At 43.5% G+C, this 72,089-nt stretch overlaps 1 protein-coding gene across 1 annotated transcript; it reads left to right on the top strand.

Moving 5' to 3' along the window:
- Positions 1-15,494: 15,494 nt before the first annotated feature.
- Positions 15,495-47,897, top strand: LOC311138881 (3'-5' exoribonuclease HELZ2-like; the record flags this gene model as incomplete). The annotated part of the gene is made up of 20 exons (XM_084173673.1): positions 15,495-15,559; positions 16,120-16,383; positions 16,575-16,737; positions 17,144-17,251; positions 29,306-29,820; positions 35,116-35,739; positions 36,410-37,208; positions 37,354-37,429; positions 37,781-41,288; positions 41,638-41,723; positions 41,808-41,945; positions 42,041-42,196; positions 42,328-42,472; positions 42,668-42,799; positions 42,901-43,093; positions 46,304-46,447; positions 46,641-46,850; positions 47,007-47,163; positions 47,304-47,471; positions 47,576-47,897. 20 exons carry the CDS (start codon positions 15,495-15,497, stop codon positions 47,704-47,706), a joined length of 7,782 nt encoding a protein of 2,593 aa, XP_084029799.1. The 3' UTR covers positions 47,707-47,897.
- Positions 47,898-72,089: the final 24,192 nt, after the last annotated feature.

The following is a 72,089-nucleotide window of genomic DNA, read 5'->3' as shown; positions in this document are numbered from 1 at the left end:
TTAAAATAATTTCAACCACTCAATATATTGAATATAGGATCAAAAGGATTTTTAACGTGGAATCTTCTACTAAATTTCAACTTTACATAGTTCTGATGATTATGTTGAAATTAGACTGATGTAACAACCTGTTAGTCAGGTTAAGTCATTGTATTTAAGTTGAAGTTTTCCCCTAATTTTAATGTTTACAACGCTGGTTGAAATAAAATGAAAATAGTACTGGTTGATGACTTTTTACTAATCCAATTGCTCATTGTAACATAGCATAATAAAATATTACTGAAAAAACTATATAATTGATAACGTAATACTTACAGTTTATAGGACTTATGACTGACAGCTAAGCTTGCATATGAAGGTCACTTGGAGTTGACACCAACCTATTCTTAGTTACAGTAACTACGTATTTACTTTGAGGTAACCGACACAGCTGCAATAGGCCTCCATCTCCATCCATCCACCACCATGCGTTAATCAATTAACTAGTCAGTCATCCTCTCTCGCACTCTCTCTCTAGCTCTCTTTCTCTCTCTCGCTCTCTCTCTCTCTCTCTCTCTCTCTCTCTCTCTCTCTCTCTCTCTCTCTCTCTCTCTCTCTCTCTCTCTCTCTCTCTCTCTCTCTCTCTCTCTCTCTCTCTCTCTCTCTCTCTCTCTCTCTCTCTCTCTCTCTCTCTCTCTCTCTCTCTCTCTCTCTCTCTCTCTCTCTCTCTCTCTCTCTCTCTCTCTCTCTCTCTCTCTCTCTATATTGCCTTGCAATCGTCAATAGTGCCAAGAAAATGAAAATGATATATTCTGAATCAGGATAGGATGAAAAAAAATCCACTGCTTTATTTGTTTGTTGAACTTTCCCCAAACAATTATTCCGGCTTTCAATCTTCAATAGCTCTTACACAAAGTGTGTCATGAATATGTAAAATAATATATATCCAGATATTATTGAAGATCTGGAGAGCATCTTTTGTTTGACCTATGAATGGATGAGGATCTAGGTATTGTATTTGTTTAATTTGAATGCTTATAAAAGGTCATATTAAGAAACTGAGGGTTGAATTTTTTATGTCAGACTAAAATGACCAACTGTATTATTTCAGGGGAACAGATCGTTTCCATTGCTGATTTAGAGATCTCAGGGATTTGCCTCAGTCGTGCCAAGAGCTGTGTCTCACCTTATTCCTTATATAATTAACTACCTTAGACCAGGGGCCATAGGGCTCTAGTCACAAGTAGTGCACAATGTAGGGAATAGGGTGCATTTTGTGACACAGACAAGGTGTGACTGCTGATAAAATGGCCGCTTGATGAAGCAATAAAAAAGGAAACTCACATTGGGCTTGCAATGCGGCAAACTATAGGTCCCATACAGTTTATTCTATAGGAATCACAAGGGGTGTAAACCTCTGACAAAACCATGATACAATACAATATCTGATACAATACAATATATACAGTACCAGTCAAAAGTTTGGACACACCTACTCATTCAAGGGTTTTTGTTTATTTTTACTATTTTCTACATTGTAGAATAATAGTGAAGACATCAAAACTATGAAATAACACATATGGAATCATGTAGTAACCAAAAAAGTGTTAAACCAATCAAAATATATATTATATTTGAGATTCTATAAAGCAGCCACCCTTTGTCTTGATGACAGCTTTGCACACTCTTGGCATTCTCTCAACCAGCTTCATGAGGTAGTCACCTGGAATGCATTTCAATTAACAGGTGTGCCTAGTTAAAAGTTGATTTGTGGAATTTCTTTCCTTCTTAATGCGTTTGAATCAATCAGTTGTGTTGTGAAAAGGCAGGGGTGGTATACAGAAGACAGCCCTATTTGGTAAAAGACAAAGTCCATATTATGGCAAGAACAGTTCAAATGAGCAAAGAGAAACGACAGTCATTACTTTAAGACATGAATGTCAGTCAATCTGAAAAATTTCAAGAATTTTGAATGTTTCCTCAACTGCAGTCGCAAAAACCATCAGCCCTATGATGAAACTGTCTCTCATGAGGACCGCCACAGGAAAAGAAGACCCAGAGTTACCTCTGCTGCAGAGAATAAGTTAATTAGAGTTACCAACCTCAGATATTGCAGCCCAAATAAATGCTTCACAGAGTTCAAGTAACAGACACATCTCAACATCAACTGTTCAGAGGAGACTGCGTGAATCAGGCCTTCATGGTCGAATTACTGCAAAGAAACCACTACTAAAGGACACCAGGAAACACGAGCAATGGACATTAGACCGGTGGAAATCTGTCCTTTGGTCTGATGAGTCCAAATTTGAGATTTTTGGTTCCAACCGCAGTGTCTTTGTGAGACGCAGAGTAGGTGAACAGTTGATCTCCGCATGTGTGGTTCCCACCGTGAAGCATGGAGGAGGTGGTGTGATGGTGTGGGGGTGCTTTGCTCGTGACACTGTCTGTGATTTATTTTGAATTCAAGGCACACTTAACCAGCTTGGGTACCACAGCATTCTTTAGCTATACGCCATCCCATCTGGTTTGCGCTTAGTGGGACAATAATTTGTTTTTCAAAAGATCAATGACCCAAAACACACCTCCAGGCTGTGTAAGAGCTATTTGACCAAGAAGGAGAGTGATGGAGTGCTGCATCAGATGAACGTGCCTCCACAATCACCAGACCTCAACACAATTGAGATTGTTTGGGATGACTTGGACCGCAGAGTGAAGGAAAAGCAGCCAACAAGTGCTCAGCATATGTGGGAACTCCTTCAAGACTGTTTGAAAAGCATTCCTCATGAAGCTGGTTGAGAAGTGTGCAAAGCTGTCATCAAGGCAATGGGTGGCTACTTTGAAGAATCTCAAATATAAAATATATTTATATTGATTTGTTTAACACTTTTTTGGTTACTACATGATTCCATATCTGTTATTTCATAGTTTTGATGTCTTCACTATTATTCTACAATGTAGAAAATAGTAAAAATAAAGAAAAACCCTTGAATGAGTATGTGTGTACAAACGTTTAACTGGTACTGTATATATAATCAGATTTTTCAGTTTTTTGCAAACATTTCTCCCGAGTGGCGCAGTGGTCTAAGGCACTGCATCGCAGTGCTAGCTGTGCCACTAGAGATCCTGGTTCGAATCCAGGCTCTGTCATAGCCGGCCGCGACTGGGAGACCCATGGGGCGGCGCACAATTGGCCCAGCGTCGTCCAGGGTATGGGAGGGAATGGCCGGCAGGGATGTAGCTCAGTTGGTAGAGCATGGCGTTTGCAACGCCAGGGTTGTGGATTCGATTCCCACGGGGGGCCAGTATGAAAAAATATTTAAAAAATAATAATAATGTATGCCCTCACTACCTGTAAGTCGCTCTGGATAAGAGCGTCTGCTAAATGACTTAAATGTAAATGTATTTCTAAAAACTTGTTTTTGCTTTGTCATTATGGCGTATTGTGTGTAGATTGATGAGGGGGAAAAAACCATTTGTGATGCGTGATTTGAAGGAGTCAGGCGCAGGAGGGTAAATCACAGAATAACAGGATTTATTCCGGAATACAGAGTTACACAGTAATACGTCAAAACAGTCCAGTGCGCAAAACAGGCGCACTGGAACCAACAAGGCACACAGGGAAAATAACCCGGCAATATAAAATACAAGGAGCTCAACCGAGCTTCACTCTCCTCACAATAAACAATCACACACAAAGACAAGGGGGCAGAGGGAACACTTATACAGGTACTGATGAGGGGATATGAACCAGGTGTCTGTAATAAACAAGACAAAACAAATGGAATGATGAGATGAGGAGCAGCAGTGGCTAGAAGGCCGGTGACGACGAACGCCAAAGCCTGCTTCGGAGGAAGTCGTGACACAATTTAATCAATTTTAGAATAAGGCTGTAAAGTAACAAAATGTGGAAAAAGGGGTCTGAATATTTTCCGAATGCACTGTATATATATATATATATATATACAGTGGGAAGAACAAGTATTTGATACACTGCCGATTTTGCAGGTTTTCCTACTTACAAAGCATGTAGAGGTCTGTAATATTTATCATAGGTACACTTCAACTGTGAGAGACGGAATCTAAAACAAAAATCCAGAAAATCACATTGTATGATTTTTAAGTAATTAATTTGCATTTTATTGCATGACATAAGTATTTGATCACCTACCTACCAGTAAGAATTCCGGCTCTCACAGACCTGTTAGTTTTTCTTTAAGAAGCCCTCCTGTTCTCCACTCATTACCTGTATTAACTGCACCTGTTTGAACTCGTTACCTGTATAAAAAACACCTGTCCACACACTCAATCAAACAGACTCCAACCTCTCCACAATGGCCAAGACCAGAGAGCTGTGTAAGGACATCAGGGATAAAATTGTAGACCTGCACAAGGCTGGGATGGGCTACAGGACAATAGGCAAGTAGCTTGGTGAGAAGTCAACAACTGTTGGCGCAATTATTAGAAAATGGAAGAAGTTCAAGATGACGATCAATCACCCTCGGTCTGGGGCTCCATGCAAGATCTCACCTCATGGGGCATCAATGATCATGAGGAAGGTGAGGGATCAGCCCAGAACTACACAGCAGGACCTGGTCAATGACCTGAAGAGAGCTGGGATCACAGTCTCAAAGAAAACCATTAGTAACACACTACGCCGTCATGGATTAAAATCCTGCAGCGCACGCAAGGTCCCCCTTCTCAAGCCAGCGCATGTCCAGGCCCGTCTGAAGTTTGCCAATGACCATCTGGATGATCCAGAGGAGGAATGGGAGAAGGTCATGTGGTCTGATGAGACAAAAATATAGCTTTTAGGTCTAAACTCCACTCGCCGTGTTTGGAGGAAGAAGAAGGATGAGTACAACCCCAAGAACACCATCCCAACCGTGAAGCATGGAGGTGGAAACATCATTCTTTGGGGATGCTTTTCTGCAAAGAGGACAGGACGACTGCACCGTGTTTAGGGGAGGATGGATGGGGCCATGTATCGCGAGATCTTGGCCAACAACCTCCTTCCCTCAGTAAGAGCATTGAAGATGGGTCGTGGCTTGGTCTTCCAGCATGACAACGACCCGAAACACACAGCCAGGTCAACTAAGGAGTGGCTCCATAAGAAGTATCTCAAGGTCCTTGAGTGGCCTAGCCAGTCTCCAGACCTGAACCCAATAGAAAATCTTTGGAGGGAGCTAAAAGTCCGTATTGCCCAGCGACAGCCCCGAAACCTGAAGGATCTGGAGCAGGTCTGTATGGAGGAGTGGGCCAAAATCCCTGCTGCAGTGTGTGCAAACCTGGTCAAGACCTACAGGAAACGTATGATCTCTGTAATTGCAAACAAAGGTTTCTGTACCAAATATTAAGTTCTGCTTTTCTGATGTATCAAATACTTATGTCATGCAATAAAATGAAAATCTATTACTTAAAAATCATACAATGTGAATTTCTGGATTTTTGTTTTAGATTCCGTCTCTCACAGTTGAAGTGTACCTATGATAAAAATTACAGACCTCTACATGCTTTGTAAGTAGGAAGACCTGCAAAATCGTCAGTGTATCAAATACTTGTTCTCCCCACTGTATATAAATAAATAAATAAATAAATATTAGCAAATGTATTAAAAATACAAAACTGAAATATCACATTTACATAACTATTCAGACCCTTTACTCAGTACTTTGTTGAAGCACCTTTGTCAGCGATTACAGCCTTGTGTCTTCTTGGGTATGACGGTACAAGCTTGGCACACCTGTATTTGGGGAATTTCTCCCATTCTTCTCTGCAGATCCTCTCAAGCTCTGTCAGGTTGGTGAACCTTTGCCCCAGTCTGAGGTCCTGAGCGCTCTGGAGCAGGTTTTCATCAAGGATCTCTCTGTACTTTGTTCCATTCATCTTTCCCTCAATCCTGACTAGTGTCCCAGTCCCTGCTGCTGAAAAACATCCCCACAGCATGATGCTGCCACCACCATGCTTCACCGTAGGGGTGGTGCCAGGTTTCCTCCAGACATGATGCTTGGCATTAAGGCCAAAGAGTTCAATCTTGGTTTCATCTGACCAGAGAATCTTGTTTCTCATGGTCTGAGTCCTTTGGGTGCCTTTTGGCAAACTCCAAGCGGGCTGTCATGTGCCTTTTACTGAGGAGTGGCTTCGGTCTGGCCACTCTACCATAAAGGCCTGATTGGTGGAGTGATACAGAGATTGTTTTCCTTCTGGAAAGTTCTCACATCTCCACAGAGGAACTCTGGAGCTCTGTCTGAGTGAACATCGGGTTCTTGGTCACCTCCTTGACCAAGGCCCTTCTCCCCCAATTGCTCAGTTTTGCCAGGCAGCCAGCTCTTGGAAGAGTCTTTGTGTTTGTAAACTTCTTCCATTTAGAATGATGTAGGCCACTGTGTTCTTGGGGACCCTCAATGCTGCAGACATCTTTTGCCTCGACACAATCCTGTCTCGGAGCTCTATGGACAATTCCTTCGACCTCATGGCTCTGACATGCACTGTCAACTGTGGGAACTTATATGGAGAGGTGTGTGCCTTTCCAAATTATGTCCAATCAATTCAATTTACCACAGGTGGACTCCAATCAAGTTGTAGAAACATCTCAAGGATGACTGATGGAAACCGGATTTACCTGAGCTCAATTTCGAATCTCATAGCAAATGGTCTGTATACTTATGTAAATACGGTATTTCAGTTTTAATTTGTAATACATTTGCAAAAATCAAGGCAAACGCTATGTCTGGCGTAAACCCAACACCTCTTATCACCCTGAGAACACCATCCCCACAGTGAAGCATGGTGGTGGCAGTATCATGCTGTGGGGATGTTTTTCATCGGCAGGGACTGGGAAACTGGTCAGAATTGAAAGAATGATGGATGGCGCTAAATACAGGAAAATTCTTGAGGGAAACCTGTTTCAGTCTTCCAGAGATTTGAGACTAGGACGGAGGTTCACTTTCCAGCATGACAATGACCCTAAGCATACTGCTAAAGCAACACTCAAGTGGTTTAAGGGGAAACATTGAAATGTCTTGGAATGGCCTAGTCAAAGCCCAGAGCTCGATCCAATTGAGAATCTGTGGTATGACTTAAAGATTGATGTACACCAGCGGAACCCATCCAACTTGAAGGAGCTGGAGAAGTTTTGCCTTGAAGAATGGGCAAAAATCCCAGTGGCTAGATGTGCCAAGCTTATAGAGACATATCCCAAGAGACTTGCAGCTGTAATTGCTGCAAAAGGTGGTGTGATGAGTGTGAAGGGAAGGAGTCAGGCACAGGAAGGGAATCACCGAAATACCGAGTTTATTCCTTCGTAGACACACCAATGCGCTCAAATAGCGATCAACGAAACAGTTACAGGGGAAACCATCATCCCTGGCAAATACACTGCAGTGGATATCCAATAATACATAGGCACAGGGAAAAACTACCCTGGCAACACATTTTATGAGTAGCTCATACCGAGCTACACTACTCTCACAAATAACAATCACCCACAAGGACAAGGGGGCAGAGGGAACACTTATACACAGACTAATTAGGGGATAGGAACCAGGTGTGTGTGATTGACAAGACAAGACAATTGTGATGATAACTGGGGTAGCAGTGGTTAGTAAGCCGGTGACAACGAACACCGAAGCCTGCCCGAACAAGGAGGGGAGGCAGCCTCGGCCGAAGTCGTGACAGGTGGCTCTACAAAGTATTGACTTTGGGGGGGGTGAATAGTTATGCATGCTCAAGTTTTCTGTTGTTTGGTCATAGTGGTAGGCATGTTGTGTAAATCAATTGATACAAACCCCCAAAAAATCCATTTTAATTCCAGGTTGTAAGGCAACAAAATAGGAAAAATGCCAAGGGGGATGAATACTTTCGCAAGCCACTGTAAGTCTCAACCTAATAGGAAATTACTTGCAAGCATTTTCATCAAACAACGTGGGGAAAGAGGGAAAATTGAAGACTGTCTTACACTTAATACATTACAATCGTAAATGACCTCTGTTGTCATTGAGTTTCAAACCTTCACATCGTTGAATTCATTCTCAGAAGGGGGAAAGGAACATATTAATTAAACATCAGTACATGCTTCATCTCCACACACAAAGCAATTGCTTCGTTTGGTGTTTGTTTGTGAGATAACTCCTGAGCTCTTCAGATGTTCCACTACAATAGTCAAGTTACCGTCACCCTGGGGTATTAATATACAGCAATGGTCACCTTTCATTTGGCACACTGCAGGAGATGTGATGCTATTACTACAGTGAATGTCCCTTCCGGTGAGGTGGCCTCCTGTTACAAATACATTTGCACATAAATCATTCCATCTAACCCATAACACATTAGTCACTACTGCTATTCTACTTATATAGTTATAAACATACTAAAACATGCTCAATTCAATTGTACTGTGTCATCCAGAAAGCCATATGTATTGATGCGCTTTAACATTAGAATTTTGATAACATGGTAAAATAAAACCCCTACTATCAATGTTATACAACCCAAATTTAGAATGACAGTCGTCAGTGCTCCATGTTGAGTCTATCACTCAAATTCAAGACCCTCAACTTAGCACACATCGACACGGTTAGAATGTACATTTACAAACAGGGGACCGTATATTACCAGTATTAACTTTTCTCATTACAGCCCCCGTTTGTCCCTGTTTTACTGTCGTGAGTGGCATGTTAATGACAGATTCGTATCTCAAAGCATTTTAATCTAAATTACAATAAGCTTCCCAGTGTGTAGACCTCCAAAATCAACATTATACCCCAAATAAACAGTTTATGGCAACCCTAAATCAATTTGCAGGCACAGTTGACCACCCCCCTCCTTCCCGGCACTCTTCTTCTGGCGTTTCTTCATTATCTTCTTCAGATAGTGTTTTAGTTTGTCCTCCCAATGCATATGTTAAAAGTGGATGGCCCTTGATAATGTCTCTCACCTGAGCCGCCACTGTCCTTTACAGTCCATTATGTCTTGTCCATTTTCCTACCAGTACACCAGCAGCATGAAATACATTTTGGACAGGATCTCTCTCCATGCTCACTCCACGTGGACTCATGTCACACTCCTGCGAGAAAAGGCATGAGAGAAAAGGCAGTTGATAGCTTCGACTGGATGCTGTGTACAGGTTGCTGGCTCGGACTCAGAATCCCTCTCAATCACCATGGCCCAGTACATTTCTCTTCCACTCTAACACTTGTTTCCCTCTACAATCTCTACTATACTCTACCTCTGTCTTTCCGTCTAACGTTACTTTACCAGGTGAACAAAAAGTTTTAAATGACAGACAAAACAAAACATTAACTTCTGTTCACAGGGAGGCCACTGTCATCCCTCCACTCATTAATCGCTTGTGTTTTAATCCATCCCAATATTTATATACCCTTTATGTAGCCTACACTACACTTAGACACGGCCGCTTTACTCCTGTATATGACTGGTCTCTCTTTTCCCCCATGATTTTACGTAACCACGGCACTACAATGCCCTTCATGTTCATGAACAAACTTTTAAAAAGGTAATTTCAGTTTTGGCAACCCCAATGCTGGTGTCTGACACAATTGCTTTTTCAAAACTCTAGAAAAACAATAACTCACAATATTAACGCCACTCTAATTTCTCGTGACCCCTCCTCCCTTTCGTCAATTCTTATAAATCTATTTCAGAATAAGACAGAATAAAGTGTCTCACGAGATCAAAAACCCCTCAAGGTTTTCTGAGACTCACAAGGAGTGTTTGGCCTGGTCATTTTAATTTGTTACCTTTTAGAATCCATTCCCCTGGCATTTCGCATACTTTCTTCCAACCCCAAAATTTGTTCCACACCCGGCGCCATGTTGTAACATTATCAGGGTATTGTTACTGGTCCTATGGTCAGAGACATGGGTTGTAGCTGTACAGCTTTTGATTCTGCCTGTTACCTCACTAAATATAATACTTTCCCTGTCGTAAATTTAGCCAATTTCGAGCTCCCTTGCCCCGCTACACTCACCTTTCTAATGACCAATGGCCCCTCACACTACGCTTCAGTATTTTTCCCCTACCCCCGCAATATCCATTTTGATAACAGGTTTCAAACCTGCCATCAAAGCATACATACTCATTTTATCAATATACTCACATAGCCAAGCTGTGTTCGAATACCCATACTAACATACTGTATACTACATACTATTAGTTAATTTTAGTATACTGTAAATGAACGGTGATGCTGTTGCTATGCAGCCTCTTGCTAGCTTGTTAGCACAACAAATTACTAGCTAGACATCTTACGACCTCGGGTGTGTTCGTAATTCAGACCGTTCAGAGCGCACACTGCCTGCTCTGGCCGAGGAGCAGGGTTGATCTGAGCATTCTGACCTCCCAACGTAACTGGCTAAAATTGGCTAACTTGCTACCTACTTCCAGACACAAATGAGAGAACACCTCACTCTGACCATTTTACTCACCCTAGCAGAGCTGGTTAGGCTTTTTTCATGTTATCCAGAGCGTTGGTGACTAACTGTGCTGCTGGCAACAATTTAATGATGCTTTTTTTCTGACGTTTACTGACACTGACCATACTCAACGGGTGTTGAGCATTCGTAAATTCAACAGTTATTCTGCGCTCTGGCACATTCAGATGAGAGTGCTCTGAAATCGGAGCAGATAGCCAGAGCGAATGTACTAACCACCCGAATTAACAATATCCATTGAGAACGCACAATGACTATACCATTTAGCTACGCTAAGAATGACTTGAATAATCAAGTTAATGAACGTTGGGTAGTTAGATAACATATAGTTAATATACTGGCAAGTTCGATGTATTAGTAGCCAACTAATGTTAGGTAGCTAGCTAACATATTACCGGTACATACTGATGTAATGATATGCTATGCAGTTCCTAAGGATAGCGTAACTAACAAATTGTCAGCCAACATAACGTGTAACTTATTTGAAAAGTCATTACTTTATTACATTTCTTAACATTTGGCATAATTAGTTAAAGCAATGCATTTGTGACCAATAAGCAATACATCTATGACCAATAAGCATACTGCATACACAAATAGTACAGTTAGTGCGGTTATGCTGAGTACATCTACTAAACTACTAATTTTTGTTTTATCGGTTTTGCTTTTCTGTTGATAGAACGCTAACATCAAAACGCTGGTGTATTGAGCTTTTGTTTTTTCTTTTATGTAATTGTGCCAACTCACAATAGCATCTCTGAATTCTTTATTAGATTGGAATTTTCCGTCAGCAGGGAAATGCTGCCCAATTTGATCCGATTAGATTTCTTTTCCATATTCAAGCCGAATTGGTAGAATTCTCTTGCACTTCTTTTACTGCCTCTATGGCTTTGCTATAATTTACCTCTTCTATTCCTACTTTTACGGGAGTGTCAGAAACAACGGATTACATTTTAATGGTGGTTATTTCTGCGCGTCTCTCAACGGTGTCCAGAGTTTAGATTTCCTCACTCACAGCTCTAATATATGCCAATTTCTTTTTAAATTCCAAGGTAGTGATACCCACTTCCCCGGAGAGTAGTTATGGAATTTGTGCCTTTTAATTGGTCACGGCACCTAAATCCTTGTATTAGAACCATTTACATTTTACATTTTAGTCATTTAGCAGACACTCTTATCCAGAGCGACTTACATCAGCAATTAGGGTTAAGTGCCTTGCTTAAGGGCACATCGACAGATTTTTCACCTAGTCGGCTCGGGGATTAGAACCAGCGACCTTTCGGTTACTGGCACAACGCTCTTACCCACTAAGCTACCTGCCGCCCTAACCAATACTGAAGCGTCTGCCAATTTACTACTGGAGGATATGGGAGACCTAATTTCTTATACCAGTCTCATGTTTCAAATATCACTGCTGTTGACAACTCATATTACCAAAATTTGGGTCCATCGTCCGTCCATAATATAAATTTCTCGTCAATACACACACACTCAGGGAGAGAAAAAACCTACACAAAACAAACAGTATTTGGTTAGGAACGTCTTCCTTTCTTATCATTTAAAAGGAGTCATTTCTTCTACATAAAAATGTTTTAATTATTTATATTTATAATTACTCTATGTAATTTTAAATGTTTTACCCACATGGTAGTTCCTCCTATGCACATTTCCGTGTAGGGTTTACATTTATAGCTGGTTTCCCAATCATAACCAACTGTCACGATCGTTGACTGAAGACACGGACCAAGGCGCAGCGTGATAAGCGTACATACTTTTATTTAACGTACTTAACGACAAAAAACAACAAACAAACAATATGTGAAGTCCTGAGGTTATGACACAACAAACCTTTACGGATCAAGATCCCACAAAGACTAGTGCAAAACAGGCTGCCTAAGTATGGTCCCCAATCAGAGACAATGAGCTACAGCTGCCTCTGATTGGGAACCACCCTGGCCAACATAGATAGAACGATCTAGAACAAAAACATAGAAAAACTAAACATAGCAAATCCACACCCTGGCTCAACATTTAAGAGTCCCCAGAGCCAGGGCGTGACAGTACCCCCCCCCCCCCCCCCCCCCCCCAAAGGCGCGGACTGCGACCACGCCACACAAACACAAGAGGGTAGGGGCCGGGTGGGCATCCGGCTCCGGGCGTGACCACCACTCTCTCTCCACCCCCCCGTTGCGCCCCTGATCTGGTCTGGCCCCGCTGGCCGGAGCTGGACTGGACACCGGTGGAGCGGATTACTCTGGCTCCGGAGTGGATCTGCTGACTGGAGTTGGACCGGACCCCGGTGGAGCGGATTGCTCTGGCTCCGGAGTGGAGCAGCTGACCGGTGCCGGACCAGGCACCGGTGGAACAGGAACGGGCCGGACCGGGCTGACGACGCGCACCACTGGCTTGGTGCGGGGAGCAGGAACAGGCCGGACCGGGCTGACAACGCGCACCACTGGCTTGGTGCGGGGAGCAGGAACAGGCCAGACCGGGCTGGCGACGCGCACCACTGGCTTGGTGCGAGGGACAGGAACAGGCCGGACCGGGCTGACGACGCGCACCACTGGCTTGGTGTGGGGAGCAGGAACAGGCCGGACCGGGCTGACAACGCGCACCACTGGCTTGGTGCGGGGAGCAGGAACAGGCCGGACCGGGCTGGCGATGCGCACCACTGGCTTGGTGCGAGGGACAGGAACAGGCCGGACCGGGCTGACGACGCGCACCACTGGCTTGGTGCGGGGAGCAGGAACAGGCCGGACCGGGCTGACAACGCGCACCACTGGCTTGGTGCGGGGAGCAGGAACAGGCCGGACCGGGCTGGCGACGCGCACCACTGGCTTGGTGCGAGGGACAGGAACAGGCCGGACCGGGCTGGCGACGCGCACCACTGGCTTGGTGCGAGGGACAGGAACAGGCCGGACCGGGCTGGCGACGCGCACCACTGGCTTGGTGCGGGGAGCAGGAACAGGCCGGACCGGGCTGACAACGCGCACCACTGGCTTGGTGCGGGGAGCAGGAACAGGCCGGACCGGGCTGGCGACGCGCACCACTGGCTTGGTGCGAGGGACAGGAACAGGCCGGACCGGGCTGACAACGCGCACCACTGGCTTGGTGCGGGGAGCAGGAACAGGCCGGACCGGGCTGGCGACGCGCACCACTGGCTTGGTGCGAGGGACAGGAACAGGCCGGACCGGGCTGGCGACGCGCACCACTGGCTTGGTGCGAGGGACAGGAACAGGCCGGACCGGGCTGGCGACGCGCACCACTGGCTTGGTGCGGGGAGCAGGAACAGGCCGGACCGGGCTGACAACGCGCACCACTGGCTTGGTGCGGGGAGCAGGAACAGGCCGGACCGGGCTGGCGACGCGCACCACTGGCTTGGTGCGAGGGACAGGAACAGGCCGGACCGGGCTGACGACGCGCACCACTGGCTTGGTGCGGGGAGCAGGAACAGGCCGGACCGGGCTGACAACGCGCACCACTGGCTTGGTGCGGGGAGCAGGAACAGGCCGGACCGGGCTGGCGACGCGCACCACTGGCTTGGTGCGAGGGACAGGAACAGGCCGGACCGGGCTGGCGACGCGCACCACTGGCTTGGTGCGAGGGACAGGAACAGGCCGGACCGGGCTGGCGACGCGCACCACTGGCTTGGTGCGAGGGACAGGAACAGGCCGGACCGGGCTGGCGACGCGCACCACTGGCTTGGTGCGGGGAGCAGGAACAGGCCGGGCTGGACTGGGAACACGCACCATTGGCTTGGTGCGGGGAGCCGGAATGGGCCGGGCCGGACTGTGGAGGCGGACTGGAGGTCTGAAGCGGAGAGCTGACACAACCCGTCCTGGCTGAATGCCTATTTCCACACAATATGTGTGAGGCATCAGCACAGGACGTACAGGGCTGTGCACTCGTACTGGCGCTACAGCACGTGGCACTGGCGCAATATATACGGGACCGAGGAGGGGTACTGGAGGCCACGAGCGTTGAGCCGGCACACCCCGTCCTGGCTGCATGCACAGGACGTACAGGACTGTGCCGGAACACTCGCGGCACAGTACGTGGCTCCGCCAACCACCCTTTTAGCCCCCCCAAAAAAATTTTTGGGGGCTGTCTCTCGGGCTTCCTCCTCGGCCGGTACCCTCTGCGTTGCCGCTGCTCCTCTCTGTAGCGCGCCTCCACAGTCTCCTCTCCTGCCTGGGCATTCACCTTTGCCCATGGCCCTTTGCCCGCGAATATCTCCTCCCAAGACCACCATTTGCCCACCTGGGACATCGCCATCTTCTCCTCCTGGGCACGCTGCTTGGTTCTCTTATGGTGGGATCTTCTGTCACGATCGTTGACTGAAGACACGGACCAAGGCGCAGCGTGATAAGCGTACATACTTTTATTTAACGTACTTAACGACAACAAACGATACGTGAAGTCCTGAGGTTATAACACAACAAACCTTTACGGATCAAGATCCCACAAAGACTAGTGCAAAACAGGCTGCCTAAGTATGGTCCCCAATCAGAGACAACGAGCTACAGCTGCCTCTGATTGGGAACCACCCTGGCCAACATAGATAAAACGATCTAGAACAAAAACATAGAAAAACTAAACATAGCAAATCCACACCCTGGCTCAACATTTAAGAGTCCCCAGAGCCAGGGCGTGACACCAACTGTTTTACCAGTCCACTGATTAATTAATTTCTTTTACACAATATTTGTTTTAACCTGCAGGAATATTTTCTTACTTCTATCTCAGGATTGTGCCCTGGGATCACATAACTCGTAACCATGTCAAGTCATCCCATGGCCGCTTCTCTGATCAACCCTAACCTGCTCCAACAGGGCAAGTCGTCCCAGAATTTCTCCTTTAATTAAAGATATCTCTCCTCCAACAGAGTTCCTAATAAAAAATGATAGGACTTCCCTTATTAGAAATAACTCTGCTACAACAGAGTTTCTAACTAGGGGTGTCTTTTGCGCCAACAAAATACCTAATGTGCACAACCTGTTCCCAGAACAGGACTTTCTATGATGTTTGAAAGAAAATCAGTCTCACCCTTAACTCTGTACGTTCGGGATGGCGTATCCGTCCACTCCCTGCCGGGTCCGAGGTGGATCCCTTCTATTCCGCTTAGTTAGAGTGTGAGCTCCCTGAGCCACGCCTAACGTAGCCCCCGTACGGTTAACCCTGGTCTCCCCGGGAGAGATCAGCAGACGGAGTTAGCCATCCCATCCTCGTCGTCAACTTGTGGTGGAAATTCTAACCGAAAGGAGAGAGACTGTAGATTCTTCAAACAGCAACTTTATTATAAGATTAGCAAAAATTGAGCAATTCAACAATCACTCAAATAGTTACGAGTTGAAAAGCCCAACAAACAGAGTTGGCTCTCTCCTTTCATAGAAAGTACATCCTCTTGTCTATGTGACAGTTATCAGATGTGCAGAAAAAGGGCCGGGGAAGTTGTTAAAAGTAATGTAGCTAATCTGTGCAGATCAAGATAGCTTATATCGCCACCATTCTCTGTTCCTCCCTGCAAACGGCTCATAAATCTGTACGCTCATATTTATGACTAAGTCACATAAGACAAGTTTGTATCAGTATAAAATACTAGCAGATAACAATGGACAATTATTTCAGTATAAAACAGCATAGTATGTCTATTTAAACAGTATACTATGTCATTAATTAATTTCCTCCACAGGTGGAGTTGCCAGGAACTCCTGCAGCTCTCCCAGGAGAGGCAACGGCAGAGGCAACAGTTGACTCCAGACGTAGTGCCTGCCCCTAACCTGCAGGTGGCGACCTACTGCAAGGCTTGCTTCATAGCCCTATCCTCTCAGGACAGGTCTTTCAAACACTGTGCCTCCTTGGGGCACACCCAGATGATCTCCGGGGACACAACCACGGGGTGGAAACATCGTCCCCCACCTCACAGCCGCAAAGCAGAGTTTTGGCTGTGCGAAAGGTAAACCTGTTTTTGTAAACAAGGAGCGACACCTATGTCTGCGAACACTGCAAAGCCTAAAAGTGCAATCTGTATGATAGTGATTGATGCATATGTAAATAGACCTTATTGTCTATAAGTTATCAATTAGACATATTCTTTAAAAAACATTTATACGTCTCATTATAGTTTGCACTGCCATTTTTTCTCAGGCCTGACACATGTGAATATGGCACCAACTGCGTGAAAGCTCACTCTGTGGAGGAGCTTGAAGAGTGGCTAATGCGAGCCAAAGAGGACAAGGAGATAGGCCTCATGTCTTACAGGGAACGTCTCTTAGAGGAGTACAGACATAGCAGCAATGAAGTGCACATTGTAAGTCATCATAGTTCAGATGAGGAAAAATTTCTCCATGCAATTGAGATTCAATCAAACCTGCATTTAAGTAAACCAAGTGAGGCTATTCATGAATGCTTATTGTGTGAAAAATAACAAAGCAGTAGTGTCTATAAAAAACGGTATTTTGCAGGAAATACTGCACAGGGTTTTTGCACTCTGAATAGGACGATTGAACAGAGAACTGATCAAATAGTCAACACTTAGCTTAAAGCCATCTGTTATAATGCATTTTATATGATCGTAAACCATTGTAAGACATTGTCCTCCTGTTCACTGATCACTTAGAAATTCTACTTACTGTATGCAGTATTATCCAACTTGGTTTACTATAATATTTTAATTATCCCCAAACAACAAACTAATTGTATGTCTCCATTTACAGATTTCAGAGCAAGTTGATGACGTGAGTGTCACTTTTGATGAGGATTTGTGTGTGGAGTGTGTGGAGACTGATGTCAAATTAAAATGGAACTTCCAGATCAAAACAGAGGTAAAGGATAGCTATAAGTAGCCTACTCTATGTTGTTAAATTACATATTGGTTTACTTACGCTGTAAGCAGTCTATGGAAAAGGTATGTTTTGGTTTTATTTCCCTGGCACAGTTTCCAAATGCTAACATTTTAGCATTTGGGTTACAAATCCCATTCAAGTCATGGTACCGATATTAGCATTTTTCACGCATCACGTACAAATCATCCGAAGGTATCCATACAGTGCCTTCAAAAAGTATTCATACCCCTTGACTTATTCCATATTTGGTTGTGTTACAGCCTGAATTCAAAATTGATTAAATAGATTTTTCCCCCCGCACACATCTACACACAATACCCCATAATGACAAAGTGTAAACATGTTTTTAGACATTTTCGCAAAGTTATTGAAAATGAAATACAGAAATATCTTATTTACATACACTATCAGTCACAAGTTTGGACACACCTACCCATTCAAGGGTTTTTCTTTATTTTTACTATTTTTTACATTGTAGAATAATGGTGAAGACATCAAAACTATTAAATAACACATATGGAATCATGTAGTAACCAAAAAAGTGTTGAACAAATCAAAATGCATTTTATATTTTATATTCTTAAAAAAGCCACCCTTTGCCTTGATGACAGCTTTAAACACTCTTGGCATTCTTTCAACCAGCTTCATGAGGTAGTCACCTGGAATGCATTTCAATTAACAGGTGTGCCTTCTTAAAAGTTAATTTGTGGAATTTCTTTCCTTCTTAATGCGTTTGAGCCAATCAGTTATTTTGTGACAAGGAAGATATCCCTATTTGGTAAAAGACCAAGTCCATATTATGGCATGAACAGCTCAAATAAGCAAAGAGAAATGACAGTCCATCATTACTTTAAGACATGAAGGTCAGTAAATACGGAACATTTCAAGAACTATGATGAAAGTGGCTCTCATGAGGAACGCCACAGGAATGGAAGACCCAGAGTTACCTCTGCTGCAGAGGATAAGTTCATTAGCGTTACCAGCCTCAGAAATTGCAGCCCAAATAAATGCTTCACAGAGTTCAAGTAACAGACACATCTCAACATCAACTGTTCAGAGGAGACTGTGTGAATCAGGCCTTCATGGTCGAATTGCTGCAAAGAAACCACTAATAAAGGACACCAATAATAAGAAGAGACCTGTTTGGGCAAAGAAACATGAGCAATGGACATTAGACAGGTGAAAATGTGTCCTTTGGTCTGGAGTCCAAATTTGAGATTTTTTGTTCCAACCGCCTTGTCTTTGTGTGGGGGTGCTTTGCTGGTGACACTTTCTGTGATTTATTTAGAATTCAAGGCACACTTAACCAGCTTGGCTACCACAGCATTCTGCAGCGATACGCCATCCCATCTGGTTTGGGTTTAGTGGGACCATCATTTGTTTTTCAACAGGACAATGACCAAACACACCTCTAAGCTGTGTAAGGGCTATTTTCCCAAGAAGGAGAGTGATGGAGTGCTGCATCAGATGACCTGGCCTCCACAATCCCCCGACCTCAACCAAATTGAGATGGTTTGTGTCACGGTTTCGGCCGAGGCTGCTCCTCCTCCTTGCTCGGGCAGGCTTCGGCGGTCGTCGTCCCCGGAGTACTAGCTACCACCGTTGTATGTTATCGATGTTCGTGTCTTTATTGTACACCTGTTTTCCATTTGGGTTGATTATGTCCCCTATAAGTTTCTCGTTTTGTTAGTCGTGTATTGTGTGTTATTGTTCGCCTGTCATCAGGTGCGGCTTGTCTTTTGTATTTTGTATTTCCTGTCGTCGCACTGTACTGTTTTCGTGCGCTTTGGATTACTTGTGTTTTGCGCATTGTTGCGCATAGTCCGCCTCCTATTTTGTTGAGGCCAGAGTCTAATTTATTGTGTTCAGTAAAGTCGGTTGGACTTAGCTTCTGTGTCCTGCGTGTGACTCCTCCACCACATCCACATCAGCCACTGTGACAGTTTGGGATGAGTCGTACGGCAGAGTGAAGGATAAGCAACCAAACAAGTCCTCAGCATATGTAGGAACTCCTTCAAGACTGTTGGAAAAGCATTCCAGGTGAAGCTGTTTCAGAGAATGCCAAGAGAGTTCAAAGCTGTCATCAAGGCAAAGGGTGGCTATTTGAAGAATCTCAAATATAAAATATATTTTGATTTGTTTAACACTCTTTTGGTTACTACATGATTCCATATGTGTAATTTCATAGTTTTGATGTCTTCACTTTTATTCTACAATGTAGAAAATAGTACAAATAAAGAAGAAACCCTTGAATGAGTAGGTGTGTCCAAACTTTTGACTGGTACTGTAAGTTTTCACACGCCTTTGCTATCACACTGAGCTCAGCCAACTCAATTGTTTGGACACAATTTAGAAAAACAACACACCTGTCTACAGTGCATTCAGAAAGTATTCAGACCCCTTTACTTTTTCCACATTTTGTTACTTTACAGCTTTATTCAGAAATTGATTAAATAGTTTTTTCCCCCTCATCAATCTACACAAATTACCCCATAATGACAAAGCGAAAACCGTTTTTTAGAAATGTTTACTGATGTATAAAAAATACAAAACTGATATCACATTTACATAAGTATTCAGACCCTTTACTCAGTAATTTGTTGAATCATCTTTGGCAGTGATTACAGCCTTCGGTATGACGCTACAAGCTTGGCACACATGTATTTGGGGAGTTTCTCCCGTTCTTCTCTGCAGATCCTCTCAAGCTCTGTCAGGTTGGATGGGGAGCGTCGCTGCACAGCTATTTTCAGGTCTCTCCAGAGATGTTCTATCGGGTTCTAGTCCGGGCTCTGGCTGGGCCACTCAAGGACATTCAGAGACTTGTCCCGAAGCCACTCCTGCGTTGTCTTGGCTGTGTGCTTAGGGTCGTTGTCCTGTTTGGAGGTGGTCCGGAGCGCTCTGGAGCAGGTTTTCATCAAGGATCTCTCTGTACTTTGCTCCGTTAATCTTTGCCTCGACCCTGACTAGTCTCCCAGTCCCTGCCGCTGAAAAACCTCCCCACAGCATGAGGGTGCCACCACCATGCTTCACTGTAGGGATGGTGCCAGGTTTCCTCCAGACGTGATGCTTGGCATTCAGGCCAGAGAATCTTGTTTCTCATGGTCTGAGAGTCTTTAGGTGCCTTTTGGCAAACTCCAAGTGGGCTGTCATGTGCCTTTAACTGAGGAGTGGCTTCCGTCTGGCCACTCTACCATAAAGGCCTGATTGGTGGAGTGTTGCAGAGATGGTTGTCCTTCTGGAAGGTTCTCCCATCTCCAAAGATGAAGTCTAGAGCTCTGTCAAAGTGACCATCGGGTTCTTGGTCACCTCCCTGACCAAGGCCGTTTTCCCCCGACTGCTCAGTTTGGCCAGGCAGCCAGCTCTAGGAAGAGTCTTGGTGGTTCCAAACGTCTTCCATTTAAGAATGATGGAGGCCGCTGTGTTCTTGGGGACCTTCAATGCTGCAGACATTTGTTGGTACCCTTCCCCAGATCTGTGCCTCGATACAATCCTGTCTTGGAGCTCTACAGACAATTCCTTCGACCTCATGGCTTGGTTTTTGCTCTGACATGCACTGTGGGACCTTATATAGACAGGTGTGTGCCTTTCCAAATCATGTCCAATCAATTGAATTTACCACAGGTGGACTCCAATCAAGTTGTAAAAACATCTCAAGGATGATCAATGGAAACAGGATGCACCTGAGCTCAATTTCGAGTCTCATAGCAAAGGGTCTGAATACTTATGTAAATAAAGTTTTTTATTTTTAATAAATGTGCAAAAATGTCTAAAAAACAGTTTTTGCTTTGTCATTGTGGGGTATTGTGTGTAGATTGCTGAGGAAAAAGTTGTATTTAATCCATTTTAGAATAAGGCTGTAACATAACAAAATGTAGAAAAAGTCAAGTGGTCTGAATACTTTCCGAAGGCACTGTAGATTTGATACCATTAATTTACTATTTAGCAGTCTGGTTATTTAGCAGTCTTAAGGCTTGGGGGTAGGAGCCGTCTCGGACCCTGTCGGTCCAAGAGCCGATGCTCCGATACCATTTGCCGGACGGTAGCAGAGTGAACAGTCTATGTGGCTGGAGTCTTTGGTAATTTTTCAGGCCTTCCTCTGACACCGCCTGATATAGAGGTCATGGATGGCAGGGAGCTCGGTCCCAGTGATGTACTGGGCTGTCCACACCACCCTCTGTAGCGCAATGCAGTCAAGGGCGGTGCATTTGTCATACCAAGAGGTGATGCAGACAGTCAAGATGTTCTCGATGGTGCAGCTGTATAACTTTTTGAGGATCTGAGGGCCCATGCCAAATATTTTCAGGCACGGTAGATGATTCGAAAATGATGTGCGAAAAATGCTAATATCGGTACCATGACTTGAATGGGATTTGTGACACAAATAATAAAACATTAGCATTTGGAAACACTGCCAGGGAAACTAAACCAAACCATGCATTGTTATACCTTGTCCATGGACTTCTTACATGTGAAGGAAATCAATATGTCATTTTGTAATTTGGGTAAAATATCTCTTTAAGTGTCTGTTAAGTGTGAATACACTGCTCTTGAATACAGTGATTGGGTGATTCCTCACGAAACAAGGAGAAACATTTTTTTTGCATTTTGACTAATTTTATCCATGGAATGTTCCTTTGGTGGAAGGATTGTTGACATATATTTGGCATTTGTATCTTAAAGCATAATTTAATTGAAGTTAGAATATTTGTGACATTTTGGCCTTACCCAGGCCTCCTTTAAGACTCCATCATGTTTCATCTGTAGGTGCTACATAGCAGTAAGGTTTCAATAACAATTTTCTTACCTTTATTTATAAATATTGAAAAATCTAAACATGAATATTGAAAAAACGTCTTTGTTTCCCAGACTCTGTTCTGGACTTGGGGACTGTGCAGAGACCCCTGGTGGCATGTCTTGTTGGGTATACATGGGTGTCTGAGCTGTGTGCTAGTTGTTTGAACAGGCAGCTCGGAGCTTTCAACATATCAACACCTTTCACAAAGAGTAGTAATGCAGTAAATCTCACTTCTACTTTGAGCCAGGAGCGATTGACATGCATGTTAGCCCAGTCTCTAGCTTTTCCAGGGTCAGTGATACATAAAGCAGCCATATACTGCCTATGGGAACAACTTCAACCTTTTTGCAAGGAACATTGCTAAAATGAATTAAATAAATTATAATGAACCTCATAATATTTTACATGTAAAGCTCATCTCCTGTAGCTTAAAACCCATCTCCTTATTTTCATACTGTACCTAAATTGCAAGGATTGGATTTGCACTAAACAATTTGCACTTTAAAGGCATGTACAAAATCTGGTATATAGGTTGCCTCATATATATAGTCTGCTGGTATCATTTTAAATTGAGAACATATAGCTCAACATGTAAACAATGTGTGAGTTTAGCTATTCTCTGCTTCAGATCACAAGGGGTGCATTGCACATGCCCATCATACTACCAGGCCAGTAATGTCATCATACTGTATGGCTGCATTGGCGAAGCATGCCATATGATAAGCTGCTAAATGGATTTACATGGCTGATATACTGAGACTGACAATCAAATAAAACAGACTGAATATCTTACAACAGAACCCATTCTCCTCTTTATTGCAGGATTGTGATCTGTGATTAATCAACATTGATACTAGTTCATTTTGAATAATAGTTTAACAATACAAATTTAAACACTTAACTTAAAAGAATCAACACTTCATATTCAAAATTTACAAATAAACTAACTTGTATGTAAAGATTAGACATCTTAGTCTAAACAACAATAGATCATTGAGTAGTAACAAGTAGGCTGTTATAACTAAAGCGTCATTTCAGGTGAACCAAAAAAAGTCAATACCAGCGGTGGCCAACATTACTCCACTGATCCCCGACCTACTGGGTGAGCAGACTTCTGTTCCAGGCCAGCAATAGCACACTTGATTATCACCTCATTAGCGGTGGCTGGTAGCCTATGTGAAAAATCTGTAGATGTGCAAGGCACTTTACCCTAATTGCTCCTTTAAGTCGCTCTGGATAAGAGTGTCTCCTAAAATGTGAATCAGGTGTGTTATTGCTAGGCTGAAAAATAAGCCTAGACCTTCAGCAAGGTTGGCCTGCTCCAGTTGAAACAACATTTCCTAACATAGGAACCCATGCCATATAGGATATACCCTTTGTTACAGGTTTTGGCTTTTCCATTTATGTTTTGAGGTTGGACTTTAGCACATATAGCACTTTAGCACGTTGGGCGCTCCGATTGGTGTCACCTTGTTAGTTAGTATCTGTTACACCTGTGCTGGCTTGTCCATCTCGTTAGTCGGAAGGTGTTTCACCTGTGCTGGCCCAGGCGATATTGAAGAGTGGCTGGCCCAGCACTCCAGTTGTCTTGAGAGAGGCGGAGGGTCAACACCTTTAGTTGGCTCTTCCTTTTTGAGTTTTAGAAAAACATTCCTTTGTCTGATCTTCCCTGTTCCACTTTTTGGTTTGCGTCCTGTCTTTAAGTTTGATGGGTTTTTCTTTTGTTTGCCTCAAATTTAGTGGGCGCTCATGGTGGGTGCCTTTTAGGTTGGTTGTTGTTGCTAGTCAACTTTCAGTGGACACCCCACCTGTTTCGTTTTGGTTGTTGTCAGTGACTCTTTGTTAGTTCCCACTTCTGTTTGAGCGACATTATTTGGTTTTCTTGCTGGGGAACGTGACACCCTTAGTCTCTTGGGACATTCATTGAGACAAATTGCTTTCACAGTTTTCCATATCTGAAGACTGGAAATATCATGAAGAAACAAGCTTTATTATACTCAGATTAGACAGCATTGTATATTATGTTGCTATTATCTCTCTGTCCTCAAAGTTTTCCCCTCTAGGAATTGGAAGTGGAGAATCTTTTCATAATGTCCTCCCACCAAATGACCTGTCCTATCCAGTAGCATACCACACTCTCCCTTTACCGACAGAGGAGAACTGGGTGAAAGTGTTGTGGTCAGATGAGACCAAAATCGAGCTCTTTGGCATCAACTCAACTCACCATGTTTGGAGGAGGAGGAATGCTGCCTATGACCCCAAGAACACCATTCCCACCGTCAAACATGGAGGTGGAAACATTATGCTTTGGGGGTGTTTTTCTGCTAAGGGGACAGGACAACTTCACCACATCAAAGGGACGATGGACGGGGCCATGTACCGTCAAATCTTGGGTGAGAACCTCCTTCCCTCAGCCAGGGCATTGAAAATTGGTTGTGGATGGGTATTCCAGCATGACAATGACCCAAAACACATGGCCAAGGCAACAAAGGAGTGGCTCAAGAAGAAGCACATTAATGTCCTGAAGTGGCCTAGCCAGTCTCCAGACCTTAATCCCATAGAAAATCTGTGGAGGGAGCTGAAGGTTCGGTTTAGAACGCGTTGTTAAGTTTGACTTTACCAGTGTATTCCCAAAAATCTAATACTTCAATTTCGCTAATATGGTAGTTACCACTATTTAGCGCGATCTGTAAGATTAATTTAGAATGCCAGAGGACGAGAATCTAGCTAGCTACTGTACTATCTTTGCTACTACTTTGTGTCCGCAGGAATGTTTACCCGGGGCAACAATGGGAAATGGCAGTGAAGTAGGAAAGCCGGATCTCGCAACTCCTTTTCCTATGCCAAATTGACGTTGAAACAGGTGCTGTTAAGAAGGAGTGTTTGAACATAGTGGGAGGCAACGAGGATATCTAAAGAGACTAAGCCTAGACCGGAGTATGTTGTTAGTGTAGTATTCGTGCAGAAGCTGTCTTGAGCTTTGTTTGGTTCTCTCAAAAAAAAATGTCCTGTGGGGTTGTGAACCCTCCTTGTTTGGATTTGAAAATCCAACAGTTGTATTGGAAGGGGGCAGCGCTTGGGGGCTGTGTGTGGCTGTCATTGTGGGCAGTGGTGTCGTGGAGGGTATATTTAGGTATACAGTGCTTTCTGAAAGTATTCAGACCCCTTGTTTATTTCCACATTTTTTTTACGTTACAGCCTTTTTCAAAAATGGATTAAATGGATTAAATTGTTTTTCCCCCCCTCGATCTACACACAAAACCCCATAATGACAAAGCAAAAACGGGTTATTAGAAATGTTTGCAAATGCATCAAAAATAACTAACTTAAATATTATATTTACATAAGTATTCAGACCCTTTACTCAGTACTTTGTTGAAGCACCTTTGGCAGCGATTACAGCCTTGAGTCTTCTTGGGTATGTTGGAGAGTTTCTCCCATTCTTCTCTGCAGATCCTCTCAAGCTCTGTCAGGTTGGATGGGGAGCGTCGCTGCACAGCTATTTTCAGGTCTCTCCAGAGATGTTTGTTCAGGTTCAAGTCCAGGCTCTGGCTGGGCCACTCAAGAACATTCAGAGACTGGTACTGAAGCCACTTCTGCGTTGTCTTGGCTGTGTGCTTAGGGTCGTTGTCCTGTTGGAAGGTGAACCTTCACCCTGGAGCAGGTTTTCATCAAGGATCTCTCTGTGTATTGTAATATATTTGACCTTGCTGGTCATCTATGAACATCTTGAAGAACAATCTGGCCTTAATGCACAGCCAAAAGAGGACTGGCCACCCCTCAGAGCCTGGTTACTCTCTAGGTTTCTCCCTAGGTTCCTGCCTTTCAAGGGAGTTTTTCCTAGCCACCGTGCTTCTACATCTGCATTGCTTGCAGTTGGGGTTTTATGCTGGATTTCTGTATAGCACTGTGTGACATCTGCTGATGTAAAAAGGGCTTTATAAATACATTTGCTTGATTTGTATTTTGCTCCGTTCATCTTTCCCTCGATCCTGACTAGTCTCCCTGCAGCTGAAAAACATCCCCACAGCATAATGCTGCTACCACCATGCTTCACTGTAGAGATGGTATTGGCCAGGTGATCAGCGGTGCCTGGTTTCCTCCAGACGTGACGCTTGGCATTCAGGCCAAAGAGTTCAATCTTGGTTTCATCAGACCATAGAATCTTGTTTCTCATAGTCCGAGACTCCTTTAGGTGCTTTTTGGCAAACTCCAAGCGGGGTGTCGTGCCTTTTACTGAGGAGTGGCTTCCCTCTGGCAACTCTACCATAAAGAACTGATTGGTGGAGTGCTACAGAGATGGTTGTCCTTCTGGAAGGTTCTCCCATCTCCACAGAGGAACTCTGGAGCTCTGTCAGAGTGACCATCAGGTTCTTGGTCACCTACCTGACCAAGGCCCTTCTCCCCCGATTGCTCAGTTTGGCCGGGCGGCCAGCTCTAGGAAGAGTCTTGGTGGTTCCAAACTTCTTCCATTTAAGAATGATGGAGGCCACTGTGTTCTTGAGTACCTTCAATGCTGCAGAACTTTGTTGGTACCATTCCCCAAAATCTGTGCCTCGACACAATCCTGCCCTGGAGCTCTGTGGACAATTTCTTCGACCTCATGGCTTGGTTTTTGCTCTGACATGCAGTGTCAACTGTGAGACCTTATATAGACAGGTGTTTGCTTTTCCAAATCATGTCCATTCAATTGAATTTACCACAGGTGGACTCCATTCTAGTTATAGAAACATCTCAAGGATGATCAATGGAAACAGGATGCACCTGAGCTCAACTTCGAGTCTCATAGCAAAGGGTCTGAATACTGTTTCCATTCCCCAAATAATCCAAGCTTTTCTGGAGGCAAAAGGGGGTCCGACTCGGTACTAGATGGGTGTACCTAATTAACGGGCCACTGAGTATGTCAACAATCTTTCCTCCAAAGGACCATTCTAGGGATAAAATGTTGTGAAATCCTGGTTTTGTGAGGAATGCCTCACACTGTGAACACACTGCTTTCCTCATGTTTGTGAATAAACTGTGCACTTACATTTTCTTCCCAATTTGTGGTTCTCCTCAATCGGTGTACTGTTGCAAATCTAAGCTTCAAGGCCAGTTGTTGCCCACAACTGTTTCCACTTTTTTAGTCCTTTGTTGCTATCTGTTTGGGCTCCGAGAAACAGAGTAGGCCTATATTCCCTCCACTAAAGTCCCACCTCTGATTTGAAGTGGACTCATTCTTATAGATGTGATTTTATCAACTGGCTGAAGTGATAATGCTCTTTCATTTATAAAGCACATTTCTTGCACAAAACCAAACATTTCTTGTATTTCCCCACAGCTAGCAAGGGTTATTTATATGTATTTACAGTTATGTTAGGTATTACTCCTACTCTCTCTTAAAGTGGAACTGACAGCGTTTAGCAACATTAAAATCTGTTAATATACACCCCCAGGAAGAATATGACACCTTTTTATTACATTTTCTGAAAAGCTCTGACAAGCGAGCACTTTACGTTTTCGTAAATTCATAGAATGCTTGGGAATTACCTACAGTAAGGCATTTGTGAAAATTCTATAGCAATATAGAGTGGGAAAGCGGCCATGCATTTGTCAATTAAGAGACACCACGGGAGTCTTGCATTTGGGAACTTTACAGTACTATTGATCAAACAACCATGAAAAGGTAGGCTCTCTCTCCCTCATTTATGCACATCAACAACAACAACAAGATCAACAACTAATGCTAGCCAGAGCGAGATTAGTTAAAATCTCTCCTGTACTTTTAAAGCTAGTTGGCCATCAGAATTGTGCTGATAAACGATGGGGAATAGTAGCCTGATCTTCTTTCTGCAGCTTGCCTGCCAATGCATGCTTGTCCCAACCACTGTTTTGACAACTGAGTGGGAACTTGCCTGCCCGCCCATTTGATCGATGCCCAAATACATTTGATTGACAACTGAGGGTGAGTTTTGTAAATTACCTTCAGTGTGTCAGAGTGCGCTCTAGGTCATTCGTAAATTCAGAGCGTTGTCAGATTGTCCGTTCGTAAATTCAGAGCGTACACGGCACTATTGACACTAGACGCTCTGGCCAAGGAGTAGGGTTGATCCAAGTGTTCATCACAGCAGTCAAGCACCCAAGCTAACTGGCTAAAGTTGCTAGCTTGCTAGCTACTTCCAGACACAAATGAGAGAACACCTCATTCTGACCATTTTAATCACCCTAGCAGAGATAGTTAGGCTGTTTACATGGTATCTAGAACGGTAGTGACGAACTGTCCTGCTGGCAACAATTTAATAACTTATTTTGTTGACGTTTACTGACACCGGTCATATTCAGCAGGTGTTGCACATTCGTAAAAGATTTGCTAACTGGATAACAGTTGTTCAAGTTCAGCATAGCTATTTAGCTAGCAAAGCGATTCACATTTATTTATAGCTAACCAAATGACCTGCATCTCTAGCTGTAGCCACCAAAAAACTGAGGGGAACAAGTCAGTCATTCACCGACCCACTCCTCCAATCCTCCCAGCAGCTAGCTAGCTAACGTTAGGCGCCGTTTTTTTAGCTTGCTAAATAAATTCATTGTTAAATAGATACGCTAGCCTATTAGCCACGTTATTACTGACTTGTGATCATTGCCCTTGCTAGTTACCAGACATTCCCAGACTTAGTTACATTTGTCTGTTTTGTCCAAAATATTGAGTCATTGAAACTGAAAAAGTGCATCCCAAATGGGTGGAGGCAGCAAACAATGTACCAGGCCAGCTGTGATTTTACAATCTGTTAACAAAAAAAATTACTACCATGAAAAATATTGGTGAATTATATGAATCATGCATTGAACTGCATCCATCTATTCTGCCAACAACTCCTTACGTTACGTCATGTAATTTTGAGTCAAATAGAACCTATTTGTAAAACCTCTTATGAAGTTGGTTTTGTAGCATAAACTGGGAATTTTATATTTTTTGACAGATTATGATTGTCTGTTTCATATCTGCAAAGTAGTTAAAACGCTGTCATTCCACTTTAAGCTATCTACTGTAATGCTGCCTCATGCCTCTAACGATGAGGTCCCACTGGGCACAGATGTCAATTCAATCTATTCCACGTTGGTTCAACGTCATTTCACGTTGGTTCAACCAGTGTATGCCCCAGCTAAGTTTACATTTTGCTGTTTGTGATGTCTCCACTTTCATATTTTATTTCATTCATGTCATTGGTCACCTGTACATTTTGCATGTGTCTTCACAGAGATTACTTGCACATGTAGCATTACTGAAACAGGAACCTGGAGCCTCTTTCTCCCTGGATGAAAACAGTCCTGAGCCCTGCACTTACTCCACGGGTGAACAGTTATGTAACTCAGACATGACCTATGACATCACTGTGTCCTTCAAATCCAACAAGCCAGGTCTTTACAAACAGTGGTTGGTGTTTGATTTCGACATGAGGCCAGTCCTTCTACAGAAACTCAAGGTTAAAGTCGGACAGCAGCCATCCCCTATCCTCGAGGAGCCACCTGAGGACATTGGGCGCCCTTCCCAGAATCTCGAACACTGGCATAGGGGGAACAGGGTCATCGTCCCATGCTTGGACAAGACAAAAGTACAGGAAGAGCTTCTGAAGGAGTACAAGCCACCTCAGATTAACTTGCAGTATAAACCACTTAATGACAGCAACACAGCCATGACTCACCAGAACTACAAAAAGAGAATGCACAGCTTCCTGTACACAGAGGAGAAGGCAGAAGATCAGGTAGTTTCAAGGTAATAACATCAGTACCTTTTTCATGGCTTTGTTTCTTAACTGATCATTCCCAATACTATTATAAATACATCACATCTAACAGCAGAGACGAGACTAGACGGTTTTATGCAGTTTTCAAACGAAGTTTGCTTGATCTGAAGCTCCGGTTAGCAAGCCTTAAGTGCTCAAATTTCTCTCAACCAGGGTTTCCGTTAGGAACATGTGGCACTGGACATTTGACCGGCAACATTTTTTATTGACCGGACATTTGAGAAATTTAAAGGACCCATATGTATTGGGTGCGTAACCTGATTAGGGTGTCCACCCACTGTGCTCAGAATAACAGAAATCGCATTTAGAATGTTAATTCATATTAACAGAACATGCAAGTCCGAGGATGCAACGATGTGCAGCTCTTCTTACCGAATTCTGATGTGCACTTTGAACATGTTACAATAACTGCCCACATTTACTTTTCCTCAACCAACAAGAGGAGTAATGAACAGCAAAATCACTAGCCTGTGTCAATCTACTATAGTAGAAAAGTTTAGGCTACCTATTCTATTGGTCAGCTTGTCGAAAGAAATTGCCTATTCCAAACAGACTCTGGGACAGTTGTGGGACTATAGAGCCCAAATTCCATTCAACCAGTAGGCCTAGGCTACATAAAAAATATATACATTAAAAAGCAATGAGTCTGATGCAACAGATCAGAACATTTAGCTTAAAAGGTTGATAAACTATTTTTCTTCACATAAGCACAGCAATGCACACAAGGCAGTAGGCTGCGCGCGAATGTTCGCTCCATAATGCAATTAGTGGGAAAACACTTGTCAAAAGGGCACTGCGCATGCCAGCGGTTTCATGTGAAATTTTTAAAGAGAGGACATCTTCTAAGCTACTTTGAAGCAAGGTAAGACATGCCTCGTAATATGTACATTGAACAAAATGCAACAATTTCTAAAGATTTTACTGAGTTACAGTTCATATAAGGAAATCAGTCAATTGAAATAAAGCCCCAATCTATGGATTTCACATGACTGGGAATACAGATATGTATCTGTTGGTCACAAATACCTTAAAAAAAAGTAGGGGCGTGGATCAGAAAACCAGTCAGTATCTGGTGTGACCACCATTTGCCTCATGCAGTGTGACACATCTCCTTCGCATAGAGTTGATCAGGCTGTTGATTGTGGCCTGTGGAATGTTGTCCCACTCCTCTTCAATGGCTGTGCAAAATTGATAGATATTGGCGGGAACTGGAAAACACTGTCGTACATACTTACCAAACATGTGACGTCTGGTAAGTATGCAGGCCACGAAAGAACTGGGACATTTTCAGCTACCAGGAATTGTGTACAGATCCTTGAATCATTATCATGCTGAAACATGAGGTGATAGCGGCGGATGAATGGCACGACAATGGGCCTCAGGATCTCATCACGGTATCTCTGTGCATTGAAATGACCATCAATAAAATGCAATTGTGTTCATTGTCCATAGCTTATGCCTGCCCATATCATAACCCCACCGCCACCATTCGGCACTCTGTTCACAACGTTGACATCAGCAAGCCGCTCGCCCACACGACGCCATACACGTTGTCTGCCATCTGCCCGGTACAGTTGAAACCGGGATTCATCCATGAAGAGCACACTTCTGCACCGTGCCAGTGGCCATCGAAGGTGAGCATTTGCCCAATGAAGTTGGTTAAGACGCTGAACTGCAGAAAACGACTAGCATGCAGATGAGCTTCCCAAGACTGTTTCTGGCAGTTTGTGCAGAAATTCTTCAGTTGTGCAAACCCACAGTTTCATCAGCCGTCTGGGTGGCTGGTCTCAGACGATGCCGCAGGTGAAGAAGCCGGATGTGGAGGTCCTGGGCTGGGGTGGTTACACGTAGTCTGCTGTTTTGAGGCCAGTTGTATGTACTGCCAAATTCTCTAAAATGACATTGGAGGTGGCTTATGGTAGAGAAATGAAAATTATATTCTCTGGCAACCGCTCTGGTGGACATTCCTGCAGTCAGTATGCCAATTGCACGCTCCCTCAAAACTTGAGACATCTGTGGCATTGTGTTGTATGACAAAACTGCACTCCAGCTCATTGCAAAGTAGTGTGTGACGCGCTGATGAAGCTTGCCGTTTGATGCCGTGTTCAAAACTGGGTACTCGGAACTCAGAAATCTCCGACTTCCGACTTCAGTGCGTTCAAGGCAACAGGGGAAAAAAACTAGCTCAGACTGGGAATATTTTTTTTGAAAGGTCATCCAACTCGGAATTCCAACTTGGGAATTCTGGCCTCTTTCTAGTGCTCCGACCTGAAGATCACTGAAGTCATGATTTGACCTCGTATTTTTCCCAGTTGCCTTGAAAGCACCACAGGATGCTGTAGCTGTCACGATCGTTGAACAGAGTGGACCAAGGCGCAGCGTGATGAGCAAACATACTTTATTATCTTTAGTGATAACAAGAACAAAACAATAAACGAACAACGTGACGTCCTAGGTTAAACGACCAACACGGAACAAACCAAAAGGAACAAGATCCCACAACTACTGTGGGAAAACAGCCTGTATAAATATGGCTCCCAATCAGAGACAACCAGCAACAGCTGACACTCGTTGCCTCTGATTGGGAACCACTCTGGCCAACATAGAAATACAATACATAGAATATACAACACAGAACAAGAACACATAGAATCTACACACCCTGGCTCAACATATAGAGTCCCCAGAGCCAGGGTGTGACAGTACCCCCCCCCCCCCCCCCAAAGGCGCGGACTGCGACCGCGCCTCAACATAAACCAAACAGGGGAGGGCTGGGTGGGCATTCCTCCTCGGAGGAGGTTCCGGCTCCGGGCTTGCCCACCACCCTCCAATAATCCCCCCGTAGCGCCCCTGGTCCGGTCTGGCCCCGCTGGCTGGAGCTGGACTGGACATCGTAGGAGCGGATTGCTTAAGCTCCGGTGTGGAGCAGCTGACTGGTACCTGACCGGGCACCGGTGACCCAGGCACGGGTTGTGCCGGACTGACGATGCGCACCCCTGGCTTGGTGCGTGGAGCAGGAACGGGCCGGACCGGGCTGACGATGCGCACCCCTGGCTTGGTGAGTGGAGCAGCAACGGGCCGGACCGGGCTGACGATGCGCACCCCTGGCTTGGTGCGTGGAGCAGGAACGGGCCGTACCGGGCTGACGATGCGCACCCCTGGCTTGGTGCGTGGAGCAGGAACGGGCCGTACCGGGCTGACGATGCGCACCGTAGGCTTGGTGCGAGTGGCAGGAACAGGCCGGGCCGGGCTGGCGACGCGCACTGTAGGCTTGGTGCGAGTGGCAGGAACAGGCCGGGCCGGGCTGGCGACGCGCACCGTAGGCTTGGTGCGAGTGGCAGGAACAGGCCGGGCTGGCGACGCGCACCGTAGGCTTGGTGCGAGTGGCAGGAACAGGCCGGGCCGGGCTGGCGACGCGCACCATTAGCTTGGTGCGGGGAACAGGAACAGGCCGGGCTGGCGACGCGCACCATTAGCTTGGTGCGGGGAGCAGGAACAGGCCGGGCCGGGCTGGCGACGCGCACCATTGGCTTGGTGCGGGGAGCAGGAACAGGCCGGGCCGGGCTGGAGACGCGCACCGTTAGCTTGGTGCGGGGAGCAGGAACAGGCCGGACCGGGCTGGCGACGCGCAACGTAGGCTTGGTGCGGGGAGCAGGAACAGGCCGGGCCGGGCTGGAGACGCGCACCGTTAGCTTGGTGCGAGGAGCAGGAACAGGCCGGACCGGGCTGGCGACGCGCAACGTAGGCTTGGTGCGGGGAGCAGGAACAGGCCGGGCCGGGCTGGAGACGCGCACCGTTAGCTTGGTGCGAGGAGCAGGAACAGGCCGGACCGGGCTGGCGACGCGCACCGTAGGCTTGGTGCGAGGGGCAGGAACAGGCCGGGCCGGGCTGGCGACGCGCACCGTAGGCTTGGTGCGAGGGGCAGGAACAGGCCGGGCCGGGCTGGCGACGCGCACCATCAACTTAGTGCGGGGAGCAGGAACGGGCCGGACCGGACTGGTGACGCACACCACTTGCTTGGTGTGAGGAGCGGGACTGGGTTTCGTCATAACCCTCCGCTCCCTCAGCTGCCTACACAGTTCCTCTCGCCGTGCCTCTATTCTCACCTTCTCCCTTATCGCCTCCAGTAGCTCCACCCTCTGCACCACTAACTCCTGCTCCCTCTGCACCAATAGCCCCCTTAACCTGGTGGCCTCCTCACCTAACCTCCTAATACGCCCTGTAGCTGCCTCCTGCTGCCCCGTCGCCCATGCCGTGTGCCCCCCCCCCTAAAAAATTTTTGGGGTTGCCTCTCGTCCGTCCGACGACGACACTGTTGACGCCGTTGCTCCTCTCTCCGTCGCGCCTCTACCGTCTCCTTCCATGGACGGCGATCCATCCCGGCCTGGATTTCCTCCCAGGTCCAGGACCCCTGCCCGTCCAATATTTGCTCCAACGTCCAGGCTGCCTGCTCCTGGACACGCTGCTTGGTCCTGGTATGGTGGGATCTTTTGTCACGATCGTTGAACGGAGTGGACCAAGGCGCAGCGTGATGAGCAAACATACTTTATTATCTTTAGTGATAACAAGAACAAAACAATAAACGAACAACGTGACGTCCTAGGTTAAACGACCAACACGGAACAAACCAAAAGGAACAAGATCCCACAACTACTGTGGGAAAACTGCCTGTATAAATATGGCTCCCAATCAGAGACAACCAGCAACAGCTGACACTCGTTGCCTCTGATTGGGAACCACTCTGGCCAACATAGAAATACAATACATAGAATATACAACACAGAACAAGAACACATAGAATCTACACACCCTGGCTCAACATATAGAGTCCCCAGAGCCAGGGTGTGACAGTAGCAGCAGCTCTTGAACTGTCTGACAGATGTTCCACTCAAAGGCTCTGCATCTGTATGCAGTATATGTGTGATAAATAAGATACAAAACTAACATAGGCTACTGTACACACACCAATTGAATTCCACAGAATTATGATAATTAACCTATAGACCGATACGCATGACCAGTCAAATGTATTTCCATTGACTGGTATTTCTATCAATGAATAGGCTAAAAAGCATGATTTTGCAATGGACATTTTTCTTCTCCTGGACAATTCGCCAGCGGGAATTTTATTTATCGGCTTTAAAAAAATCAACCACGCGTCTCGTCTATTTGATCTGTCTAGTTTTGCCTCGTCTCGTCTCTCCTAATGTTGGCTGTTACATGTGACCATAGCTTAAGTCTCTCCATGGCCTTTCGGGTTTTAGACTCAGTGTTCGAGGGACCATCACCTTGTCTGCCACCCTAGACGACCCTCAGTTCGGATTGAAGACAGCTCCTCTGGGGGAACTATTCTGTGCCGTCTCAGTCCCTTATACTCTCACCCAAGACAACCCAGAGGGTTGGGTGTTTAGACGAAGTGTCCAGTCAGCTCTCATAGCACCAGTATCTTCAGATAAGGTCTACGAAGCCATCATCCTCCGAGATGCCACAAGTGAGAATAAAATGCACTTGCAGCTGTCTGAAAGATGCTGCTCTGACCTGAAGCTCCAAAGAAATGAAAAATGTGAAATGGAGGTCCAGTTCCAGCTGAATCGTCTGAAGTTCTGTGAGATGCACAAAGCCATAGATCTCCTTCCAAACACAGAGAGAGTGTTGCCAGACTTCAGGAACTGCATTGTCCCTGTTAATAAAATGGAATATCCCAAACTCAATGCAAAGCAGCAAGCAGCCATTGATTTCATCGTAGGGGACTCAGATGGAAGAGGTGTGGCACCACTCCTCATTTATGGACCGTTTGGAACTGGGAAAACCTTCACGCTCGCTACAGCAGCCAAAGAGCTGGTACGGCAGCCTCACACCAGAATACTGATCTGCACCCTCACCAATAGGTAATGACTCCAGTGTTCTATATAGATTCACTTACAGAGTTTAACTTTCTGGTACCTTAATATATGTTCAGTCTTACATAATGCAATTAGTTGACATGCAGTCAATTCAGGAAGTTATTTACATTTAAAATTGAAAAACATTTAAAATAGCTTATACTCAAATGTTGTATTATTATTTATGTTTACTTCCGGAATTGACTGTCTTCAATTTGAATTGACCCCAGCCCTGAGTTGACAGGTACACATTGTTACGTAATAGTGCTTAAAACTGTTAAAAACGTATGTGAGCTTTTTGTAAACATTAGATTTGCAACAAAGGAAGTTTATTTGACCTCTGTGTAATGATTAACTAAGATAACACAGTTAGGCCATAGGGCTATCATGAGTTTGCCCGTTAATCATTTGAATTGTGTAAGCCTGATTTAGGTTTGACTGTTATAAGTATTATGCTTTGTATTAATCCCAATGTTAACACACATATTTTAATCCCAATGTTAACACACACACACACACTTGTAGTTACAATGTACCTGCTTTTTAATTCCTGGTGCAACATCAATTTCATGAAAATGTAGGGAGACCAGTTTTCCATTCTGGTTTGAAGGACAGTCACATTTTAGTGGAACTGTTAAATTGTAAACACAGTTAAACCCTCTCTTTCTCTGGTCAGTTCTGCAGATTTGTATGTTAAAGACCACTTCCATCCATACATCAACTCTGGACACCCTGAGATGAAGCCACTGAGAATAAAAGCAAATAAAAAAGGGGTTCCAGTGAGTGCCACGGATGGGATCACACAGAAGTACTGCCTTCTATCCAAAGATGGACAGTTTTTTCTCCCTCCTACCAAATCTGCTTTGGATTGCCACCAAATAGTCATAACAACTACTGCAATGGCAAGGCACTTCAATGACTTGAAGCTTTCTGATGGCTACTTCACCCACATCCTGATTGATGAAGCCTCCCAGATGCTCGAATGTGAAGCCCTGATGCCGCTTGGTCTGGCAGGGCCAGTAACTCGAGTGGTTCTAGCCGGAGATCACATGCAGATGGGACCAAAACTATTTTCAGTAGACGATGACCAATGCTCCAATCACACTTTGCTGAGCCGTCTGTTCCACTTCTATCAAGGCCAGGAGAGTAGTGCAGCTTTGAAAAGCAGAATAATATTTAACGAGAACTATCGCACCACAAAAGAGATTGTAGAATTTGTGTCCACTCACTTCTACGTTGGCAAGTCTGATGCCATCAAGGCTGTAGGTAATGTTCCAGCTCATCCGAACTGCCACCCCCTGAGGTTTCACCATGTCAGAGGAGAATCCCACTTGGACACCACATCTATGTCATGGTTTAACCTTGACGAGGTTGAATGCGTGGTTAAAATAGTGCAAAATCTGCTCAGAGATTGGCCACTCGCATGGGGGAATCGTGATCAAAACTCAATCTGTGTTCTCTCTGAACGATGCCAGGTAAAACAGCTGCTCCTCATTTAAACATATCAATTACCATGTTTAAGAATTCTAAATCATTTCTTGAGAGAATGAGGAAAAACCAAGTCAATGTTGTGTTGTGTCCTTAACTTTTTTGGTGATATTATTTCTTTCTTTTTCATAGATCTCAATGATCAGGAAAGAGCTTCGGAAAAGATTGCTTGGCCAAGTGACTGTGGAGAACATAGCCAATGTTCAAGGTATTTATCATGAAAACAACTCAAAGATTTGGGCTGGAATTCATTCCGATCGTGCTTTGTGGACAATGCGGCGTTTAAAGGCAATGTTCCTGCGTTCAGTCGCTGCATATGTCGGCTCAATCAGAAATTACTTTTAAATGGTGCATTGTCGACAAAGCACGATTGGATTGAATCCCGGCCTTGATGTGATTAATTTGCAAACATTAACCAGTAATTTGTTAATATTACATTTTAGTAATATTTTTGTTGACTTATTTTCTGTTCTTTTATTTTGATCTTTGTATAGAAACCTTTCTATTCTTCAACCTAATGGGTCCTTAACCATATAACACTTTCATTGTTTCTTGACAGGCAAACAGTTCAGAGCAATAGTAATGACAGCCGTTCAAACCCGTGACAGCCTTCACCCACCTGACTCATATTGTGTGGAGTTTTTCAACAATGCTCGCATGCTGAACACGGCCATGACTAGGGCTCAATCCCAGGTTGTTGTGGTTGGAGATGCTGCTGCGCTCTGCTACTTTGGGAAGTGCTCAAGAATCTGGAGAAGCTACATTCACCATTGTATTAGCAAGGGAAGTGCTGAACCGAAACACCTTACCAACGACTTCATTGATGGTGATATCAAAGAAATCTCAAGATTCCAACGGACAGAATACCTGGATGAGAGCAGCACTCAGTCAGTTATGTTCGACACAGAGAACGACATGGATGCTATTCTCCAAGAACTACAAAAGGAGCAAAACATGGCACACTACAATTCATCTTATGGAGACAGTTCAGAATGTGAACATGTAGTGGAACGAAAGAGACCATACGATAGTACCAAAGTTGAAAGAGATGCCTTGTTGCAGTTGTTGAGAGAGCAGCCCAATGTGTACAAGCGAGGTGAATTGGTCATGGAGAAACATAACGCAGGTTATATCATTCCATTTGACAACCCAACTAACCACATTATCATCGAAGGTAGAGGTAACCTCGGCAAGTCCTTCTGTGGTGATGAAGTGGTGGCTGAAATAGTTCCTTGTGAGGGCATTCCACAGGGAAAGGTGTTAGGCACCATCAAGGCATCTGAATCCCGTCGTGTGTTTGCTTGTACCCTTGAAGATGAAGATTACCATAAACCCAAAACGAAGTCGGAATATAAATTCCTCCGAAAATTTATGGTACCCCTCAACACAAACACCAGCAAAATGTGCACCTTGGTCAGCAAGAAGAGTTCCAATTGTATTCCAATATGGAAGCATGATGATGGAGAATGGGAGATTGTCGGATATCAACACCTTGATGAAGAAATCAAACGCAATCGTGTATTCATGGTGGAGGTGTTCTGCTGGAAAACAAAAACCGAAAATAAAGGAAACTATGCCTATCCATTAGGGAACGTGATAGACATTCTTTCCATAGGATCATCTTTGGAGGAGGGCTTAAGGATTTTGGATGCAGAATTTAAAGTTCAACCGTTGCCTCCCAGCCATGTTTTAGCTGAACCGTGTTCCTGGGAAGACACCCAAAATGGTAACAGAAAGGACCTCCGAAAGTTGATTACTTTCACTGTTGACCCAAAGAAATCCCAAGGCTTGGATGATGCAATCAGTGTCATTGATATGGAAAGCGATTATGAGGTTGGAGTCCACATAGCAGATGTGGCAAGTTTTGTGAATCTTGGTGATTCGTTGGATGATGATGCACAAAAACAGGGCAAAACAATTTACAGCCCTAGAAAAGAACCAGTTTACATGTTCCCAAAACCAGTTAGCATCAACCACTTGAGTCTCCTGCCTGGTCAAGATCGAAAGGTGGTTTCGTTAATGGTAAAAGTGAACAAGGCAACACACAAAATCATTGACAAGAAGTTCCAGCTATCGCAAATCAAGTCTGATAGAAAGTTGTCTAATGATGAGGCAGAGGACATCCTCAGTAAGCAGTCAGGAGAAGAGGCCAAGTTTGATACTATAGAAGACTGTGTTGCTGTGGCATATCGTTTTGCCAAAGTCCAAAGGAAGGCCAGGCTTGGCAAAGATTGGAGCTATAAAAGCTTGGACAATCACCAGATGCCAGGGAAGAGGAGATCCCATCAGATGATTGAGGAGCTTAGTGTACTGTTCAACAATTCTGTGTCTGAATTTTTGATCAATGCAAATGAAACCATGCACTGCACCCCTCTCCGATGTCAAGTAAGACCTGACCCTGTAATGTTAGAAGACTTGAAAGAGCAGTACAAAGACATCATACCACTGTCCTCACACCTGAGGCACAACCTTGACCATGACATTGACCTTGACCAGAAGGCCATGGAGAGCAAAAGCTTCTATGTGCTAACATCAATGTGGAATGAGATCCTGTCAGCTGCCAAGAAAGAGGAAGTTGACACTGACAGAATGATTGATCTGATTGGTACAGATGACATCTATCCCCAGCTCCTTCCAGTGATATATGAGTTTAGGAAGTGTCTTGACGAAGCCTATGTCATCCGTTCATATTCATCCGAAAAGGCAAAAGTTGGGCACTATTCCTTGCAACTTGAGTCCTATACACAAGCATCCTCGCCCATACGTCGCTACATGGATGTTATCCTGCAAAGGCTTTTGCATTCGGTCCTAAGCGGCACTCCGGTCCAATATTCTCCACAAGAGATTGACATTCTGTGTCAGAAGATTGAAGGCAGCTGCAAGAAGTCCAATGAGTATGAAAAGAAGGCCGAGATGATCTCCTTTGCCATGGACATGAAGAAACAAAATGCTCCGAAGCTAGCATTTGTTGTTGGTGTAGAAGGAGACAGTTTCAAGCTGTCATTTCCGTTCGACGGGCACTCATTTCCTGACAGTTTGCCTGTTATGTACAGAGATTTGCAACTGGGGGATCAACCACTGTACGATTCAAATGAGAACCACATGACTCTGACATGGAGAAGGCGAGTGTACTCAGTTGACTCTCCCAAAATTCACCAAGAGCTAAAAAAGGTGCAAAATTCAACTGCGTGCATCAAGCTCCCACAAAAGACTTGGCAAGCCATTGTTAATGCAATTGACCAGGAAAGATGGAACATAGCAAGGTCTCTCATACTAGGTGCCCCAACAAAGCAAATGGAAAATATAAAGAGTCTGCCAAAACATGCCAAGATGGATTTGCTTGAAGCTGGGAATGACTCCCATAGAACTGCACATGGACAAGATGAAAAAATTGAAATGGAGCACTATGTTGATCTTACCCTACAGTTGAAGCCAGGAGATACACTTCAAGTCCAAATGACATCTGAAATAAATAAAAGTTATTGGACACCAACTGTTCAGTTGGTGTGCATCAAACCAACATTTGAGGTGTGTGTAGACCATGCTCACAGCCCTATCACATGCTTCTCCAAATATGCAGACTGTCCATCCAATAGTAAATATAGCAACGCACAAGAGTATGTGGAGATCTGGCAACCACTTTGTGAGATGGAATCTGCAGACAATGCTGTGGATGAAAGTGACAGCATAATAATTGAGGACCTGGAGCTGGACTTACATTTGAGTCATTTAGCACAGAAAGGAAGTTTTTACCTTCCTCTCAAATTCATTAAAGAATGGGCCATTGAATGCAACCTTAGCAGGTGCTTGCTGTGCATCCGAAAAAGGGGATTGAAACTGACTTCAACCCCTGACCAATCAGAGGAAGTAGTCGACCCTAAGAATTACACATGGGTGGCACATGGTGTTACAACCAACTTTGAAGAACAAAAAAAAAACTCTCCAAATCAAGCCAGAAAAGTGCACTTCTACATCAACCACTTGCCAATGGATACCATTCCAGAGTGTGTCTACCAGAGAAAGACAACATACACAGTTGAGATAATCCCAAAGCTTCTCATAGACATGCAAGTATTACATTAATTAGTATGTGAAAAAAGAGAGCGCCATGAGCCATGAATTGAACAATTGTGTTTCCGTTTCACTTTATTTTCCAGTAATTATTTAAAACTGTCAACAAAATGGTGCTTAAAATGTAATTACCATTTAAACATGTACCTTTTGTAGTAAATACCTGGTAATTGCTGCACTCAAATATAAAGTGCTACTCACATTTTAAAATATGATTGTTTTTTTAAGTACACTTTAAAATAAGATAATGTAAAAGTACTATCCCATATTTGTATTGGATGGACATAATGTTCCCATAATTAATTCAGTAAATATAATTAATGGTTAACATTTTCTACTGTCTAGACGTAAAGAAATGGCTGTGAAAAATGTTGGGTCTGCAAATGAGCTTGTTCAGAAAATAGCCCTAGGACAACGCATTCCAAAAGGAGGTAAGAACTTTTTTGACATCTGTGGGAATTTACAACAACCTTGTTAAGCTATATGTTTGAAAGTATTGCTTTGCGGTCTTGCAGCTTCGCAATCTGTTGTACCACGGTACCAACTCATGAGGGAAAAGGTACCAGAAGGTCTCCCAGAGCTAAATATGAGTCAAATTGATGCATTGGAGAAAGCTCTGAATAACAATTTCACAATCATACAAGGGCCACCTGGTAAGTTATTAAATGCTACTACCAGAATACCTGAAGCTGTTTATATTGACCATTGCTATGTTTACTGTAATTAAAACTACACACCTGTTTCATAGGGACTGGAAAGACTGTTTTAGGAGTGTACATTGTGTACTGGTTCCTTGTGTTGAACTCTAAAACACCCAAGATATTTGAAAATCCGAAGGACAAGGACAAGAAAGAAGTTGTTCTCTACTGTGGTCCTTCCAACAAGTCTGTCGATGTGGTTGCTGGCAAGTTACTTCATACTTAAATTGAAATTGTCACTACAAAATAATGTATAATACAACCACAACTTGAACATGATCCAAGTTCTCTAGGGAACATTCTAGGGAACATTCTATTAATTCTGAACATTCTGTAGAGTGCCTGGTGAAGTTTGGAGACAAGTTGAAGCCCCTCAGGGTGTACAGCCGACAAATGGAGATTGCGGAGTACCCTTACCCAGGGAGTGTCCTTCAGCTCTCTCCCAGGTCACTACGCCAGGAGCGGTCCAAGGCAGAACTCAGGTATAACAGATACACACATCACTCTGCAGCCAACACCACTTTTTCAGGGAATCCATCATCTCTGTCTTTTGATAATCTGATCGTAGGACTGGCTTTATCATGTCTGACCAGTGTCTCAGCATCTTTTTGTCAAACGGTTCACATTACGCAAACTCACCATATCACTGTATTTTACCATATCTGTACCATTGTTAGAGATATTACCTTGCATCATCGCATACGGGAAGAACAAAATCCACATTCCACGGCAATAAAAGAGTTTGACCACAGAATAAAGCTAGCAAGAGAATCAAAGGGAAAGGAGTTGACAGAAGAAGAAGTTGAGGAGTGAGTAAAGAATTTTGCTGTAATGCAATTTTGTAAAAAATGTATTTGAAACCAACATCTGACTGACGTATGTATGTACGCCCATATGTGTTTTCTTCTAGCTACAAAGGGCTTCTGAATAAAGCTCGTGTGTATGAGCTGCAGAGACATGATGTCATTCTGTGCACCTGTACAACAGCCTCCACCCCTAACCTGACTAAAACAGTCAGTGCGCGGCAGATTCTTATTGATGAATGTGCCATGGCAACAGAACCTCAGGCCCTCATCCCTTTGGTCTGCAACAAACCAGAAAAGGTGTGTTAAAATCCATGTATTCATTTACTTTTGTTATAGAATGATATTTCCATGTATGATGAACATAATAAAAAAATCCCCATCAAAATCTGTCAGTTTAAGCTAGAGATATCTGAAAGTTTCAGAGCTACAGCGCTGTTTGTCACACCAGGAGACATCCCGAAAATCTGTAGAGTCTACATTTTACATTTTTACATTTTAGTCATTTAGCAGACTTACAGTTAGTGCATCCATTTATTTTAATTTTTATACTGACCCCCCGTGGGAAATGAACCCACAACCCTGGCGTTGCAAGCGCCATGCTCTACCAACTGAGCTACACGACCCCCACATGCCCCATGGGACTCGTCTGAAGTCGGCAATACTGATGTGCCAACTTCTGTCTGTAGTGTCCGAACCGTTTTGGCTACAAACTAATATGACCCCACTGTTGAAAGGGGAGACTCAAAAACACAATGGTGTTCTCCATTTTGCTTTACGGTGTCACAGGACTCATCTGTATGTAACCCATACAAATTAATGGAAGTATGGAGGTAGTTTTGTGTCAACAAAGTTAAGGGGTTAAATATGGGAGAAAAATTAAATACTATATTTCCTGAGCTTTCTTACATCTCCTAGATATAGGACAGACACTTCAAAACCTTATAACTTTATGATTTTGTACTGACTTTTTTGACATTTATGTGTTATTCAATGCGTTCCTATGACCTATAGTAGTAAAGGCCAAATTCTATATTTTCTCAAAACATTTTTTTTTTTACAATTATATACAGTGCATTCGGAAAGTATTCAGACTCCTTGACTTTTTCCATATTTTGTTACGTTACAGCCTTATTCTAAAATGGATTAAATTGTTTTTTCCCCCCTCATCAATCTACACACAATAACCCATAATGACAAAGCAAAAACAGATTTTTAGACATTTTTGCACATTTATTACAAATAAAAAAACAGATCATATTCACATAGGTATTCAGACCCTTTACTCAGTACTTTGTTGAAGCACCTTTGGCAGCGATTACAGCCTCGAGTCTTCTTGAGTATGACGCTACAAGCTTGGCACACCTGTATTTGGGGAGCTTCTCCCATTCTTCTCTGCAGATACTTTCAAGCTCTGTCAGGTTGGATGGGGAGCGTCGCTGCACAGCTATTTTCAGGTCTCTCCAGAGAAGTTCGATCGGGTTCAAGTCCGGGCTCTGGCTGGGCCACTCAAGGACATTCAGAGACTTGTCCCGAAGCCACTCCTGCGTTGTCTTGGCTGTGTGCTTAGGGTCATTGTCCTGCTGGAAGACGAACCTTCACCCCAGTCTGAGGTCCTGAGCGCTCTGGAGCAGGTTATCATCAAGGATCTCTCTGTACTTTGATCCATTCATCTTTCCCTCGACCCTGACTAGTCTCCCAGTCCCTGCCGCTGAAAAACATCCCCACAGCATGATGCTGCCAACACCATGCTTCACCATAGGGATGGTGCCAGGTTTCCTCCAGACGTGACGCTTGGCATTCAGGCCAAAGAGTTCAATCTTGGTTTCATCAGATCAGAGAATCTTGTTTCTCATGGTCTGAGAGTCTTTAGGTGCCTTTTGGCAAACTCCAAGCGGGCTATCGTGCCTTTTACTGAGGAGTGGCTTCTGTCTGGCCACTCTACCATAAAGGTTTGATTGGTGGAGTGCTGCAGAGATGGTTGTCCTTCTGGAAGGTTCTCCCATCTCCACAGAGGAACTCTGGAGCTCTGTCAGAGTGACCATCGGGTTCTTGGGGACCTCCCTGACCAAAGCCCTTCTCCTCCGATTGCTCTGTTTGGCCGGGCGGCCAGCTCTAGGAAGAGTCTTGGTGATTCCAAACTTCTTCCATTTAAGAATGATGGAGGCCACTGTGTTCTTGGGGACCTTCAATGCTGCAGAAATGTTTTGGTACCTTTCCCCAGATCTGCGCCTCGACACAATCCTGTCTCGGAGCTCTAAGGACAATTCCTTCGACCTCATGGCTTGGTTTTTGCTCTGACATGCACTGTCAACTGTGGGACCTTTATATAGACAGGTGTGTGCCTTTCCAAATCATGTCCAGTCAATTGAATTTACCACAGGTGGACTCCAATCAAGTTGTAAAAACACCTCAAGGGTGATCAATGGAAACAGGATGCACCTGAGCTTAATTTCGAGTCTCATAGCAAATGGTCTGTATACTTATGTAAATACGTTTTTTTTTGTTTAAATGTGCAAAAATGTCTAACCTGTTTTCGCTTTATCATTATGGGGTATTGTGTGTAGATTGATGAGGGAAAACATTAATTTATTCATTTAGAATAGGGCTGTTACGTAACAAAATGTGGAAAAAGTCAAGGGGTCTGAATACTCTCCGAATGCACTGTACTTAAAGGGGGCCTAAAATTCAAAATCAAATAGATAAATTATCCATTGTATGACCTTCTTAAAACAATTTCATATGTTAGCTTAGTAGAACCTTAGCTTAGGCTTTAAGGTTAAAATCATTTTTGTATGTTTGTGATGCTGCCTATTTATGTATAGTGTATAGAATGTCGTCATTAATAACACGGTTTTCCATGATTGTTCAATCCAGCAATGGCTCATACGACGTTCACCTCAGTGGGGCTCCTCAGTAAGATGCTCCGTATGATCATTTGTTTGACTTAGTTTGACAATCACATTTTGGAGTTTTATACTCTTAGAAAAAAAAAGTTGCCATCTAGAACCTTAAAGGGTTCTTTGGCTGTCCCCATAGGAGAACCCTTTGAAGAACACTTTTTGCTTGCAGGTAGAACCCTTTTGGTTCCAGGTATAACCCTTTTGGGTTCCATGTAGAACCCTTTGTACAGAGGGTTCTACATTTTAAGAATGTGAGTGTGAGCATTTCTTTAAAAACAATGTAGATTTATTTTCTTAGTTTAACCATTGAGTTTGGGCATGTAAAGAGTGCATCGATACAGAATCTGTTAAACTAAGCCTTAACAGCAACCCTGTTTTCTCACCTGCATCACAAGCAGATGAGGCTGGAGGGAGGAGCTATAGGATGACAGGATCATTGTAATGGCTGGAATGGAATAAATGGAACGGTATCAAACACATGAAACATATGGAAACCACATGTTTGACTGTGTTACATTTATTCCATTCCTATATGTTTATTAAAGGTCATCACCACATTTGCAAGTGATGAAGATTGATGACGAAATAACCTCTTTCCACTTCCTAGATTGTGTTGCTCGGTGACCACAAGCAACTACGTCCCATCGTTAAGAATCAACTTCTGAGGAAGTTAGGGATGTCAAAGTCTCTGTTTGAGCGCTACTTTGAGCGCCGGTCCCATACAGTGATGCTGGATACCCAGTACAGAATGGTAAGAGGGGGGAAATGTTTGGGCTATGAATTTATCGTGGCCTAATTCACATCATATAGTCTAATTTGCCAAATGTTTATCAAAATATCAAATGCCACTGTGCCTTTGACTGCACAGATATGCATTTTGATGCACATAGATTAATATCCGATGACAAAGTACATAGTATTCTCCATTGTTTACCCTTTTTTAGCATGAAGATATATGCAAGTTCCCATCTGAGGAATATTATGAAGGAAAACTGAAGACTGTAGTGAAGCCCTCAAATAGTGTCCTTCAGGCTGACAGACGGCAGACGCACATTGTTTTCGGGAACGTCAGTGGAGAAGAGGTCAGCCTGGTTGTGAGCACGGAAAAGGGAAATGAAAACTCCAAAGCGAATAGAGAGGAGAGAGACATAGTGGTAAGGAACCCCTTTTGGTTTGTCTTAACTCACACTTCAACACCTTTAACTTCAACACCTACGGCTCAAATCTTGCCATTCTACTGGTATAGTCAGGTGAGTCACTTTCCCAAACGGAACTTATATGATTCATGGTTTTCTTTTTGTTCATCACAGGTCTGGCTCGCCAACCGACTGGTAAAAGAATCCAAAATAAAACAACAGAATATTGCAATTCTATCACCCTACAACGCCCAGGTGTCTGAAATTAAGAAAAAACTGGATGAACTCAAAATGGACAAAATCACTGTCAGCACCATCACAAAAAGTCAAGGTGACCATTTTTCTCTCTTACTTTCCCCTCTGTTTTATCTTGGTTGTGATTCTATGGTTGTCCCCCATTGTCCTTTAGTGAACTTTAATCTGATTAGGTTAGCCATTGCTATAACAAATGCTGCTTCGTTTCCAATGCAGGAAGTGAATGGTGCTACGTCATACTGTCCACTGTGCGCTCATTACCCAGCAAGGAGATTGAGATCGAGCCGGACAGGGCCTGGAGGTCCAAACATGTGGGCTTTGTCGGCGACCCCAACCAGATCAATGTGGGCATCACCAGGGCCAAAGAGGGACTGTGCATTATCGGTGAGCAAGACTTTTCATCCAGGGCTTAGTGTTAAGATCTATTAGAACAAGACTAATCTAAACTACAGTGTCATTTTTAAATGTATTTTCTTCCTTTCCTAAAGGTAACCAAGAGTTGTTGAGCCGCAGTGGCGCTTGGAGACAGCTCCTCAAACATTATAGAGCAAGGAACTTTGTCACAGAAGCTGACAAGATCTCTGTGCGCAAAGTAGCCTGTAAGCACGGTCTACATTGAAAGACATGGTCTCGGCACCGGATCAGTGCACTATGAATATACATTTTTTAATTAAATTTTAGAGACAAATGTATTATGTGCTTTTAGGTTCTATATTGTGCAATGTTGAATCAAATGAGTTAAATACTGCACTCACTGTCGTTTTTAAGTGACCTTTAAATGATCTGTCAATTATATTAGTGTATATTTTATTATTGCTAACTCTACTGTTTGTTCAACTGTATACACATACAGTATATATTTTAAGTCGGAAGTTTACATACACCTTAGCCAAATACATTTAAACTAAGTTTTTCACAATTCCTGACATTTTATCCTAGTCAAAATTCCCTGTCTTAGGTCAGTTAGGATCACCACTTTATTTTAAGAATGTGAAATGTCAGAATAATAGTAAATCATTATTTATTTTAGCTTTCTTTTATTTCATCACATTCCCAGTGGGTCAGAAGTTTACATACACTCAATTAGTATTTGGTAGCATTGCCTTTAAATTGTTTAACTTGGGTCAAACATTTCGGATAGCCTTCCACAATCTTCCCACCATAAATTGGGTGAATTTTGGCCCATTACTCCAGACAGAGCTGGTGTAACAGTCAGGTTTGTAGGCCTCCTTGCTCTCACACACATTTTCAGTTCTGCCCACAAATGTTCTATTGGATTGAGGTCAGGGCTTTGTGATGGCCACTCCAATACCTTGACTTTGTTGCCCTTAAGCCATTTTGCCACAACTTTGGAAGTATGCTTGGGGTCATTGTCCATTTGGAAGACCCATTTGCGACCAAGCTTTAACTTCCTGACTGATGTCTTGTGATGTTGCTTCAATATATCCACATCATTTTCCTTCCTCATGATGCCATCTATTTTGTGAAGTGCACCAGCCCCTCCTGCAGCAAAGCACCCCCACAGCATGATGCTGCCACCCCCGTGCTTCACGGTTGGGATGGTGTTCTTCGGCTTGCAAGCCTTCCCCTTTTTCCTCCAAACATAACGATGGTCATTATGGCCAAACAGTTCTATTTTTGTTTAATCAGACCAGAGGACATTTCTCCAACAAGTACGATCTTAGTCCCCATGTGCAGTTGCAAACCGTAGTCTGGCTTTTTTATGGCGGTTTTGGAGCAGTGGCTTCTTCCTTGCTGAGCGGCCTTTCAGGTTTTGTCAATATAGGACTCGTTTTACTGTGGTTATAGATACTTTTGTACCTGTTTCCTCCAGCATCTTCACAAGATCCTTTGCTGTTGTTCTGGGATTGATTTGCACTTTCCGCACCACAGTACGTTCATCTCTAGGAGACAGAACGCGTCTCCTTCCTGAGCGGTATGAGGGCTGCGTGGTCCCATGGTGTTTATACTTGCATACTATTGTTTGTACAGATGAACGTGGTACCTTCAGGTACCTATCATACTAAATGTAGTGGCTCTGATTTACGTACAGAATAATACAGAATAATACATAATGTACTGACCAGGTTGCTGCGTTATACACCCACCCATCCACCCCGACCAATCAACCTCCTTTAGTTTTTGCCTTAAGTAACCATCGGTCTTATGTAACCATACCAAACGTAACATATCATATTACACTGAACAAAAATATCAATGCAACATGCAAGAACTTCAAAGATTTTACTGGGTACAGTTCTTATAAGGAAATCAGTCAATTGAAATAAATTATTAGGCCCTAATCTATGGATTTCACATGACTGGGAATACAGATTTCCATTTGTTGGTCACAGATTTTAAAAAAGTAAGGGCCTGGATCAGAAAACCAGTCAGTATCTGGTGTGACCACCATTTGCCTCATGCAGCGCGACATCTTCTTCACATAGAGTTGATCAGGCTGTTGATTGTGGCCTGTGGAATGTTGTCCCACTCCTCTTCAATGGCTGTGCGAAGTTGCTGGATATTGGCGGGAACGGGAACACGCTGTTGTACATGTCGATCCAGGGCATCCCAAACATGTTCCATAGGTGACATGTCTGGTGAGGCCATGGAAGAATTGAGACATTTTCAGCTTCCAGGAATTATGTACAGATCGTGTACAGATTGTGTACAGATCCTTGCAACATGGGGCCTTGCATTATCATGCTGAAACATGAGGTGATGGCGGCGGATGAATGGCACAACAATCTCGTCACGGTATCTCTGTGCATCCAAATTGCCATTGAGAAAATGTAATTGTGTTCGTTATGCCTGCCCATACCATAATCCCACCGCCACCATGGGGCACTCTGTTTACAACATTGACATCAGCAAAATGCTCGCCCACACGACACCATACACGCTGTCTCCCATTTTCCTGGTACAGTTGAAATCCGTGAAGAGCACACTTCTCCAGCATGCCAGTGGCTATCGAAGGTGAGCATTTGCCCAATACTGCCAAATTCTCTAAAACGACGTTATGGTAGACAAATGAACATTCAATTCTCTGGCAACCGCTCTGGTGGACGTTCCTGCAGTCAGAATGCCAATTGCACGCTCCCTCAAAACTTGAGACATCTGTGGTATTGTGTAACAAAACTGCACATTTTAGTGGCCTTTTATTGTTCACAGCACAATGTTGCCTTTATATTTAGATTCAGTGTAAATGAAGTGTTTCTGATCTACGTACAGAATAATACAAAATGCTCTGAGACCAGGTTGGTCAGCAAAAACACAACTGTTATTCCTCACACTTATTGTATTATTCCACTTCTTCCCAATGTTGCCAGTGTAATCACATATTTGAAATCTGATATGCCTACTTGTGTCTTTGAAAATTAATTATATGAGGCTATGTATTTTTTTCAGCTATTCATGGACAGTTTTGAATAAGTCAATACAAATAAGCATTGGATATTAAATGCTGCATGTATGAAATATGATTTGACATTTTAGAGGAACTCACAACTCATAAACGCATCATATTTTGTCTATGTAGAGTAATATGATGGTAAGGGTCTTCAACTAGTATCCGTGCTTCCAACCTTCCCACTATTTCTAGCATTTGCCTGTCTCCCTATCTAATTTCATTACTGTCTTAATAAAGTGTCCTAAAAAATATTTAAACAAATATTAGCATACCATAAATGTAATCCCCCCCAAATCACAAAGTAACAAATTTTTGAGTGTTAATTTAATGTTCAAAGCATCATGAATACACCTGACCTGTGGTTTTTATTTTGAAAATGTTCACCCTGGTCATAGGCCTAAGCCATGTCAAAATACGTAGAGTTGCAGGAAATTAGCTTTAGAAAAGTACAATTTTCCTATCTAGGGGTGCCAGAGGACAATGAAATTCACATAGCAAATCTCACTCAAAGCTTTCTTCAAAGGTTGGCAGCCCTGCCAATGGTTGAATTTTAACATTCATATAAAAGGCATTTGTTGAATATTTTAACAATTTGTTGAATAAATAAACATTGTACACATTTCATGAAGTTGTTCTTTATTAGCTATCTAGAAAGCATTCTCCTAAAACATGGCGGAATGAGACACTGCTTCACTACAAAATTATCCCAATGAATGGAGATAGCCGACTCATCTGAAGTCACATTTGTGGATTGTAATACGACAGGTCAACACAGAATACAGATCCATAAGCACTTTTTCAATACGCAAATGCACATTCCACAGTTGTAAATATTAGGGATTTATCTGAACATTTGCTCACAAATCATTCTACATTTGTTCAAATTGTAGTTTTATTTGTGAGCTATGGTGAATGTATTTACAGATCATGAATTTATTTGGGAAATCTTTTACATATTCACGGATCATAGTTTTATTTGTGAGTTATGTTGAATATACACACGGATTGTGATAGACATACTTACAGAAAAAATAAATACTTAAATAAACAAACTTCACTCCATAACTCCCCCACCAAGGGACACTCAACAACTAGGGGGAGGGACAACCAGTATAGATAAAATCAGAATGTTTGTAAACAAATCCGTTCTGGTAGTTCCGGGTTGCGAGTGTCGGAAAGCTGGACTCGAGAACTCATAGGAATGCATAGGAAACCAAAAAAGTAAGCTCCCATCTCAAATGTTCTGAGAATTTAAAATAAATACATCCTTATTCTGTGGCCATCTTTTATTTGTTTTATAGAGGCTGATGTCAGCGGTGTATAAGGCAAGGTTCAGCAACCACATTGAGTTATTACAGACTTGAACAGGCACATTGGAAATTGTGGATGGATGGACAAACCATGGTTCTGCTTTCAAGCTGTGGTGTCTGTATTATTATGAATGTACACTGAGTGTACAAAACATTAGAAACACCTTTTTAATATTGAGTTGCACCCCCTTTTGCCCTCAGAACAGCCTCAATTCGTCAGGGCATGGACTCTACAAGGTGTTGAAAGTGTTCCACAGGGATGCTAGCCCATGTTGACTGCTTCCCACAGTTGTGTCAAGTTGTCTGGATGTCCTTTGGGTGGTGGACCATTCTTGATACACACGGGAAACTGTTGAGTGTGAAAAACCCAGCAGCGTTGCAGTTCTTGACACACTCAAACTGGTGCGCCTGGCACCTACTACCATGGATTAAATATTTTGTCTTGCCCATTCACCCTCTGAATGGCACAAATACACAATCCATCTAAATTGTCTCAAGGCTTAAAAATCCTTCTTTAACCTGTCTCCACACTGATTGAAGTGGATATAACAAGTGACATCAATAAAGGATCATAGACTGACCAGGTGAAAACTATGTCATGGAAAGAGCAGGTGTTCCTAATGTTTTGTACACTTAGTGTATAATACTAAACCAAATCATACAACCATTTTTTATAATTTCCCAAAAATGTACTGTTGCCTTTTTAATTCCTGAAGAAGTCAATGCAACAACTTTGATTTTAGCAGGATAGTACCTAATGGTTTCAATTGTTCATGTGGAAGAAGGGTTTCCAGTCAAAAGTTTCCCCAACATGCTGTCATAATAGCTGTGATATAACTCAACCTTAGTTTTACCAGTTTGTCACTATACACAGATGGGCCTAACTGTAAGCTTCAGAGGACCCGGATTTGTAGCAATAGGCGGGTCACAAATAAGATTGAATGACTTGATTGGAGTGCAAGCATACTAATAGATGTTGTACTGTATTGTATTTCACATCACTTTTTTCAAGAAGTTTTCATAAAGTTATGGTGTTTGCAAAATATCTTATTATTTCTGTAGGCCTATCATAATACATTAAATGTATCTTCGAATGTCCCTGACTTTAACCAATGCATACTTAATTACATAAAGGAGATATAATCATAATATGTAGCCTACTTCAAAGATAAGAAGCGGCAAAGACAGTGGCTCAGCAGTAATTATGCCAAACGACCATGTGCAATTGCACATTTTACACAATAATAATTGTATTAGTCCCCTGCCTTATATCACATATTGGGTGCCTCGTCACTCATACAGTTGTCTTTTATCCATTATATGGTTAATTTGTATGTATCTATGCAGTAACCCACTCTCTCAGCCAATCACAGCTTAGCTGTTCACGCATCTCACTCTCTGTCCCCCTTCGAGCCAGAGTGAGATTGCCTACTGAGGTGTCCATCTAAAGATTATCTCCAGGATTTCTACAACTGTTGTGTGTGCGTTCAGATACTAAACACACATTTACAACATTCCATTAAACATCCCAAACTGGATTCCTGGAGTGCAGACATCATTTTAATAGAAGATTAAGGGCAGCATTGTACAACCATCAAAATAGTTTAATAATTCACAAGTGGTCCTCCGAAGCTGGATGTACAACTGCTGCACCATGGCCTATTCCAGAGATCCATACAATGGAGAACAACCAGCATGGACAACCAATGATTGTAAATGTCCCTGGCCCAGCAGGACCCGACAGATCAATCAATCAGTCAATCACATTTTATTTATAAAGCCCTTTTTACATCAGCAGATGTCACAAAGTGCTATACAGAAACCCAGCCTAAAACCCCAAACAGCAAGCAATGCAGATGTAGAAGCACGGTGGCTAGGAAAAACTCCCTAAAAAGGCAGAAACCTAGGAAGAAACCTAGAGAGGAACCGGGCTCTGAGGGGTAGCCAGTCCCCTTCTGGCTGTGCCAGGTGGAGATTATAACAGTACATGGCCATTAAGGCCAGATTTTTCTCCAAGATGTTCAAACGTTCATAGATAACCAGCAGGGTCAAATAATAATCACAGTGGTTGTAGAGGTTGCAACAGGTCAGTACATCAGGAGTAAATGTCACTTGGGATTTCGTAGCCGGGCATTTAGAGGTTGAAATAGCAGGTGCGGTAGAGAGAGAGCGTTGAAAACAGCAGGTCTGGGACAAGGTAGCACGTCCGGTGAACAGGTCAGGGTTCCAAAGCCACAGGCAGAAGAGTGGGAACTGGAGCAGCAGCACGACCAGGTGGACTGGGGACAGCAAGTAGTCATCAGGCCAGGTAGTCCTGAGGCATGGTCCTAGGGCTCAGGGCCTCTGGGAGGGGAGAGAGAGAGAGAATTAGAGGGAGCATACTTAAATTCACACAGGACACCGGATAAGACAGGAGAATAACAACAGATATAACAGACTGACCCTAGCCCCCTGGCACATATATACTGAAGGCTGAGATAGGGAGGGGGAAGGGAGGGGGGGGAGACACTGTGGCCCCGTCCAACGATACCCCCGGACAGGGCCAACCAGGCAGAATATAACCCCACCCACTTTGCCAAAGCACAGCCCCCACACCACCAGAGGGATATCAACAGACCACCAACCTACTACCCTGAGACAAGGCTGAGTATAGCCCACGAAGATCTCATCCACTGCACAAGCCCGAGGGAGCGACAAACCGGACAGGAAGATCACGTCAGTGACTCAAACAACTCAAGTAATGTACCCCTCCTAGGGATGCCATGAAATGCACCAGTAAGCCAGTGACTCAGCCCCCGTTATAGGTTCAGAGGCAGAGAATCCCAATGGAGAGACAGGAACCGGCCAGGCAGAGACAGCAAGGACGGTTTGTGGCTCCAGTGCCTTTCCATTCACCTTCGCACCCCTGGACCTGACTACACTCAATCATAGGACCTACTGAAGAGATGAGTCTTCAGCAAAGATTTAAAGGTCGAGACTGAGTCTGCATCTCTCACATGGATAGGCAGACCATTCCATAAAAATTGAGCTCTATAGGAGAAAGCCCTGCCTCCAGCTGTTTGCTTAGAAATTCTAGGGACAATAAGGAGGCCTGCGTCTTGTGACCATAGCGTACGTATAGGTATGTACAGCAGGACCAAATCAGAGAGATGGGTAGGAGCAAGCCCATGTAATGCTTTGTAGGTTAGCAGTAAAACCTTGAAATCAGCCCCAGCCTTAAAAGCACTGCAGTAATATGATCAAATGTTTTGGTTCTAGTCAAGATTCTAGCAGCCGTGTTTAGCACTAACTGAAGGGCTATCAGTAGTCATGAACAAAGCCAGACAAGTTCCCTATCCACACAGCTCCAACATCATCAGAGCCTTCCTCTCCTGGATCCACATAACCCAATTCATACTCTGCTACCGGGAGTCAACCCAATACAACCATCCCGGCCAGCATCACCGATTTGGCCACCTCCAGGTCCAGCTTAGCCTGCCCAGACACCTCCATGTCCTGGGCCACAGCCCCTAGACACAGCACAGCCAGCTCCACAACCCGGGCTGTAGCCAGCTCCACAACCCGTGCCGCAGCCAGCCCCACAACCCGGGCCGCAGCCAGCTCCACAACCCGGGCCGCAGCCAGCTCCACAACCCGGGCCGCAGCCAGCCCCACAACCTGAGCCACAGCCAGCCCCACAACCTGGGCCGCAGCCACCCCCACATCCTGGGCCGCAGCCAGCCCCACAACCTGGGCCGCAGCCAGCCCCACATCCTGGGCCGCAGCCAGCGCCATACCCAGTGCCACAGCTTGAGTCTGGGTCTCCATATCCCGTGCCACCAAATGCACCAGCTTAGCCTCCAGCAGACCCCATGATGCCTCATCTTATGGACTACACCAGGGTTCCCCAACTGGTGGCCCATGGCCCCCAAAAGCCCCGAAAATTATTATGAATATATTTTCCCATTAAAAAATTTATAATAAAAAATAATAAAAATCTAGGGCCCTAGATTTAAAAAGTCCCATATGCAATGTCCCAAGAAGGAAGTTACCCTACCTAAATAATGCAAAAGTTACATTTTAACTTAATTCACGAGGAGAGAGAATGCAGGACACAGTCATCTAATAAAGCAGGCAGCGGATCATTTTGTGGTGCTAAAACGTAAAGCTGCAACCGCAGCGCAATCAATATGAGGTGCCCAGCGCCTGGTGCTGAAAATATAGCTAAGGTAAAATTGCAGGAAATTAGTTGTAAAACTAAAAAAATATTATCTCTGTCACATGGCAAAATTAGTAGAATTGCATGAAAATTGTTATAAAATTGCTGAGTCTCTCTGCCCCATTGCAAAATGTGTAGACTTGCTTTAAAACTGCAACATTTTCTCGACTAACCATGGCAAAATTGCAGGAAATTCAATTAAAAACTTAAATGTTTCTTTCTGCCATCAAGAGGGGGGGCACTAAAATGTTTTCTTAGGGCCGGCCCTGCCTGCACACCTGCGATAAGAGAATGGGGTAGTCTCTATATAGTCTCCCCTCACATTTTTGCTCCGCTAGGCTCATTGAGGGAGCTCTATTAACCTGAACCGCGGTGCATCGGGAGGAGCGCCTTTCTCAAATGAACAGTAATCTGTGCTGCTCAGTAATGCTGTCAACAAGGCAGCATCTCTTTTCAAGAAATGTTTTAATTTTAATTGGAAGGAAGATAAAACGTTTTTTGCTTGTTTTGAAAAATCCCCCTTGCATGTGAAAAAACAGAATCCTGCTCATTAGAATACACATGCTTAACCTGCCTCACTTTTGTTTTGAGACGACTTCGCCGTCAGGGCACCTGGCTCACGCCCGGGAGGCAGCCCGGTTCCAAGACGAATGCTATCACTTTTCACCCGGTGAATACTCGAGTCCTTCCAACGGGGCAACCCGGGCCAGATAATCGAATTCCCTTGTTGATTGTGCGCTGTTAGCGCACTGAGCGAGTGTAGGCTACCTAATCAAATCCTTCACACAAACATTGGAAAGTGTAGCCTACAAATAACAAGCTCTCATTTGCTTTTTAGTCCAAAGGTATGAAAGGGAAAACGTGTAAACCTAATTTCCTCGTGCATTCGCTTTTAACGTGAATACACCCATGGATACAGGTGACAACAGACGTAGACGGACGAGGAGTGTGAGAGCCTTTAAAATAACTGGGACACAAGATGCGTCTGTGAAAACGGAACATGCAAACGTCCTAAGATCATTGAGTGTTGGGAACACAGACGAGAATGATACCATGGACGATGACGGTGGCTTTCTCAAAGATGGGAGTTTGGAGCAAAGGGTCCTGGCTCCAATGTACAGTTTACTTTGCGAGGTCGGAAGGGGCAGCTATGGCGTGGTCTATGAAGCGATTGCACGGAGATCGGGTGCAAGAGTTGCAGTAAAGAAACTTTGATGCGTTGCACCAGAAAATGTCGAGCTTGCCTTCTCAGAATTCTGGGCCCTGGCTAGAGAAACGACATGAGAATGTGGCGGAATTGGAAGAATGTGTGTTACAAAGAAACGTTATGGCAAAAAAAAAAATGAGTCAGGGGAACAAGCGATCCATGCAGTACTTGCAGTTGGTGGAGACCTCATTAAAAGTTACACATCCTCTGTAGCCTGTATCAATTCACTGATATGCCGACGCCATAATTTCTCTGTAGGCCGGCAGCTTTCCTACTGTATGAATATACTGGTCATTTTGTATCCATTCAATTGTCTATCTGGCACAACGAAAGTCCGTGAATGTTTATTGAAACCAATGCATTGAGGCAATGTTTTGGTAACACTTTATTTGGATAGTCCATCTGTAGATGCTCAACAGACTCAGTGTATTTCAACTAACTATCTAGCCCTAGCCCTAGCCCTAACCTTAACCCTTACTACACTTACTCTAAATCTAACCATAACATTAACAAGCAGTTGCTTATCATCAGATCGTTGCTAGTAGCCTATGTATGTATGAGCATCGGAAGAGCATCTACAGATGAACTATCCACAAAGTTTGACCAATGTTTTTTCTTCAAAGATGACATAGCCTAATTACCGAATTGGTAATAGAGTGATGCATTTTAATCACTTAATAATTCATAAACAAAATTGTTATCCATAAAAACACGAACTAATTGGTAGGTCTATCTTCACGTGTTGCTTCTGTGAAAATGTATAATCCTCCCACGTCATGAGGGAGAGAAATTAAAATATATACAGTGAGGGGAAAAAAGTATTTGATCCCCTGCTGATTTGTAAGTTTGCCCACTGACAAAGACATGATCAGTCTATAATTTTAATGGTAGGTTTATTTGAACAGTGAGAGACAGAATAACAACAAAAAAATCCAGAAAAATGCATGTCATAAATGTTATGAATTGATATGCATTTTAATGAGGGAAATAAGTATTTGACCCCTCTGCAAAACATTACTTAGTACTTGGTGGCAAAACCCTTGTTGGCAATCACAGAGGTCATAAGTTTCTTGTAGTTGGCCACCAGGTTTGCAAACATCTCAGGAGGGATTTTGTCCCACTCTTCTTTGCAGATCTTCTCCAAGTCATTAAGGTTTCGAGGCTGACGTTTGGCAACTCGAACCTTCAGCTCCCTCCACAGATTTTCTATGGGTTTAAGGTCTGGAGACTGGCTAGGCCACTCCAGGACCTTAATGTGCTTCTTCTTGAGCCACTCCTTTGTTGCCTTGGTCGTGTGTTTTGGGTCATTGTCATGCTGGAATACCCATTTACGACTCATTTTCAATAACCTGGCTGAGGGAAGGAGGTTCTCACCCAAGATTTGACGGTACATGGCCCCGAAGAGGGTGTAGGCTGAAGTTGCCTCTAGACTAGTGATGGCCCGCGGATAAACTTTTTTTGTTTGTTGAAGAAATACTTTATTTTTTGGGGGGGGGACTCAGGGTCTCAATTTACTGTTTAGAGTGAGAATAGTAGAATACACATTTACATTTTAGTCATTTAGCAGACGCTCTTATCCAGAGCGACTTACAGTTAGTGAGTGCATACATTATTTTATTCTTCATACTGGCCCCCCATGGGAAATGAACCTACAACCCTGACATTGCAAACGCCATGCTCTACCAACTGAGCATCCCTGCCGGCCATTCCCTCCCCTACCCTGGACGATGCAGAGCCAATTGTGCGCCGCCCCATGGGTCTCCCAGTCACGGCCGGCTACGACAGAGCCTGGATTCGAACCAGGATCTAGTGGCACAGCTAGCACTGCGATGCAGTGCCTTAGACCACTGCGCCACTCGGGAGGCCATACACAAGGTGCAATTTCTAAATGTGGTTGTGCATCAGCAGTTTTTCTCTTGTTATGGCAGTCACTGACATTCACTCAATTAGCCATGTCAGCTAACCCATTTTTGATTGGTAGTTAGTCTAGCCAGTTAGTCTAAACGTGTAGTATTCATGACCAAATACCGACCGGGCACGCAGGGCATGTGCCCAGGGACCCTGACCTCCAGTGGCCCCCATTGATTTTGTTAGTCATTCTCACTCAGACATCACATTAACATGGCATAAGTAATTACAATATGTGTAGAATTGCAGGAATTTAGCTTTAAAACGGCAACATTGTTCTCTCTATCAAATGACAAAATGAGTAGAATTGCATGAAATTTGTTTTAAAAAGTCTACATTTTCTCTCCGCCCCATCGCAAAATGTGTGGAATTATAGAAAACATGCTTTAAAACTAGAACATTTTGTGCACTATTTAGGGAATAACAGGGTATCATTTGGAAAGCAGACAGACAGACAGTCTGACAAAATAGGCATGTGTCACACCAGCCTTCACTTTGCCTCCCCCTCCTGTCCAGCTCAGGCGTTCGGCGTCGCCAGCCTTCTAGCTGCTGCCGAACCTGCTGCTGGCAAACACCCTTCACTGTATATATAATCCCTCTGTCATTTGTCTTTGTCGGTCATTATATATGTTTGCTTGTTTTCCTGAGAGGAATCTCTCCTACTAATTCAATTGATTGGACATGATTTGGAAAGGCGCACAGCTGTCTAAATAAGGTCCCACAGTTGTCAGCGCATGTCAGAGTAACAACCAAGCCATGAGGTTGAAGGAATTGTCCTTAGAGCTCCGAGACAGGATTGTGTCGAGGCACAGATCTGGGGAAGGGTACCAAAACATTTCTGCAGCATTGAAGGTCCCCAAGAACACAGTGGCCTCCATCACTCTTAAATGGAAGAAGTTTGGAACCACCAAGACTCTTCCTAGAGCTGGCCGCCCGGCCAAACTGAGCAACCGGGGGAGAAGGGCCTTGGTTAGGGAGGTGACCAAGAACCCAATGGCCACTCTTTGGAGATGGGAGAACCTTCTAAAAGGACAACCATCTCTGCAGCACTCCACCAATCAGGCCTTTATGGTAGAGTGGCCAGACAGAAGCCACTCCTCAGTAAAAGGCACATGGCAGCCCGCTTGGAGTTTGACAAAAGGCACCTAAAGGACTCAAACCATGAGAAACAAGATTGAACTCTTTGGCCTGAATGCCAAGCGTCACGTCTGGAGGATATCTGGCACCATCCCTACGGTGAAGCATGGTGGTGGCAGCATCATGCTGTGGGGATGTTTTTCAGCGGCAGGGACTGGGAGACTAGTCAGGATCGAGGGAAAGATGAACGGAGCAAAGTACAGAGAGATCCTTGATGATAACCTGCTCCAAAGCGCTCAGGACCTCAGACTGGGGCGAAGGTTCACCTTCCAACAGGACAATGACCCTGAGCACACAGCCAAGACAATGCAGGAGTGGCTTCGGGACAAGTCTCAGAATGTCCTTGAGTGGCCCAGCCAGAGCCCGGACTTGAACCCGATCGAACATCTCTGGAGAGACCTGAAAATAGCTGTGCAGCGACACTCCCCATCCAACCTGACAGATCTTGAGAGGATATGCAGAGAAGAATGGAAGAAACTCCCCAAATAAAGTTGTGCCAAGCTTTTAGCGTCATACCCAAGAAGATTCAAGGCTGTAATCTCTGTCAAAGGTGCTTCAACAAAGTACAGAGTAAAGGGTCTGAATACTTATGTAAATGTGATATTTCTGTTTTGTATTTTTTTATACAACCATTTCTAAAAACCAGTTTTTTTTGTCGTTATGGGGTATTGTGTATAGATTGATGAGGGAAAATAAACATTTTAATCAATTTTAGAATAAGGCAACATGTCAAAGGGGTCTGAATACTTTCCGAATGCACTGTATCTAAGCAATAAGGCTCCTCGGGGGTGTGGTGTATGGCCAATATACCACGGCTAAGGGCTGTTCTTCGCACTATGCAATGCGGAGTGCCTGGATACAGCCCTTAGCCGTGGTATATTGGCCATATCACAAACCCCTGAGGAGCCTTATTGTAAACTGGTTACCAACGTAATTAGAGCAGTAAAAATAGATATTTTGTCATACCCATGGTATACGGTCTGATATACCACAGCTTTCAGCCAATCAGCATTCAGGGCTCGAACAATCCAGTTTATAATACCTTTTACATTACTGCACTTTTACAGTCACACATTTGAATTAATTTGAGGCTGATGATGTCATCTCCTTAATGTCATGTCTCTCCAGTAATGTCAGGTGTGCAATATTATTTTATCAGAAGACACCAGCAATAATCATTTAAATTGATACAAAACAGAAATTAAATATTTGTTCTAAATCTGTGTGTTTACGCATGTTTTTATCAACATTTAGTCCTAATTCATTAATATACATATTTGGAAATAGCCTAATGCTTGGTCTTGCATTATGAAACAACAATTTATTGATCAAGAAAAGAGCTCCCTTGAAAATGGCAATTCCCTTCACTGGATTTTTCAGTAGGTTTATTGTTTGTTATTATATTTACTGTTATATTTAATAAACTATAATTCATTATAAAATTTATTTTATTAAAGTCCTCTCACTCAACAAGTTCTTAAAAATAAATTTCACTTTTTAAAGTTTTTGTCTGCCCAATTTTACTGCTGACTGGTTTTCACATGTTACATTTGTGTACAGCTTTAGATCATAGGCCTAAAAATGGTTTTGATGGTTCAATCTTATATAAGTCTATTGTTCAATCAGGTGGTGTGATTAACAAGTCATTATTGGAACTGGGGTGGCAGGTAGCTTAGTGGTTAAGAGTGTTGTGCCAGTAACCGAAAGGTTGCTGGTTCTAATCCCCGAGCCGACTAGTTGAAAAATATGTCGATGTGCCCTTGAGCAAGGCACTTAACCCTAATTGTTCTGGATAAGAGCGTCTGCTAAATGACAAAAAAACACTGGATTTCGATATAACAGTTGTATTTGAATGCAACAGAGGGTCTATATTGCCACTTGGTGCTCATCTGTAGATGGTGCAGTCAATGTCTTGATAATATTCTCTCCATCATATGTCGGATTACGTGCCTCTGTGCTTCTCTCTCAAAAATAGTTTATTTCTACTTGTTGGGTACTAACTTCTAAATTTGAAATATGAAATACCCTTATTCATGTTACCATATTAGAACTGAGGTTATGGAAATCTACTGAGTACAGAAAGTTTACATTCTGTCAGAACATGTTATTGTTAAATCTCAGGTATCCTGTGGAGAGGAGAAGGGCCACAGTCTGGTTTCAGTCAACTGATAAGTTAGGACAGCCGTGAGTTGGGGAGGAGTGAGAATTTGGGCCGAGGTCAGGTCAGATGAAGTGAGAAAGAACAGGCATCACTATAGTCCTGCCTAGCAACATAGATGTATTGGCTGTCTAGATGTGCAAGGAGTTGACTCCGCCCAGTAGAGGGTATAAATGTATGTACTTGTGTAAATATGTCTTTGTTTTATGCAGCTGTTTGACCCAGTGGGTGAATAAACTTGGTTTGAGCTTTTCCTAGTTTTACTCTGTTTATTTAGAACCTAACATACTGAAATATGGGGAAAGAGATGGACATTGGAATAAACATTCCGTGCATTTAGTTGAATAGCTAACTGTATTCCTGGCCGGTGTAAAAATAGGCTATTAAAGTAGTGCAAAATCTTTTGAAAAGATGCATCTTGCGAAATACTGATAATAATTGATGTTATCAAACATTCCATTTTGAACACATTATGAAGAAGTGCCTTCAGAAAGTATTCATACCCCTTGACTTTTTCCACATTTTGTTGTGTTACAGCCTGAATTTAAAATGGATTAAATCGATAGAAATCCAATATGGATGCTGTTAAGAGATAGATGGGAGGGGTTGAATTAAGCTGAAGATAAATAAAGTAAAAAGTACTCAGCATATGTGGGAAGTCCTTCAAGACTGTTGGAAAATCATTCCAGGTGAAGCTGGTTGAGAGAATGCCAAGAGTGTGCAAAGCTATATTTGATATACTTCAAATAGCCACCCTTTGAGAATATACAGTATCAATTATAATCTAAGGAAAATGTCCATGTATGTTTTGCAGCTAACGCAAAAAGAGACTGCCCGTCAAGATGCCCGTGATATTCTACACGTCATGCTCGGAGGCTCTGGCCGACTGCACCCGGCTGCACTGGGGCAGGAGGAGCAGGAGCCTGGGGAACAGTTCGAGATCCGCTACAAGCTCCTCCAGCCGACCAACATGGACGAAGGGAACCAGCTAGGAACAGTGAACTGTGACTCCTTCTGAATACAGGTCAACAACCTGCTGGCGCAGAGGTGCTACGAGTTCACGGTGAAGCAGGCCGATGCTTACTGCCTGCTCAACGGGTTCTGGAACGACACCATGGTGCTCAGAAACTATCACCAGAGGGCTTCACCGTGAGACAAAAGCAGATGAGGCTATTTCCCTTGTAGTGGGCTAGTGGGGCATGAGTGCTAGCTATATATGTATAAATATATATAAAGATTCATGGGTTTTGGGGGGTATTTGCTCGCTCGTATTGTTTTAGTTCACAGAAACTTGTAAACAGTGGCCATTTCAAGTGAAATGAAAATACTTTTATTTACTTTTATTTACAGTCACAGCTGGAGATAAGCAGGTGTTTCCCTTATCTTGCTTGGCCACCCAACCCTGATCATAACACTGTACAAACACTACATGCCTCTTTCCTTGGCACTCTAGTGTTGTATTTAAGGTGGTGTATTGTAGCCTGGGTACCAGTCTGTTTAGCTATCATTCCACTCCTTGCCACTCCTGTCATGCTAAGCATTAGTGGAATGTTTTTTCAGGGTTTCTGGTTCATCCTTGGGAGCAATTTCCAAACGCCTGAAGGTACCACATTCATCTGTATAAACAATGGTACGCAAGTATAAACACCATGGGACCACGCAGCCGTCATACCGCTCAGGAAGGAGACGTGTTCTGTCTCCTAGAGATGAATGTACTTTGCGAAAAGTGCAAATCAATCCCAGAACAACAGCAAAGGACCTTGTGAAGATGCCACCCTTTGCCTTGTTGACAGCTTTGAACACTCTTGGCATTCTCTCAACCAGCTTCACCTGGAATGCTTTTCCAACAGTCTTGAAGGAGTTTCCACTTATGCTGAGCACTTGTTGGCTGTTTTTCCTTCACTCTGCCGTCCGACTCATCCCAAACCATCTCAATTACGTTGAGGTCAGGGGATTGTGGAGGCCAGGTCATCTGATGCAGCACTCCATCACTCAACTTCTTGGTAAAATAGCCCTTACACACCCTGGAGGTGTGTTGGGTCATTGTCCTGTTGAAAAACAAATGATAGTCCCCCTAAACCCAAACCAGATGGGATGGCGTATCGCTGTAGAATGCTGTGGTAGCCATGCTGGTTAAGTGTGCCTTGAATTCTAAATAAATCACAGACAGTGTAACCAGCAAAGCACCCCCACACCATAACACCTCCTCCTCAATGCTTTACCGTGGGAACTACACATGTGGAGATCATCCGTTCACCCACACCGCGTCTCACAAAGACATGGCTGTTTGAACCAAAAACCTCCAATTTGGACTACAGACCAAAGGACAAATTTCCACTGGTCTAATGTCCATTGCTCATGTCTTAAAGTAATGATGGACTGTTGTGTCTCTTTGCTTATTTGAGCTGTTCTTGCCATAATATGGACTTGGTCTTTTACCAAAAAGGGCTATCTTCTGTATACCCCCCCCCCACCCCACTACCTTGTCACAACACAGCTGATTGGCTCAAACGCATTAAGAAGGAAATACATTTCACAAATTAACTTTTAAGAAGGCACACCTGGTAATTGAAATGCATTCCAGGTGACTACCTCATGAAGCTGTTTGAGAGAATGCTAAGAGTGTGCAAACCTGTCATCAAGGCAAAGGGTGGCTATTTGAAGAATCTCAAATATAAAATATATTTTGATTTGTTTAACACTGTCTTGGTTACCACATGATTCCATATGTGTTATTTCATAGTTTTGATTTCTTCACTATTATTCTACAATGTAAAAATGTTTACAAATAAAGAAAAACCTTTGAATGAGTAGGTGTGTCCAAACTTTTGACTTGTACTGTATACATATTTACAAAACAATATATGGGGTATTGGAAATGATGCAGACAATAACATTGATGGAAGCTACAATCTATCTGCAATATTAAAGCTGATCTACACACTAAAAAAAGTAATAATAATGTGGCTAAGAAATTAACTCCATCTCCTGAATACAAAGCTTTATTTTTGGGGCAAATCCAACACAACACATCACTGAGTACCACTCTTCATATTTTCAAGCATGGTGGTGGCTGCATCATGTTATGGGTATGCTTGTCATCGGCAAGGACTAGGGAGTTTTCTAGGATTCAAAAGAAACGGAATAGAGCTAAGCACAGGCAAAACCCTAGAGGAAAACCTGGTTCACTTTGCTTTCCAACAGACACTGGGAGACAAATTCACCTTTCAGCAGGACAATAACCTAAAACAATGTCAAATATACACTGGAGTTGCTTACCAAGACAGCATTGAATGTTACTGAGTAGCCTAGTTACAATTTTGGCTTGGAAATCTATGGCAAGACTTGAAAATGGCTTTCTAGCAAAGATCAACAACCAACTTGTCAAAGCTTGAAAAATCTTTTTAAATAATGATGTGCAAATATTGTACAATCCAGGTGTGCAAAGCTCTTAGAGACTTACCCAGAAAGACTCACAGCTGAAATCGCTGCCAAATGTGATTCTAACATGTATTGACTCAGGGGTGTAAATTCTTATGTAAATGAGATATTACTGTATTTCATTTTCAATACATTTGCTAAAAATTCTAAAAACATGTTTTCACTTTGTCATTATGGGGTATTGTGTGGTAATCCATTTAGAATGCAGTCTGTAGCACACCTACAGGTGGAATCAAGGGGTATGAATACTTTCTGAAGGCACTGTATGTAAGAATTCCACACATGCTGATGCGAAGACCTCTGGCTACTGTAATCTTCAGACATTTTCGAGGATTTTTCTCAAAATTCATACAATATGACCTCACAACGTTGCATGGTAATTTTGAAAAATACCTATAAAAACACAATTTCTGGAAGGACTTCCAGATGTTTTCAAACCATTCGTTGTGCAAGACAGCAATGCATTAGACGGAGCAGGTAAGAAATTATACTTGAAATACAGTAGGCCTAATGTACACCATTGGTTAGTCATAGAAAATTGTTCAACTTGAAGAAAAGACAGCTTCTCTGTGCATGTTTTGACCACTGTTCCGAAAGCCTTCTGTAAATTTGCACATGCTATCTTCTGCTATTAGTAGCCTATCAGATTTGAATTGTCTGGACACAATCTCAGTCATTTGGGGAGTAAAGATTCATTTATTTTCATGTGGCTGAAATTATGATTACTGGTGCTGCTGCTAAGAATGAATCAAAACAGAAAATCAATTAGCTAGCCTATAGTTTAATGAGCAGGCATATAGTCTACATGTATCCAATCAATAGATAGCCTATAGGGATTTCACTGTGTATTTTATTTAGTCAGACATATTTTAACCAACAAGCTGCCATTGTATTATTTGATTTCATTTGGAATTTTTTGTTCAACCAGGTAGCCAATTGTTTTTATAAATGATCCAAACGTTGTTCAACTTAGGCTACTTTCGGTCATACTCTATTTGTTTTGAGGTTGGACAAACATCAACTTTGATCACTGGCTAGGCCTACTTCTTACCTGCTGTACAGATGTTAAAGCGCTCTGTTTGGACTGGCCTATATATCTCATTCTGACCTTTGAATTAGTCAACATTCCACACCTCTTTGATAGCACTGGAGCTCGCCAATGTTTTGAAGATGAAACATGCTTACACGCAATTGTGATGTCCGAGGTGTAACTGCGTTGGAGCTGTCAAATCAGTGAGTGGCTGGTCTTGTGGTCATAGTCACGAAGCCACACCCACCCGCGTTAGAAGTTGAAAACTATAAAGTGTAGGCTATATAGAAATAATGGCACTCAAATTGAAAACCATTAAACAAAATAACAGGGATTTATCTCAGCCTAATCGAAGTGTAGATTATATTACACATTCCAGTGTTTGAACTTGTCTTGTAACATGGCTGCATGGGGTTTCTACCACAGGAGGTTGGTGCCACCTTAATTGGGGCGAACAGGTTAGGTTGATAGAGGAAGTCTCAAATCTGTCTTCATTGGAAAGCCTGACCAAAAAATAACTATCCAAGCTTATCGTTGCTTATCAAGCTTGACAGTGTGTTCAGTGTAACCTCCACATAAGAGAGAATATACAGTATCAAATATAATCTAAGGAAAATGTCCATGCATGTTTTGCAGCTAACGCAAAAAGAATGATGAGCAGCTGCAAGGGCAAAGTGGAGATGGAGGCCATAGCCTATGGAGATCAGGAGGTCGATTACATAAAGCAGTGGATTGTGCAGCTCATTAAGGCGATCGCGGACTTTGACTCGATACTGATGCCCGGGCAGCTGCACACAAAGCACCGGCTTTGTCCGAGACGGGCAACGCCAAGATGCCCCAGATCCATTTGAGACTGCCCGTCAAGATACCCGTGATATTCTACACGTCATGCTCGGAGGCTCTGGCCGACTGCACCCGGCTGCACTGGGGCAGGAGGAGCAGGAGCCTGGGGAGCAGTTCAAGATCCTCTACAAGCTCCTCCAGCCGACCTACATGGACGAAGGGAACCAGCTAGGAACAGTGAACTGTGACTCCTTCTGAATACAGGTCAACAACCTGCTGGCGCAGAGGTGCTACGAGTTCACGGTGAAGCAGGCCGATGCTTACTGCCTGCTCAACGGGTTCTGGAACGACACCATGGTCCTCAGAAACTATCACCAGAGGGCTTCACCGTGAGACAAAAGCAGATGAGGCTATTTCCCTTGTAGTGGGCTAGTGGGGCATGAGTGCTAGCTATATATGTATAAATATATATAAAGATTCATGGGTTTTGGGGGGTATTTGCTCGCTCGTATTGTTTTAGTTCACAGAAACTTGTAAACAGTGGCCATTTCAAGTGAAATGAAAATACCAGCTTGACTTTTATTTACAGTCACAGCTGGAGATGAGCAGGTGTTTCCCTTATCTTGCATGGCCACCCAACCCTGATCATAACACTGTACAAACACTACATGCCTCTTTCCTTGGCACTCTAGTGTTGTATTTAAGGTGGTTTATTGTAGCCTGGGTACCAGTCTGTTTAGCTATCATTCCACTCCTTGCCACTCCTGTCATGCTAAGCATTAGTGGAATGTTTTTTCAGGGTTTCTGGTTCATCCTTGGGAGCAATTTCCAAACGCCTGAAGGTACCACATTCATCTGTACAAACAATGGTACGCAAGTATAAACACCATGGGACCACGCAGCCGTCATACCGCTCAGGAAGGAGACGCGTTCTGTCTCCTAGAGATGAACGTACTTTGGTGCGAAAAGTGCAAATCAATCCCAGAACAACAGCAAAGGACCTTGTGAAGATGCTGGGGGAAACAGGTACAAAAGTATCTATATCCACAGTAAAACGAGTCGTATATCGACATAACCTGAAAGGCCGCTCAGCAAGGAAGAAGCCACTGCTTCAAAACCACCATAAAAAAGACAGACTACGGTTTGCAACTGCACATGGGGACAAAGATCGTACTTTTTGGAGAAATGTCCTCTGGTCTGATGAAACAAAAATAGAACTATTGGCCATAATGACCATCGTTATGTTTGGAGGAAAAAGGGGAAGGCTTGCAAGCAGAAGAACACCATCCAAACCATGAAGCACAGGGGTGGCAGCATCATGCTGTGGGGGTGCTTTGCTGCAGGAGGGACTGGTGCACTTCACAAAATAGATGGCATCATGAGGAAGGAAAATTATGTGGATATATTGAAGCAACATCTCAAGACATCAGTCAGAAAGTTAAAGCTTGGTCACAAATGGGTCTTCCAAACGGACAATGACCCCAAGCATACTTCCAAAGTTGTTCCAAAATGGCTTAAGGACAACAAAGTCAAGGTATTGGAGTGGCCATCACAAAGCCCTGACCTCAATCCTATAGAACATTTGTGGGCAGAACTGAAAAAGTGTGTGTGAGCAAGGAGGCCTACAAACCTGTTCAGTTACACCAGCTCTGTCAGGAGGAATGGGCCAAACCACCAACTTATTGTGGGAAGCTTGTGGAAGGCTACCCGAAACGTTTGACCCATGTTAAACAATTTAAAGGCAATGCTACCAAATACTAATTGAGTGTATGTAAACTTCTGACCCACTGGGAATGTGATGAAAGAAAAAAAAGCTGAAATAAATCATTCTATCTACTATTATTCTGACATTTCACATTCTTAAAATATAGTGGTGATCCTAACTGACATAAGACAGGGAATTATTACTAGGATTAAATGTCAGGAATTGTGAAAAACTGAGTTTAAATGTATTTGGCTAAGGTGTATGTAAACCTCCGACTTCAACTGTAGGTTATAGAAAGCATCAGGGATTGCCTCTCTCACAAAGGGAAAATGCTAATATTTATAATGTGTCTACGAAAACTTATGTGAGGCCTTTATAAGCACTAAACAAACAATATATGCATCCCAAATGGCACCTTATTCCCTATATAGTGCACTACTTTTGACCAGAGCTCTATGGACCCTGGTCAAAAGTAGTGCATTACGTAGGAAATAGGTTGCCATTTGGGATGCAGAAATCTCCTCTCCAGCTTCCCACGTATCATACAGATAGAGGGGGATGAATCAGTGCTTGGATGTCTTCGTATTTCAAATGCCGAGTATGGTCTGAACTAGTCTGGCTAACACCTAATTCTCGAGGTCCTCCACTGAACTAGGACTGTTAAGGAAAAAAGTATGAGACATCACATGCAGAGCCCTTGTTATTGTTAAATATGTGAATGTTTGTAGTGCATTAGAACCTTCCAGCATTAAGCCTATACTTCCCAGTTTTTACATTGTGTCATATTGGGGGTGTATAACTGACAACACAAGAAGGGCACTGGGCACTAAGGGCACTGTAACAATTGTGCATTGTGATGCCGAAATTGTTACAGTTCATTTCGAGTCCAGCCTCGGTGGACGTTTCACGCCAGGAGGCTGCTTGGCTCTCCTATAGGCAGACTACACCCACATCCTCCTCCTCAACTGTGTATTCCTGTTTACTGCCATATCATGAGCCAAAATGCAAACCAGAGAGGAAGTGCAGTGTGTCATGGACTCCAGATTAATTCGCGGTAATGAACAGCCTCCAGATCCTGTTGATCACTGCACAGAAAGGACACGTTGACCACAAGCGGCCAGAGCTGGACAGCAGACCTGGGTTCAAATACTATTCGAAATAATTTCAAATACTTTAACTGTGCCTGATTGAGCTGGCATGTTCCAATGGAACCAATAGAAACGTCCCAAATGTGCAAACCCCGCCAACCTGGCATTTCAAACAGGCTTTACCTTAAAGCAAACACTCAAGGTATTTGAAATATTTCAAATAGTACCTGAACACAGGTCTGCTGGACAGGGCTAAATATATGACAGAGCTACCGTAGTATTAACAAACAATGAATGAGTCACTATGTTTCCCCCCCTCATTAACTCTATACCCTTGCTGTTTTACTTCGGGTGATTCATGGGTTTTGGGGGGTATTTGCTCGCTCGTATTGTTTTAGTTCACAGAAACTTGTAAACAGTGGCTATTTCCATTTCAGGTGAAAAGCACGTATGTAGCATGTTTGATTCTTTTTTCTTCATATGAATTTGGCTCTAGTATTTTAATGGTTTAAGCTTCAAAATATTATAACCCCATTCCTGAATGCAATGACTCTCAGGAACACGAATGTGACTCTCTGATGCTCATAAGTACTCATTAGAAGGGAGAGTGACCAAAAAAAAAACGAATGACTGAGGGAAATGATTTCAAAGCATACTTCCTTCAGACTGGAATTTGGCATTACCTGATTTGACATATCTTTGTGTTATTTATTGAAATGCTTAGTTTTCAGATGTTTTTAAAATGACCTAATTACTTTTAAGAAGCTTTTAGTAGTTATAATGGTGAGCGAGCGTTGCGCCTTTTCCTTTTCAATGATGAGCAAATGTTTTGGTTGCACCTCGACTCACAGTGGATGACCTCCACTTCTTTCCTAATTACTTTAAGCAACATATAAACATATCATTTTAAGAAAAGTTATTTATTGGTGTGTGTGTGTTGCTTTTTTATGCAGTTCTTCTGAAGAATAAGCGCATGTGTAAAATGCCCAGCCCCCCTGCAATTAACCTTTTATACATCTGGCACCTGTAAGAATATACACTGAACAAAAATATAAACGCAACATGTAAAGTGTCAGTCCCATGTTTCATGAGCTGAAATAAAATCTCCCACAAATGTGTTTACATCCATGTTATTGAGCATTTCTCCTTTGCCAAGATAATCCATCCACCTGACAGGTGTGGCATATCAAGAAGCTGATTAAACAGCATGATCGTTACACAGGTGCACCTTGTGCTGGGGACAATAAAAGACCACTAAAATCTACAGTTTTGTCACACAACACAATGCCACAGATGTCTCAAGTTTTGAGGGAGTGTTCAATTGGCATGCTGACTGCAGGAATGTCCACCAGAGCTGTTGCCAGATAATTTAAATGTTCATTTATCTACACAAGCTGCCTCTAATGTCATTTTAGAGAATGTGGCAGTACGTCCAACCGGCCTCACAACCGCAGAACACGTGTAAGCACGCCAACCCAGGACCTCCACATCCGACTTCTTCACCTGCGGGATCGTCTGAGACCAGCCACCTGGACAGCTAATGAAACTGTGGATTTGAACAACCGAAGAATTTCTGCACAAACTGTCAGAAGCTTGTCTGCGTGCTTGTCGTCCTCACCAGGGTCTTC

The sequence above is a fragment of the Coregonus lavaretus genome (assembly GCF_964263955.1).
Source record: "Coregonus lavaretus genome assembly, chromosome: 12".
NCBI classification, from domain to species: Eukaryota; Metazoa; Chordata; class Actinopteri; order Salmoniformes; family Salmonidae; genus Coregonus; species Coregonus lavaretus.
Note: the sequence above shows the minus strand (reverse complement) of the source record. Positions and strands in the feature narration are given on the sequence as shown.